At 38.5% G+C, this 72,089-nt stretch overlaps 1 protein-coding gene across 2 annotated transcripts; it reads left to right on the forward strand.

Annotated features, from left to right (window-relative positions):
- The first annotated feature begins 16,067 nt into the window (after positions 1-16,067).
- Positions 16,068-60,596, forward strand: LOC139725185 (mothers against decapentaplegic homolog 3-like). Of its 2 annotated transcripts, XM_071636280.1 has the most exons (9): positions 16,068-16,762; positions 25,932-25,991; positions 33,471-33,664; positions 38,829-38,981; positions 51,371-51,448; positions 53,645-53,680; positions 54,510-54,722; positions 57,579-57,716; positions 58,686-60,595. In XM_071636280.1, the coding sequence occupies exons 1-9, from the start codon at positions 16,563-16,565 to the stop codon at positions 58,952-58,954; spliced, it is 1,341 nt and encodes a 446-aa protein (XP_071492381.1). In that variant the 5' UTR covers positions 16,068-16,562; the 3' UTR covers positions 58,955-60,595. The 2 variants fall into 2 exon arrangements, with proteins under 2 accessions (XP_071492381.1, XP_071492387.1); XM_071636286.1 differs by lacking the exon at positions 25,932-25,991 and having other exon boundaries at positions 16,537-16,762; positions 58,686-60,596.
- Positions 60,597-72,089: the final 11,493 nt, after the last annotated feature.

The raw sequence follows: 72,089 nt of genomic DNA on the forward strand, positions 1-72,089 counted from the left end.
GGCTGCAGCCCCAGCCCCAGTTCTGTTCCTGTCCATGGTAACACACAACTTTTGACGTTCTGTGTTCTTTCCACAGTAATACTCATGCTTCTTATTGAGATTCAAGCTACTGCTTGAAGGTAGTCTTAGTTTTCATGCAATATCATATCACACAAATAGCATTTGATGAAATTAGAAAAGGAGTGCTAATTCCAAAATGTAATTGATGTTATTGTCACATGTATGCGGAGGCTGCAGAACACCTTGGTAACTTTCAGAGGATTTTTGTGTGTGTGTGTTTTTTTTTTTTTGTATGAAGGTGCATCCATCTGAATATTTGAAGATGGAATCAAATGATATTTGAATGCGACAATTTGCTGTTCTTCACTCAAGTATTGGTTCAACATGTCATGATTAGTGTTAAAGATACCAAGTGATGTTATATTACATATGCATTGGTGTATATTAATGAGTTTGCTTCAAGTTGTTCAGTAGAATGATTTTCTTGGTGATTCTTACCAACCCTTCCAGCTTTCATTATACAGTACATTGTATATTGTCAGTTATGTATGTAAGCTGTCTTGGACGTTGTGAGAGCAGTCAGGCGAATGTGCTGGCCTATTTCAATGTGCAGGAAAAAGTTATTTGGTAATTTACTTGTTGTATATTAGGTGTGTTTGTTAATTGATGAAGGACTTTCATGCACATACTCCTCAAAAGGCAGCAGAAAAAAGGGCATTTACATGTACTGGTGTGATCTGCAGTAATAGTGCACAAACTGTGACATCCAGTAAGGCCTGAGCCTGAAGGGCTATCAGTGAGAAATAAAGGCATCAATACCCGGATTACTGTAACATGCTTTGCAGTTACTGTACTTCCATAACTTTAGTTCAAAGAGTCTACGTATAGTATTCCAACATTTCGTGTCAGCCATGTTTGAAGATTATAAATATTTACAGTGTAAAGATGCTACACATACATGTATCAAGTCATTTTTGCATAAATTTGTTTGTTCTGTATACATGTAGATACTTTCGCGCAAAAAAAATGTTCACTGATATAGAGATGTTTTCCTTCTTTCTTTCTGTGATTCTCTCTCTCTCTCTCTCTCTCTCTCTCTCTCTTGGTTTTATGTTTAATGGTAATTATGTTTACTGTGACAGAATTTCAGGTGTCAACCACCAGTCTTCATGCAGATAAATTATGTTCATTGTTTGTGACCAGATTATTGAAGAAATGTTGCGAGTATGCTGCAATACAGATCTTGCATGTTGCTTGTTGCATTTCACACGTGTTCAGCTATGTTGAATTTGCCCTTACATTTGAGTTTTTGTTTTGTTTTGTTTTTTTAATCTCAAACTGAAGCATTTGGTGAAATAACCCAATGAGTATGGTACATATATTCACTTGCGTTTGCATGGTACTACTGTGTGTACAGATTGTATTTTGAAGAATGGAAGTAAAACTTAAAATGTGACATGAACAACATTTTTTTCCCCTTTCCGGACACTGAGAAAGGATTATCTTTACAGAGGAGTGAATAATATACTTCAAGTATATTATTCACTCCTCTGTAAAGATAATCCTTTCTCAGTGTCGTGGCCAAGATGTTTTGTGATCATAGACCTGTTCTAGGTGTTTGCATGTACAGTAAATTGTAAACTTTAATGCTGTACATTGTATTTTGTTCTATTTTGACTTTGTTTTATCCACTAAATAATCAAGCATAAGTGGTTACCCATCCTTCCCCATTGATGATTTTGTATCATTGTACATGAACAACGTTACGTATAAGCTGTCATTCACTCCATTGGATAACATTGCAGAATGTAAAGCAAGTTTTTTTTTTTTACTTTTTTTACTTTTTTACTTTACGCAGCATGTTACACCTTCAAGGGGAGCTTACTGTGGTGTTAAATCATTACGCGGATGATTTTAATTTTTTTTTAAAGACATTGGTACTTTTGGCAAGTCTTCTTTTGTTTACCATGTATTACAGCTGTACATATATTTTTATTGCTTTGATCATAAATATGACTCTGTTTCTGCATGTGCCAAGATCAGAACATGCTCATCAGAAAGTGACTAAGCTTAACAAATCTTTCTGTGCTTCAAGAATGGAGATGTTAAGGAGTTGTGTAAATATTTTTGTAGATAAGGCTAGATATAAGAGGTGGTCCAGGGCCACTAGAAATTTATCTGGGGCCACCAATTTTATCTTTGGATGGCCCAATCAGGCACTCTCGATTCAAAGTGGATTGCTATGTTTCCGTTTATTTCAGATCACTACATTACTTTTTTGGCCCTCTGAAATTTCAGATTTAAAGATTTTAGTGACCAGAACATGCCATCAGAGAAAAAAGAAAACTTAATGTCAAGCTCTGCTGGTCAGGTTTGCATTCATGCAACTGATTTTATGCTTCTGCACTGAAGTTTGGTAGAGGCATTATTTAATCACAGTTTAAGGGGAAAACAACACTTGATTGATTTTCTTGGTACATTGTACCATGTTCATGCATGCATGTGATGTGCAGATGTGTTTACTAGATTTTTGGCAAAATTCCCGAAGGTCAAAAGTTGAGGGTCAGTGAACTTAGTTGAATAGGGCATCCGTCCAATGTAACTTCATCTAGGAATGCCCAGTGGTATGCATTGTACAGTATTACAATTTGGTTGGAAGGGTAGAAGTGAAATATTAAAAGTTCAGCCCTTGCTCAATGTTCAAGTCAGTGAATTCATCAAAGTATAAGTGAAGGGCCATAATACATGAATAACCCATATAGACATGTGTACATGTAGTGATTATAAAGTGAGAAGCGGAAGTACAGTGTATCCCAATTGACTGTGCAGCAGTCAAGTTACTCTAGTTGGTAAATGCTTTTGCTGTGCAGCATTTGTTACTTCATTATGTGCTTTGTAACATTGACCCTTACTATGCTGTTGAAATTGGACAATTTCCTCTTTGCTAAAAAAAAAAAGAAAGAAAAAAAGAAAAAAAAAGTTTTTGTAAGTGGGACTCATTGGGGCCCTATTTTGTTGATGACTGATATTCATGGCTATCTAATTCATTGGTCAGTGTTTATGTAAAGACACTGACACACACACCCTCATCATGACAAAGGAATGTGCCTAATTTGGAGCACATTGTACTTTTTGAGGTTGCATTAAAAGTAAATGATTTGGAAACAGTGTGACTCTGCATTTTTGTTCGAATGTCAAAAAGTTTGTTCATAATATTCCTGCCCCGCCAGAAACACTCTTTGCCCCACAGTGTGTTCCCAGAGCCGGCTCTATGAACACATTATAACAAACCCAAGCAGCGTTACTGTTTGCACAATGGGCTTACAGAGTCAACAATGGGAACACACTGTGAACTCACACTACATGTATTAGAATGTTCAAATTTAACACTGCGTTTCACATTGTTGATAATATTTTTAATTTTTCTGGTATAGGAATGTGATTTGAGTGTTTTCAAGGGAGCTGATAATGTAAGTGGGTAAAGAAAAGTGCATCACACCAATAAATGCATTGTGTGTGTGTGTGTGTGTGTGTGTGTGTGTACATGTGTGCAAACTTGAAAAGGAATGTTGAGGAATTAAATTGATTTGCCGTAAACCTATGATACACTCACAACTTCACACACTCACACACACACAGACACACTCAAAACTTAATAATAGAACCTTGTCTCAAAACATTCTTTGCAGCTTAAACTAACTACCATTGTCTTGGTGTCTGCAAAGCACGAGTCAACCATATGCATTTTAGTACAATTAGTTGCTGTGTGATTGCACCTGTTAGTAGCAATTGAATACCAAAGACCCAAGTCCAAAAGAGAGAAATCTGAGGGGGTGGGGGGAAATATATATGTATATATATATATATATATATATATATATATATATATATATATATATATATAATTCTTTTATGGGAATGTGTATACGAAATTGAAAAGTAAAACTATAATTTGAATAATTGTCTTTGTACATGTAGATACATGTACATTATTTCACCAGGGGTCTTTAAAGATGATGGCTAAATTTGGATGGGGGGGGGGGGCAGTTCCTATACACATATTCAAGTAAAGTATAATTTTTAGCATAGGGCCTACTGCTGAATAAATGTTTTGTTTGTTTTTTTTAGTTTTAATGACTTACATCAGTTGCATGTACATGTATTACATAACTGGTGTTGAAATGTAGCAGGTGGGGAGTGTATACGCTATATATTTCGCGGGGGTTTTATTTTCGCGAATTTCGCGAGTCGGGAGCTATTCGCGAAATTAACAACACGCGAAAATATTACCTTCCAAAATGAATCCCTTGCCTTGATGATACGAACATTTCAGTACTAGAATACCATGTCACAGCTTACCGAACAGACCATACTGGCTAATCTTGTTTACGCACGTCCACGTCTACGAATACGAATACTGTAGAGAGCCAATCCATTATCGCAAGGGGACCACTCGTCAGAAATCTAGCGCGATGGACTTAACCACTTCAAAAATGTTGAATTCTAACTTACTAGTTCGCAGAGTTTGGCAAGTCTTTTTCATGCAGTGTATAACTAGTATCATTCTTATATGCTAGTAAGTTGAAAATTCACACTTTCTTTGCCACTTCATATTTTCTCTGGTCCCCCAATCGCGAATTAAACCACTCGCGAAAATGTGTGACATCGGCAATTCGCGAAAATTTATGTACGCGAAAATTATAGCGTATACAGTAGATTTTGAACAGCTACATCCAGCAGATTCAAAGAGTTTCTTGATGCAGAAACTACCTGGGAATTGCTCATACGATTGTACACTGAATTGTGTGTGTTTGAGAGAGAGAGTGTGTGTGTGTGTGTGTGTTACGAGTATATGGAAGTTTGATTGATGTGGTGAGAAGAATAGCAATGACTTTTCCTTTGTCTTCATAGGGTCGGTCACTAATCTGTACACATCAAACTGAATTTCTTTTATAATACCTGTACACGGAAGACTGAAAAAGCTACAGATGGAGTCACAAGTGAACTTACAATTTTAGGATCAATCTTTTTTTTAACCACTTTACATACCCTCAAAGCAAAATAGTCCTTGAAGCTTGGCAAAGGCTTGCCTGACTTGGCAACATTTAACACTTACATCCGACAGACTGGATTCTACGTACAGTGCACTCCCGTTACAACAAACATGAATATTATAACAAAATTCTGGGTACAAAAAAGTAAAAATTCAGATTGTAACATTATCCACTTTATGTATCTTTATCGTTTATTTGTTTGGTTTTTACAAAATTTCGATACAATGAAAGAAAAAATACCGGTCCCGAGGACTTCGTTATAACGGGAGTCCACTGTACCTGATATCTTGAAAAGAAAATGTGTGAACACCGGGACTAATTATTGTTCTAGGGTCCCAGTTTTGCTTGTGTATGTGTGTGTATATGTTTGTGTGTGTGTGTTTTAAATCATTAATTTAACGTGTTCCTATACAGTGACCATCATACTCGGTAGTTAAGATTTTTCTTGGCAAGTATGCTGCATTGCTTTAAATCATTTTTGCTTGCTTTAGTTAGGAGAAAGCTTCTGAGAGGCTTTTCCTGACATAGCAACAATAAATGAATATCAGCATGGAGAACAAGTGTAAGCCTATTCAAATTCATGATTTTCTTCCGTCGAGATATTTTTTCATTGCAACTGATTGACAAATTGCCCTACATCGACGTAAATAAGCACTGTATGTACGCCCATGATTTTTTATCATGGCTACTACTAAAACACTGATCAATTCAGTGCTTATTTACGTCGATGTAGGGCAATTTGTCAATCAGTTGCAAAGTGTAAGCCTCTCATTTATTCAGTTAGGGCAAATGAGCACATAACTGTACATAGTGTCATAGGCGCACAATACACTGTACTGTATCTTAATTTTGCTACATTCTACATCACTAAAGATGTGTGGGGGATGTATCACAAAGAATTTGAAGTTGAGATCTATTTAAAATTATGGTATGTCACTGGTTTTCCTGTTCAGTTTCATCAGTCTTGTAGAATCCAGTTTAAATCGCTGGCAAAACTTACAGAAAAATAATGTTGTCATTACATCACCTGAGAAACAGAAGAACACTATCATGCTCTACAGTTTTAGTGCACATAAAAATGGAACAAACAATTTTAATGAAATAAATAGATAGTTTACTTACTTGACAGTGGTAAGATTTATAAGCATTGTTCCAAATACATGGTAAAATTGTACCCTTCTGGTTTTACTTTTTGACATTTTGCTGAAAATAAAAATCTAAAACATTGATTACACCATAGCGTAGAGGAGATCGAGCTCTACAACATGATACCAAAAGCTCAATCCCCCCCCCCCATTGAAAAATGTGTTTTTGATCTCTGTAATTTTGTTTGATGTTGTTTAATAAAAAAAAATGAAAGATGAAAAAAAAATGTGAGGTCCTTTTGGCTCTCAACTAAGCATTTATTTTATCATGTAAAATGATTGAAAAGTTTTCCAAATAGAATACCAATGAAGACACACACAGCACACCATAATTCTAAGTTGAATAGCAGCATAAAGGGAACCAACACATTCATGTGAAATTATTTTTATTCAAATGTTTGATATGTGTTCGAATTGATATCTGCAAGTTTGAGCCAAATCAGCCAAAAAATAACGAAATTCCAGCTTTGGAAGTTTAACAGTCACTAGAGGGCAGCAGACAGCTTGTGATGTATTTGTTGATATGTCTCCAAGGTTTAAAGGCATAATTTACCAGATGAAACAAAAACCCAGCATTAGTGCTTTGAATTAGTTCTAAAATGTGAGTTAGGGATAGAAAAAACCACTGTGAAAATTTGAATGGGTGAAGTCAATGTTAAGTATTGTTAAATATACAAAATGTGAACAATAGTTGCAATAAAAATGTTTCCAGACGAAACTGTCTACAGTTATGGTTCATTGAAAAAAATACTGACATCTCCTTATATCTTAGGCTTTATTATATGGGAGGATGTTTTATGGTGCAGCAGACCTACACATCAATTTATGCATGAAAGGCGACATCTTGAACATTTTTCAAGTCACTGCTCCCAAAGGTAAACTGGACCTTTAATACTCAGAAAAATGTCCCATTTTTCAACTTTTCTTGACGATTGGCCTAATTCCTCTGAAATCTAAACATGGCACGAAGTGATGCACTTTGCATGAGTTTTATTTTGAAGTTGAACCGTGTTTATATGAAAATAATGTGAATCAAGAGAAAACTGTAAAATACTAAAAATTTTGGTAGAAAATAAAATTATTGGAGAGTGGTCCACAAGTTACATCCTAATAAGTCACCCTGTACGGTTCATTGAATTCAAAGAGCCGCAGCTTCCCTATTCCTGGTCCGATTCAACTCAAATTTGCAATGAATAAATGAAATATGTCAAGCATGTGTATAAAAGAAACTTTATCTGAAAGTGTTGGTTTCCTTTAAAATTCTTTGTGGAAACACTTCAGGGCTCACTCCCGTAAATACAATGGAATGCCCCAGACCCCTTCACAAATTCGTACCAAAGATACCAAAATAAATGAAGAAAAAATTAATTAAAAATCAATGATGTAGTTTGGCAAAAAACTGAATAACTGTAGATATTGAGTAATCATTCCTCTACAAATTGCATTTTGGTTGGAAGATGAAAGCTTTTCTGGTGGAATTTGAGGGGACTATATTTCATTGGGTACGTGTACGGAAAATGGGTGATTTTTTGAGTGACAAGAACTCGTAGTCTGGCTTTGCGGACCCCTGGACAGAATTTGAACTGATTTATCCACCCTGAGAATTTGATGGATGAAAGGGTATATCTAACTTATCCAGGTTAGTGAAGCTGAAACACCTCATTTCTCCCAGCTATTTTACAGAATTTTTTGAAATTTGATTTTTAACACACATCCCTATGGGGAAATATTTATGGGTGTGAGCCCTTCAGCACTCCCACAGATACTCTGCAAGTATTGGTGGAGCGCCATCTCTTGGTTGATAAGTTTTTCAAGTCATGTACTTAATAGCATTCGTGAACGAAAAATGAACATTACAGAGAGAAAATCAGTCACGTTTGCTGTCGCCTGTACGAACACAAAAACAAAGGCGGGTGTGACAGAACGTATTTGAAAGGGCACGGGTGTAAAAAAAACATTTCCTGACATAGCAAAAGAGCTATGAAATGATACTCAAAATAAATGCACGCACACAGACACACACAGACACACACATTCACACACACACACACACACACATACACACACACACACACACACACACACACACACACACACACACACACACACACACACACACACACACACACACACACACACACACACACACACACACACACACACACACACACACACACACACACGTACTGGCTGATTCCCATCACTGCTTATAGTAGCCCGGATGTGCCAGGTCGCACGTGGAGAAACGTCTCCTTGCTCTGCACATAATATGTCAGATCGACATCCTACCTGCTTTTCATCACATTTAAAGTGCGCTAATCACTGGACATTTCAATTGTTGAAACGAAAAAGTTTCTTACACTACTTAGGAGGACTTTCTTGTAGATTTATACCACTCCTGCACGAGTTTAGTCTTTCTTTTGTGAACATGAAAATGATACTTAAAAGCTAACACCCCAGTTGGGAAAGTAAAAGTTCAACCTCGTTTCACAGAGCCTGGAAAATCGTAAGCATGTTGCTAGCAAGAACAAGCAAAAGGTCCGTTTTATGCATACGTTTTTAAGCAAACGCTTGGTCTGAGCAATTGCTTGCGGGCAGCAAGCAATTTTGTGCTTGCTAGCAAAGGCTTTTGCTCGCAAGCAATTGCTCGTTTTTATGCATACGGATTCGAGCCAAAGGCTAGCACAAGCAATTGCTTGTTTTCATGCATCCGGCCCCTTTTTGTGGTAACAAAAAGGAGAAGTAACCATAACGATGGAAAAGAGTGTCCCGCTAAAAAGCAAAGCTTGTTGAACGTGGAACACTGAAAAAAAAACCCGAAAACAAAACAGCAACACCAACATACCAATTAAGTTTTGAGGTTATGTTAAATCAATATGTTTTCCTCTCTCTCTTCGCAGATAGCAAGTGTGCAATATGTTTGATATCACAATTATACAATGACTTAAAGAAATAATAGTTTAAAAAGAATTTTACAAAATTTCATGTTTCTGGGGATCAATACAGTCCATCGATTTGCATTTGGGATAAATGCCTCGTGCTGAGACGAAAACGATGTGAGTGTAGTACATGTATACAAACATACTCTATAGCCAGTGGCGTATCTAGGGAAAACGGCGCCCGGGGCAAGCACGAAAATTGCGCCCCTAATTTCTGAAAAAGTGTTCAACCCCAACCCCATCCCGGTAGGGACTTTAAACAAAGTCCACATGATATGCTTTTTCAAGCACTTTAAAGGGTTCTTTTGAGGGTGATTTAAATGTAATGAATTTTGATAAATTTTGGCGAGCGAGCGCAGCGAGCGGGCCGAAAATTTTGGTATTTCAGCTTACAAAACATGGAATTCTTGTCATTTTTTGCTAATCAAATCTTACAATTCCAATCAAGATGTAGTGACGGCCTTATAGATAACGATTTATACCAACAAACTGCATAAGGAATTTCAAAAGTAACCTAAATTAGTACGCGCGAGTTAGCCGAAATTTGTATATTTCCACGTCATCATCACGTTTTGTTCTTATCTCTTTTTTCTTTTTTTTTTATTGATAAATTTTGGCGAGCGAGCGCAGCGAGCGAGCAGGAAATTTTTGTATTTCAGCTTACAAAACATGGAATTCTTGTCATTTTTTGCTTATCAAATCTTACAATTCTAATCAAGATATAGTTACGACCTTATAGATAACGATTTATACCAACTGAGGACTTACAATACTAGTACATGTACTCTGAATTAGTACGAGCGAGTGAGCCGAAATTTGCATATTTCCGCGTCAACTTTACGTTTCGTTCTTATCTTTTTTGATTCGGTTTTTTTTTGCGCCCCCCCCCCATATTTTCGAAATCGTTGGCGTCCTCTCTTGATCCAATCGGCGATCGCTTCAGAACGAAAGAAATTGCAGCCGCTGCTCCGTGTAACATTTTTCTGCTTAATATAAAATGACATGTGTGAACACAATAGACATTGTCATTTTGTGCGCGTCATCGTCACGTTTTGTTCTTATCTTCTTCTTTTCTTCTTTTTTTTTGATAAATTTTGGCGAGCGAGCGCAGCGAGCGAGCCGAAAATTTTTGTATTTCAGCTTACAAAACATTGAATTCTTGTCATTTTTTGCTTATTTAATCTTACAATCCTAATCAAGATAATAGTGACGGCCTTATAGATAACGATTTATACCAACAAACTGTGGATTTGAAAAAAAATACTCTAAATTGTACGAGCGAGTGAGCCGAAATTTGCACATTTCCTCGTCATCATTACGTTTTGTTCTTATCTTGCTTGATTTTTTTGCGCCCCCTTCCCCCCCCCCCCCCGTATGTTCGACACCGTTGGCGCATTCTTTTGATCCAATTGGCGATCGCTTCAGAACGAAAGAAATTGTAGCCGCTGCTCCGTGAAACATTTTGCTTGCTAAGTATAAAATGACTGGTGTGTGAACACCATAGACATTGTCATTTTGTCCGCGTCATCATCACGTTTTGTTCTTACCTTCTTTATTTATATAAATTTTGGCGAGCGAACGCAGCGAGCGAGCCGAAAATTTTTGTATTTCAGCGGACAGAACATGGAATTCTTGTGTGAACACAATAAACATTGTCATTTTGTACGCGTCATCATCATGTTTTGTTTTTATCTTGTTTGATTTGGTTTTCTGCCCCCCCCCCCCCCCATTCTCCCTCCCCCCTCTCCGGGCGAGTTTTTTTTCTTCTTCTTCTTCTTCTTCTTTTCTTTTTTCTTTTTTCTTCTTCTTCGTTTTTTTTTTTCCTTCTTCTTTTTTTTTCGTTTTTTTTTTCGTTTTTTGCGCCCCCAAGGAGTGGCGCCCGGGGCACGTGCCCCCCTTGCCCCCCCCTAGATACGCCACTGTCTATAGCACCTTACTCCGTGTACCCAAAACCAGCAGCAAAGCGGGGGAACAATGCTTTTGTGACTCCACCGCGATAGATTGTGGAAGATCTACCCACGGTTCGTCCGCATTTCCCCATCCCTTGATGTCTTCAAGAAGAATCTTAAGACTTTTCTTTTTAATGCCAATCTGTGACTGATTTTGTTGTAAAGTGCTGTGAAACCAGTCATTGACTGTGTAAGAGCGCTATGTAAATGATCCGATTGTATTGTCTTGTACTCTGCTTGAAAGGGGGGGGGGGGGGATGAGGTGAGAAGTTTCCGCGGTGGGTGCGATGTTGTAAAGGGATGCGACATTGACCGTAAGAAGCAGCGCGCGATGTCAGAATTACTTTGTGATGTCACAATTGATTTGTGATGATGAAATTGCTTTGTGATGTCACAATTGCTTTGTGATGTCTCAATGGATAGGGAGGAGATTATGTTTTCAATAACGTTTGTTTTTTTTTTTCTTCTTCTTCTTCTATTAAGTCTGCCTCCTTCAATAGACTGAAGATTCTTGCAGACTGGTGCTATTTACATTTATTTACAGATATTTACAAGCACATAGAAAATATGACGAAAATAATTAGCCACTGTGATCAACCGTTAGACGGTTTCGAAATGATCCCACAGATGGCGCTGAAACAATTTCCGACGACAGGGAATTCCAGTTCCTTACAGGGTTTTTTTTTTTTTTTGTCCGTGTGCAAAATAGCTCAAAAAGTTGTACACGGATTTGGATGAAAGTTGCAGGAAAGGTTGAGAATGACGCAAGGAACAGATGATTAAATTTTGGTAGTATGTAATTCGGAAATTTTTATAGATTTTATAAAGGATTTTTTATATTTTGGCTGGTAAGGTCAATGAACTTGGGAGTTCAAGCTGCGCATTTTTTAGGTTTTCATACACGCACTAAAGTGCGTTCCCTAGTTTCTGCGCGAGGGTGAGGAGCGCCGCGCAGCTGAGGATTGATGACGTAATAAAAGGCTTCTATATTAGGAATTCGGGCGATTTTCAGCATGCACACATACCAGTACACGATGGGGATGGAAATCACTGATCTCTATGGAAGAACAAGATCATTGGTGAAAATTACCTGCTTGGCGGAGGTCTGCGCTCTCTAGTTTGAAAAATGTCATAAAATATGACGTCATTTTACATATACGAGTGGTATACCATTTCGTGTAAAACATGCCAACATTCTGAAATAGTTGAAAAAAACAACACCATAGCAATCATACTTGCCAACTCTACCGCTTTGGGCGGTGGGGGGACTACCGCTTTTTAGAGGTTTTGACCGGCTACCGATTTTCTTTTCTGATCTACCGATTTTGTAGCAAACCTACCATAAAATGAAATGGAAGTCATATTTTTCCTTCATTGTGCGTTGATTCCCTAAAATAAGCTAGTAATTAGAATACTAACAATAATTTCAAGGAACTCGTTACTCAAAAACGCCGTATTCAGCCCTCTAATCTATATGCACACAATAACATGTATGCACACTGCAGTGGCGTCATATCTACGTGCGTGCTAGCCCCGGAGAACGCGCCGCAAGTCGCGGTCCTGGCGGCTACCTCGCAGCTGGGCGGGAGCAAAAATCACGAATAACTCCATTGCCACATTCACGGCGACTTCACAAAATCTGCCACGTACAGCTAGGAATCTCACAGCCAGGTCATCTGCTAAGTAACTTAGATTTGGTGAGAGCAACATTATGTATTATTCATCAAACTAGCTCCACAATAGAAAGTACACTATTAAGGGGATAAATTATTTGCCAATTTGTTTGATTACTTTTTCACGTATGCCCAGCCTACAAAAATTATTTACCAAAATGTCTGATTTTATCTTTATATGCATAGTCTACAAAATAATTAATAGATTTACATGGATTATATGTTTTTTTTTTTTTAATCAATACCAAGAACCCTTTAAAAAGGTTAAAAAGCATGCACCAAATCTCATATTTTGATATTGAAAGCGCAAGCTTTTTTTTTTTTTTTTTTTGATATTGAAAGCGCGCTCGGGCTTGGTCGTTCGCTCCCTCGCAAAATCTACCTCTTCAGGATTTCAAAATGTTGGCAAGTATGCAACACCAGCGGGTAATTTTTCATCCAAAATCTTTGAAAGTTTGTCAGATTATTGTTATCATATTTCTCGATGTTATACTATACCAATAATTCCTTGTAGAGTTTTTGCCTCGAGAGGGCGGAACAGAGCCGTACTTATATATCAGAACCTGTTCAGTGATCAGAGCCCTTCCTTTATGGTACAACTGAGAAACCAAAACTTTGAATAGGCTGTCCGATTAACGATACAACTTTCGCTGACGTGCTTCGCAGGTAGGCCTACATGTCATTTAGGATATTTGGAGAAAGTTCCCCGTATGAAAGCGTTCGGAAAAAAAAACCTTGTGAGATCACACGCAATATATTGCCTTTCTTTCAAGAAATCTTTGTCACACATGGCTGAAATTATCCTTTGTGTTTACAACAAAATACAATCTACTCTGATCACCCTTTGCCATTTGGATTTCACTTGGCCTTATCTTCAACCCCCTCCCACCGACACAATGGGGCTTGAGGATGAAAAATATGACAAATTATGCAGTGTTGTGCACAGATGGAGGGATAATGTGATGGTATAGCTATAGGCCTACACAGAGACTCCAACCCCAAGCACCTTCTGATCTGGAGATTCTCCCGCCCGAAACCCCTAGCAAACGGGAGACTCCAAGTTGATGTGTGCGAAGCGCGAAATTCCTAGGGTTCTAGATGTTCTCTGGTGCTATCTAAGGCTCATTTTTTCAACATACGATAGCAATAAGTAAGAAATCCCTTCCACCGGGAGACACAGAGCCAGGGCGGGAGATGGGCTTTCGGCGGGAGATCTCCCGTCGAAAACGGGAGAGTTGGAGTCTCTGCCTACAGGGCCGGTGGAACCTCCCCCCCCCCCATTTTTCTCAATTCATTTATTTTCATTCTTTTTTTCCCAACAGAACACCGTTAACACAGAATAAATCAGGAATTACGTCACAAAGGTATGCATTCAACTTTGCAAAGGATAAATGATGCAAATAAAGATAGATATGCATGCATACTTGCAATAAATACAAAGTTATGTTTCAGTTGAAAAAAAAAAGAATTGAGAGGTCCACTGAAAAGCAAGCTTGTATATTGTGAACCACTCAAAGGAAAATCTTATGAAATACTTATTTGCATAGGCTTAGCACATTTGCACCTGTACATAGGAATACATAGGGGTTTTTTTTTGTGTGTCTTTTACCCGGAAATGGTTTAAGGTATAATGTAATTTTATGGAATTTAATGAATATTCATGTACTGATTGGCAGTGATTATCTTGGAAACTAAATAGGGTCAATGATCCATGTCAATTCAAATTTTCATTATTTCTTGTGTATGCAGTGTCTGAGAGTTTCTTTCTTGTTCGAATTGTTCTTGTTTTGTGTGAGCCTGCGTGTCATTTTGAATTTGTAATTTTACATTTGTATATTTATACTGTGTATATATGTATATTCTCACTTTTGTAAAATCATTTGTAATTCAGCCTCAGGCTGCCATGCGATCAATGATTTGTTGAATAAAGATACCATTAATAATAATAATAATGGTGTCACTACTCTGTATTTCATTTTTTTTTTATTCATTCATTATTATCATTAGTATTATTCTTTCTTTTTTTTGGGGGGGGGGGGGGGGGGCTATTCAGCTGAAGAAACCCGGAAGTGGCACCCGATATGTTGCGCTAGGAAAGACGGCGTGAAGGCCTTTTTTCCCCTCTTCTTTCTTTTGTGCTTGCTTGCTTGCTTGCTTGTTGTTCCTTCGCGAAATAGGGGAAAGAAAAAAAAAAAACTTGACAACAACAACGAACCTGAAAATAAAAAAGTAGGAGGACATGCTGTTTATACAGGACCACCAATAAGATACCATAGGCTATTCTCATTGAAGAAAACACACTCATGCAGGCCTAATAGACTCATGCATCCACATTTATTACAAAGTCATCTTTTGAGTATCAGTGAAGCCATGGCCTTTATAAATCGTCACAAGATCACAACTCAAAAATATTGATATTAGTCCCTATTTAGGACGTGGAAGGCAGTGAGCGATGATGTCAATGACGATTTTTTACAAGTTACAGTACCGGTAAATTCAATATGCGCCTATACAAAAAATGTCAATCAGCGTATGTAAAGGGCACACGAGAATGGTCGAGTGGAGATTCGTGTAACCAGGGAGGTGAAATCCTCCATCCTTACCTGGTGTGACTACCCCTCTGCTATTCTTACCCTCCCCTCTATTAATTCCCTTCAGAAGTGCACCGTTAAGCGTCAAAAAAAAAAAAAAAAAAAAAGAGAGAAGAGAAGATAAAAACACTTCGAAAAATCATTACAGCTATTAGTATTGAGATAAAGAGCTCATTTTGGCCCACATCTTTATATTTGAGTTTTGACAGGTGATGTATAGGATGTGGGCCACTGTATGCACAACTAGGCCCCTATTTATTTTGCAGAGAGTGATATTTTAAGTCAAATTCTCAGTTTCACGTTGAAAGTGGAGTTATGGGGCCTAACGTAAGATTTAGGAAAGGGAAAGTGGTCGGTAAGACCCGGGGAACGCAGTTCTTCTGTTTCAACTGCTGTTAACTAGCATGTCATGTCTACTTTGGTACCTTTAGGATGTTGCCCCATTACTCTCGCGGATGAATATGAGTAGATGCAGTTATACCAATATATCAGTTGTTTCTGTTCAGGTTCTAATGCATCAGAAAATACATAGTAAAAGTCTATGATTTCAAAAAAGAACACAGATAACTTATCTATAGGAGCAGCACATCACAGAAAATATAGAACTATGTTATTCACCCATTTTCTGCGCATTCTCATGAATTTCACGAAGAGGTGAACAGTCCATGTTATGATGATTCGGATAGGTAGGTATACATTACATATGGAGGGAGTGAGTGGTGACTCAAATCTCACACACGTTCTGCAGGGCTTTCCTTCGTGGTGGGCTAGAGACGGCGTACTCGCAGTGTAAATACTGCAAGGACGTGAGGAAAACCGGAAAACGTCTGATTTATTTAATCATCTAGTGTGCAGAAATCAATACTGTGACCCTATTCTATCTCACTTTCCTCTCTAGAGCATCTACGAATTCTCAGCTCTGCCTAAATTTGTGTTGAGTAATGCAGCTTACGTCTCGTAAGCGGAAAAGATCTGCACACTTCATTGGACGCACGCTGACCTCCTACGCCGCGCATCCTTTTTTGCAGGCTCTTGAGCTTGACCTGGCGTCGCGCATTTGGAAGGTCTGTAAAATTTTTGCGAAAATATTGCATCTTTTCCAGTTATTATCAACAATCCTACTGTCTGTCGCTAGCATCTAATTCAGCAGCAATTGCTGTTGGATACGCCGGTAAATTTCGGGCCACAGCCGTGCGAGACAGGTTGCGAAAATGAGCACACTGAGCTTGCCATTCACTCCTCCCATCGTCAAGAGACTACTTGGGTGGAAGAAGGATGACTCGGAAGACAAGTGGTCAGAAAAGGCAGTCAAAAGTCTAGTGAAAAAATTGAAGAAATCCGGATGCCTTGAAGAACTGGAAAAGGCTGTGACAACGCAGAACAGCCAAACTAAATGTATCACGATCCATAGGTAAGACAAGACGTAGTCTAGAAGTTGTAACAGTTAGACACTGACTGGGTATTAAAATTTTATATGTAAATCTAACGTTAGATGAGTGAGAAGGATCAAGTTCATGTTTTCTGGTTTTTAACAATATGTGTAACACAGTAAACTTTCTACACATTCATTTTACTGATGGATCCCAATATTTGTTGTCATAATGACCTCCCGTTGGACCACCCGTGCCAAAATTTGACAGTCCGCAAAAGCATACCTGGTACAGTGTTCACGTGCAGCTAGTGTACTGAAAAACTGTCTTATGTAACATAGGTTTCTGCTATGGGATGTTTCCTACCTGGGATAGGGTGCATGTTGTAGCCTAACTGGTGGTCGAATTTTTGTTGGCATTATGGTCGAATTACTGGTATGGGTGACTTGCTTTAATAAGTGGTACATTGTAATTTGTAGATATGTGGATCATTGGATTGCTTTCATTTGTGCAGACCTGTAAAATATGGGCGCTAAAGTACTTTCGTATCCACGTGGATATCTTGAATTCTACCAAACCAAATTGCACAAAAATTACATGATATTTCTAGATCTTTCCACTGATCTAGAACTATAGATCACTCACATGAATTTGATGCAAATCGGCTGTCAGAAAGCATCAATATCGACGTCAGCTTTCAAGTCACTGCTCAAAACAAACTCAACTCTTCACGAGAATGCAGCATGAGCCTATGATGGGTGCATAACCATAATCTAGAACTGAAGTTCAATAGACATCTAATGTGTGAACGGACGCAACGCAGGAGCTAAAATCAAGGTGCGATGATCATGACAAGTTGAAAGAAGTTGGTTATTGTAATGTGTATGTCTGTCAGTCAGTCAGTCTGTGATCTTGTGTGATCTAGGGATCTGTATTTCTCATTTGACTTTATTCAACTTGTCATGAATCATTTTGTCAATTGATTTTTAAATTTTATTTCAAGTTGCCTGAAAGATTTGTCACGTAATATTAGACAGTTAACTTCAGTTTCAGATTGTACAGGCAGTGTTTGCTATAGTGCCTTGCGAAAAGTGAGTTGTTTTGAGCGACAACTTACACTCGTATTATAAGTGCACGTACATTGTATACACAATGACGGGGACTCCCTGCATGATTATGCAATACATTGTAAAAATCAAAGTGAATTCATCATACCATTTACCTTCCTGGTGCATATAATGTATTCATGCATACGTGAAAAGTTATGTGTATTCTATCTGGACTTACAAATGTAAGTTGTAGAAATTTTTCTTTTTAATCTAGTTCCCTACTAACCTAGATCTAATTCTACTTCTATGCACTTCATATTGAGTCTAGCACTTGTAACAGATGGTCAGTGAAGCTGCGCATGATGTGTGTTATGTGTTGGAGGTCGCAGAAAGCCAAGAATACTGCAGTATTACTTTGTAAACCTGCCACACATACAGTTTACTGCTGTAGTTCCTCAATCGGCAACAGATTACAAGTAGACCATCCATCTATCATGAATCAGCCATGTGTCTAGCTGTACAAATCACTAACCAAGCTATAGACTAATTTGATTTAGTAACATGCCTGGCTCATTGCATAACCCATTGAAAGTGTTTTTTATCTTCTTTGGAAACCTACCAGTTATGGCCATCATAAGTTACATTGCTCTGAAGGTGGATTCATCTCTGTGGATCATATAGTTATGTGGGATTTACGGGACAGAATTTATTTGTTAAGTCAACAATGATCAGCAGTTTAGGAAATCATTGAAGAACATACACAGTACGCTGAACTAATCTTCCATAACAATACAGTAAACAGTATTCCGTGATAGATTATGTTTGGACACTCTCAAGGATTCGTGATTATCATGCAGCTTCATCAAATCACATTTTCTTGCTAGTTACAAATTAATCTTCAGCCATGATTTTTTATTGTATTTTTTTTTTGTAGCTCAACATAGAGAACTATATGTACAACTTGTACATATCAATGTATGATTTGTTGGCTGCTCTAAAAATACCATTCTATCATTATTCGAGTACTTTTCATTTATCATATGTCTAACAAGAAAAAAAAAAAGAATCTCCCGTGGGAGAGGAAAGAAAATATATGCTGTCCATGGATAAATGTATACCAAGAAAGTGTTCCACTATCTCATGTTCGTGTATGCTGACTATTAGTTTGATAACCTGTGTAATGTAAGGCTTTGCACCTTGAACCAGACACTCCCACTGATAAGATCAATTGGAACTTTTTGAATAGGCATAAAATCATTTGCATTCTGTTTGAAAGCATCCCAAAGATAACGAGAAGTTTAGACTGCAGTAGATGGTGATGGTGTAGTTGGCTCTCCTGTACTGTAGATGGTGAGTGGAATCTCATGGAGATAAGTGAGCTTGACTTTGTACAATGTAGTTTGTACCAGTTATTCTATTCTTATCTTTATTTTTTTTTTTTTTAACTCTACTTTCTAATTCTGGATATGAGACCATTTATATCATTTTTGTTTTGTTCCCTGGGGCGGGGGCTGATTGTACAGAATAGGGTCATGTATCGGCAAACTGCAGGTTGCATGTACAATGTACTTTAGTACGAAAACAAACAAACAAACTGACAATTTCTTTTTGATCACAGATTCTGCTGCATAGTATTTGTAAGACTATGCAAGTGGGTTTGTTATTTTGAGTAAAACCTTTAGATATTTGTAATAGAATATTTTTAGATTTCTTGTATTTTTTTTTTTTTTTGGGGGGGGGAGGGGGTGGCAATACAAATAGAAGTTTTCCAAAAGGCCAATTAGTGGCCAAATATACAATTGCACACAGCCTTCAAATAAAGAATAAACACCCATAACAAATTATGTAAACGATAGTAATGGTGAAACTAGTAATGATTAAGTTATGGTAATGAAGAAGGCTGTATATTTTTATTTATTTTGATAATGATTACAAAAAACCTTTGGCTACTGTCAAACAGATTTTAGTGTTCATTTTAGTCCTTCTCTGCCATGCTTACTAAATGATCCCACCCAGTATTACACACCAGGACGTACTGTGTGAAATTGAAACACTTGATGTGTTACTGCATAATAAACTTGCAATAGACGTGATAATTAGGTGTAATGATACAGTCATGATTCAACTGATGTTGTACGATAGTGCTGTTCATTGTGTATAACGATCAGGCTGATGCTGGCAGTGGCTGTAATGTTCCTGACATTGTCAATATATTATACCAAACTACACTTGTATGTTTACCTGTCATCAACATCCGGGACTGCACCCCCAGATTTTTTAGTGAATGTTTGTAATTGGATTTTCTGTACAACTATCCCGGAGCCTTCATTCAGGAGTTGTATGCAGTATAAACCCATATTGTACACATAGGGTACCTGCATTCTGCTACAGGGTTGTCACCTTGTAAAATTGTATGATCTGCACTACAGGTTGGCGATGCCCAGATTCCATTTCCCTCCAGTCAAAAGCTGGGGCTTCTCAACTGCATACTGTTAGTGAACTTTAAAACACTTTTAGTGGCACAATGTCAAAAAGACAGCAACCTTCTGTGCCAACAGGTTATTGATTTGCAATGATAGTAGGTAAAACTACAGTGAAATGTCAATGTATGAAACCAAATTCCTTTTGATGATTACTGCAAACTCTGATTTCTCCAACTTTCCATGAATGTGAACGATGCTATACGGTGGATGCATTGACACACATGCTTCACGACTTATTCCCAAACTCTTAATAGAGCTACACTTGTACATTGCGTATTTCATTGTTGAGTTGTAACATATGTTGAATACTTCCTGTATGATTGTAGGTGACCTACAAGTGGACCCTTGTATTGATATCACTAGCTATTAAATGCAAAACAACATACATGTATTTCCCATATTTTGCCACACCTTCAGGGGCATACATTTATTTACGGAGAAAGATATTTTAAATAGAATGGCCATTACAAACATTAGTCGGGATGCCCATGGAAGTTTTCACTTCAATTTAAAAGATTTTAACATAGGGCTACATCAGGCAAGTGAACGAAGAAAGTAGTTTCTCGTCTGGATTCTCTGACAGGCGATGAGGGAGGTATTGTATACTTTACTTTTTGATATCGTACTATTTTTTTGTCTGAAGCCGCTGCATACATGTACATCACAACATGTGTAATTGCAACCTGGCGTAAGGCGCTACACTGTAGCATAGTTTTTTACTGCCGCTTATAAGGATTATTAAACATTACATATGTAAATACAACCAAGAATACTTGCATCTGAGTCTCCAAAGTCGGATAAACTGAATATTTACCATTTTTGCACTTCCTACACATACTGAATGACTCTCTTGACAATAGAAGGTATGCTCTTGGTAACCTCGCGATGTTCACTCAAGCTTACCGCCAGCGCTCTACGCACGACCAGTCAGTACCCAAGATGCCACACACTGACCAATAGGATCACTCCCTTGTTACTCACGAGGTATGTCAGGGTGGGGGGGGGGGAGGGGGCTAAATCCAAGTCTTCGGACACGTTTCTGTTCTTTTGAAAGTCGGAAAATCATGGCGCAGAAAAATACAAATTTTTTGCCTTTCCTTTGATCATTTAGCTTCCAAATTTCAGCACAAAATAGATAAAACATCAAATTACAAAATGATGTCAAAAACAGAAATTTGATGCTTTTGATCCATTTTGATGATCTGACTTCAAACTCGATTTTCTCTGCTCGGCCGTCAGCGACTTACAGACCCTTTTGTTGTGGATGGTCACATACATTTGTACAATATACATTACAGCAGGCGCCCAATACTTAAACAAGCAAGTACGATTCATTTCACTTGCCCAATAATGAGTTGTAGGTATAATTGGCATAGGGCAAGCATAGTATGTTTGTTGGACCCTGCTTGGGAAGCACGAGAGAGGCTCTGGTTATGGGTGTGTAGGGTTTTGACCTGTTGTAGTTACATGTATGCTGACCCCTTGAATCAGTGAAAGTGCATACTTATGTGCTTTGTTGAGTTAAGCACATTACGTTAACATGGGATGTATTTATTTTGGGGGCAACTTGAAAAAACAAAAACAACCCACCCAGTTGTACATTAGTTGAAAGCACTTACGTACATTATGTAAATGTTCATGCATCTACAATAATTTTTTAAAGAAGAATCAATAATGTGAATCTCTTTGACTTTTGCATAATATAAACTGGATCTTGTTTCTTGTTTGAGAGTCTTGTGGTAGCCTTTTTTTTTTGGGGGGGGGGGGGGGTCTACCTTAACTTTTTTTTTGACATGACTCCACTGCACTTCTTGACAGGATGTGCCACATGTTTTGTTAATTTCCAGATGAATATTGTTGACATTTGCTGCATGTACGTAACCGCCCACTTCAATTCCTGTTATTTTTCCCCTGTTCAAAAGGGAAAATATAATTTATTAGAATGCTGATGCAGAGAGTTCTGATCCTAGGGTCACTCCTGCACATCTTCTCATGCAGTAGATGCCATCTCTCATTTTCTCATATGTTCTAGCTCCTCTTTCTTGTCTCTTTCTTGTTTTGTTTTGTCTAGTGTTGATTAAGTCAGTCTTAGTTGAGCTGCCTTGAAAGCAACTTGTGTACTTCATTATTTGTTTATAGTGTGCAAACTTTTTAGATTTTCATCAAACTTGGCAGATAGCATCCCTTGAGTGATTAAGATCTTACTTTGTTCAAATTGACACCATACTCTTCCAGGGAAGAGGGTAGGGGAAGGGAGTGTTAGTGGTAGTGGTAGTGGTAGTGGTAGTGGTAGTGGGAGTGGCAGGGAGCCCAAAAGCATCCAAATTTAGGAATCTTTAAAATGTCTGCCGTAGAACAAGAAGTGATAGAACAAGAAGTGATAGAGCTTACAAATTGTAGTTAGAGCCATGAGAAAGTACATTGGGGACTGAATTTTTATTTTAATTTTTAATGGCAAATGGACCCAATCTTCATATTTTAGCTTCTTGAATACCCGGGCTGGATTTTTACCAAACTTGCCAGGTAATGTCCCTAGGGTGATACAGCTGTAGGACCTTAATTTGTTTAAATGGGTACCATGTCCCCTCCCCATTTGGTCCCCAAGGTGCCCCCAAAGCCCCCCAAATAAAAAAAGAAGAAGAAATCTTCAAAAATCTTCTATTCGTGAACCAGAAGTGGTAGAGTTTATACTTCTGCTATGAGTGAGTACATTGGTGACTGTGGATTCATTCATTCATTCATTCATGACAAATCCCTCAGGACTGGGGGGGGGGGGGGGCAAGTTGGGGCTCAATTTTCACATTTTCATAGACTTCTTTTTGAAAACGCATGTTCAAATGTTCACCTTTCTTGGCAGGCATTGTTGCTAGGATGGTAGAATGCACCATGCCCCAATTCGAGAGGACCCCAAGGGATCCAGAAACCCTAAATTACTGAGGTTTAGCATCATATTGATACTTTAGTACTTCTTGCTATGTGAAGTGTCATTGATTCTGCTTCCCGTCAGAGATTTTTTGTTTGTTTGTTTGATGATGATCATGTACAGGTTGTAAAAACCTGAAAGCAGCATGCTTGTCAAAGACAAGGAATGCCAGTGCCTTAATGAGCAACTTAAAGAAATTGAATAATTCATAACAAAGTATAGGCCTATGGCTCAAGAGACACATTATCAATAAGTGACCAAAAGGTTTAATGAATTCGTGTCATTTCTTGTGGAATTTCCTCAGCCCCCATAGATTGACTCAATGGCCCGAATTCACGATGGTGGTACAATTGAAACCATGGTTTAAACCATGGACAATTTGTATGGGGCGCCAATTGTCGCATGGCCTATTTCGTTATGAAATCAGTTATTTCGTCAACAAAATGATAATTTCATAACGAAATGACAATATTTCGTCAAAGAAATGACTGACTTTGTAACAAAATACAGTTTGTAGGCCATGCGACACTTGGCGCTCCATACAAATTGTCCATGGTTTAAACCATGGTTTCAATTGTATATACCACCTTTGTGAATTCGGGCCATAGTGAAGATGTGTTGTTGATTGTTGGCTTTTCAAAACATATTTTTTATTTTGTATTATTATCATTGTTTTTGAATGGGACATTACTGGGTAATATCACAAACAAAACAGCAATGTTGTTCAGCAAGGTATTTTTGACCTCCCAAGTTGTCACCTGGAGTGGTGTTGTTTCCCATTCTACAATGTAAGTAAGGAAGTGGCATCAGTACAGGAAACATGAACTCACTGTTTTTCAAAGAGGGCCTTTACACAACCAAGTGCACATGTTTCTGGTCATAACAGGTATAGTACATGCCCACTGTGCGTGTTGAGTGTGTTGGCAGTGACAAATGCAGGTCTATGAGCAGTGTAGGACCTAATGACCTACAAAGTTATGTACCGTACAATACATTGTAGACCCGGTACAGTGTATACAATGTATGTCTTCTGAAATGAGTGGTGTGTTTACACTCTATGTACAATGTAGAAATGTAATTCATTTTCATGTACCTAATATGCACTGTCCAGTCGTAGAAAGAAAGAAAGAAGGAAAGGAAGAAAGAAAAGTCATAACATGAGAACATTAATGACAAAGCATTCCAGTCATGCCCATTAGTCTGACCAGAGATTAGTTGTGTGGGTTGGAGCGGTCAGTAAGAGGTGTGTATTTGTAGCAGTACTTTTAAGTACCGGTAATTTACAGTTTTGTACTTGGGAACTTAGGCCTTTTGGTGTAGGTGGGGTATATTTTCAAATGGAAAATCGCTCCTGTCATGTGAAAATTTGCCACACTGCAATATCTGTTTGCGTCTAGATACTGGGATATCTTTGAAGAAGTGAGCATATGAATCTTCCAGATCAGGATGCTGATCTCAATGTGTGTACTTTGGCCTGTTAGTATGTGACTACATGTATATAAACAGTTTGTAATGTCCAACTTTTGATCGATATGGTGTGCAAGTGTTTGTATGCTACAATATATATAACTTTTAAAAAAAATCTGAAACTTATGGGCAGAGACATACATGTGTAGTTGAAATATCCATTGAAAAGTACAAACATTTAATGGTAATGCATACTTTTAAAATCATTTTGCCTTTAAGATATTTTGCTCTTACATGTAAAAAAAATCTTCTTGAACAAAGAAGTAGATTTCATTGTGCACTATCAAGAAATCTGTTTCCTTTTTGGCTATTGCCGAAAAACAAGGCAAAATCAATTGCTGCCAGAGATTTTTGTGCAAAGGACATGTAATACCAGTGGTCATGTGATGCCAAGTTGAAGTTTATCTGATCTGTAAAACACATTTGTAGTTTGTGATATTTGTTTGCTTTGATTGATTTTATGTAATGTTTTTGTTTTATTTCACTTTTTTTTTGGATGGTTTTTCATCGCCCTTAACCCGCTGCTCATTGATTTTTCTTTGGTGTACTCATGCCCATGTCACACCACAACAGAAATTAACATTGGGTAACAGGTGGAGACCAGTATCTTTCTGAGGACTTGATGATGTTGAGATAGATAAACGTGTGTGTTACTTGCAGCATTTCATTTCAGACCCTTCTCTTCCTCCTTTTCAAGTGAAATCTAAAGATAACATTTCCTCAGGTAGAATTTGAAATTAAAGGTACACTAATATCCGTGGTCACCATCAAGGTTTGGCAGTGTCTTGGTGCCATGTACTGGAAGGAGTGAATTTGGAGCGGCCAAGATAAGAGGAACCTTAATCCAATAACAGCACTCTATCGTCTGTATGGTCCATTGTACATTGCATTTCACAGACAATATATGGAAATTGAGAGCCTGTTTTGATACATTGCATCTGTTGATCTTACAATGCTTGAGTTGGTTAACAAACATTTTACAGAAGTCTAGCATGAGAGTATTAAAGGCATTCATAATTATAGTTATAAATGCATATTAAGAATGCTCTTTCATATTTGCCATAAAAAGTTTTGAATGCCATTGAACTTTTCTGTTTTGTTGTATAATAGATATTGATTTAAACATTTTGCATGTCCTTGTACCTAAATGACCAGTAATTTTTATCCAAATGTCAATGTCCAGATGGAAGAATTTTTTTTCCCTTGAAATTGGGACTTGAGGATTTTTTTTTTTTTTGCTTTACCCACATGTTCTTTTTCTTTCTTGACTTGATTCTCATGCTTTCAGATCTTCAATTGTGACGAGTGGAGCACAATTTATACCACACCCTTCCCATCCCAAAGCTGCGTAAGTCAAATTTAGGGCATCTTGCGTGTTATGATCATTTTCATTTTTTTTTTTGTTATGGATAAGGCATTGTCCGTGTATGTTTATAGTGTTCCTATGTTTTCAATTTGAGTTTGAAAGCGGTTTATCTTTTCATTTGTTGCACTGTGACCTTTGTGAATTGTTCATTTTGAGTTCAATGCATGTTTCTGCACCAAATGTGCATGCAGCATTACCAACATCATGCAAATGTACACTTCCCACAGACAAAAAAAGAGAGTAAAAAAAACACACATTTATAGCATTTGGTCAGTTTCTTCCTCACATGCATTACTTATCAGGCTAGAAATGTTTGAGATAGAATTGATATGACATACTTTTTGAATGCATGGCAAAGAACAAACCTCATTGCTCCCATTTCTCATGTCTGCATCGTTCACCCTTTTCCCCCCGTAAGTCTTGGACATTCCAAGGGGAGAATTGTGCAGTCTCTTCTTGTCTCCCAGATCCCTAAATCTCCTGAGTTCCTGGCATCACACAACTGAAGAAGAATACGCGATACTGTTTTCCAGCAAACATGAAAGAAAGAAAGACAAAAAAAAGGATATTATTCTGGTCTTGTTTCATTGTTTTAGATGTACCCATTACAACCTCTTTATGTGCATCTCAGCTATTTTCCCTACCCCTTTCTATACTTCCCATAGCAAGGAGATGGTATGAATCTTTGTAACCTCTTTAACTTGCATCATAGTTGTGTCCACCCGGCATTCTATTATGAGAAAAATTACCTCCCATTTCATGATGTGGGATTTCTACAGTCCTTGATATATAATTGGCTTTTATAGATACCAATGTGTGTGTCATTATTTCATTTGTTTCTTTTATGTGTACATGATTAAAGATGAATAAAAACACAGCTACTAAGATTTAAAAAGCTTCACATTTTGCCAAGTTGTTGCTGCGATGTTTTTAGTAGGATGCAAATCCTTGAACCTGCTTGCCAGACATAACCAGCATTTTTGTGTCTGTCCAGTGAAATGTGTAGGTACACTGTACCTGTCCAATTTGACTACCTTAAATGAACCTTTAATGAATGATGCTGTTTGCAGGTAGTTTATGGGGGGGGGGGGGGTGGAGAATGAAAATGGATAGAGAAATAGCTTGATGTCGAGATGAAGAGAGTTCTGTTCATTTTATTAAATGTAATGCATTTTTATCAAAGGCTGCCGAAAATGCATTTGATATGGGAATATGGTACCTTTATATTCATCAACCCTCAGTTTTCTGTGATAAACTTAGTGCTACTCTTTACTGTTATTAGTGTGGTACAGTGATTGCATTAGAAGTTATAATAATAATGATTATATCATGATTAGTATTATCTTAATCATACACCTATTTATATGTATACATTGTATGGGGGGGTGCACAAGATCTCTACATGGCCAAATGTTACTATTATGTATATAATTAGTAATACAGCTTTATCTTTTTTCATTTTTTTAAAAAAAATCATGGTGATGTGGGAGTGATTGAGGCCAAAAGGTGATGGTAATAGGACTCACTGCACCTGTTTAGTGGTTGTGGAGGGATGGTAGAATGGCTGAATACATAGGCCCTCAGTTAATTGTGCTCATTCCACTCTGTCGCAGCTGAAGCTCTGTATGAGAACACCAACATAACTAAAAACAGTAGAACTGTCAATTACCAAATGATGATGTTTATTGACATTTTCAGTTACCCTTGACATACTCATTCATTTTTATGGTATAATTAGCTGAACTTGCTAAGCCTTTATTCATCAGCATTCAGTAATTATCCATTCAAACTTGACCTATAGTTAGCAAGCCCACTCAAGTATGGCAATGTTGTACCTCAATCCATTGGGAAGGCCATCGTTACATGGTACAGATTAGGGGGATTAGTTAATCTCCATTCATTGACGATTAGTTTCAAGACATGCGTGCACAATCAACAAAGGAAGCACCCCAGTGTGCATCATGATCTGTAAACAAAACGCAGTAAGGGTTAAAAGGAGGAGGGGGGGGGGGGGGGACTTTTTGGCTGTTTTCAAAGAATGAAATACAAAATTGTACATGACAAATTGTTGTTTTAATAGCTAGATGGATGGGGTGGGGGAGGATACATGTGTTTAGTTGCAGATAGGCAATGTTATTAATGCAAAAATAAGACATGATACATTAGTATGCAATTGACATATTTATATATGTATGCATACTATGTACACACCAGATATTTGTAGGTTGTTTGTTTTTTTTCCTTTTACTAGATGTTTGTTTATCTACAAGTGGCTGGGCATAACAGTAACTTCTGTGCACATCTTATGCTACATGTACTTTCTAAATCCAACACCCTTCCCATGTTGGTGATCACGCAAACCACACACTGTGTGCTAATGCATGATACAAGTATTTGTAGCATCTCATTTGGGTGTGGTCGTGTATAAAAAAAACCCACAAAAACACAGGATTATAAAAAAGAAATTTCATAATCATGCATTTTACATGTATCTACAACTGTATAGCAAATTCCTGATTAGGTTTTTCTGTAAATGTTTATAAAAATAAATGGATTGCAAAGAGAATACAAAAGTTGTATGATCAATGTGGCGTGGGTTGTGCTGCATTGGGCTTTTTCTTTGTGTTCATCACGCCAAGTCTTGATGATGACTTGTTTTACTTGAGACAAGTATCATTGTGGCATATTGCAATATAGGATGCACATTTGAAAATGCATTCATCATAGATCCTGCACATTCTTTTTCACTTGGAAGATGTGCCATTGAATTGCTCATTCCCTTCCAATTTTACCTTTGCAGTCTGAATATTTATCTTAAAAAGAAAAAAAAAACATCATAAAAAAATATACCCAATGAGCTTACTCTTCACTTCATTCCTGTTTCTACACTCTTGTACCGCTATACATACAATGTACTTGTACATGTGACCAGTTATAGTGTATTATTTAGAGGTGAGTTTGTGTTGTTCATTGTCTAACCCTTTAGGATCATTCTAGTGTTGCCCTTTGTTCATTTGTGTACAGTTTTACAGATATATGTTTTGTTCTTCAATCTTTACTATGAACAAGGGAATGTCTATTTACCTTTCCCTTGTGTGATATGCCCGCTGTAAAAGTATGGCCTTTCTAGTTGATCATGAGAAATTTACAGTTTATGTCCAATGGTTGAACATTTAAATGTTTCTTATTATGATGGGATTTGGAAATATGAGAGAGAGAGACAGAGAGATAGATAGAGAATGTTTGTTTTATGTGTGTGTACATGCCTATATTGTATACAAGTACACTGTATCTACACCTTGTACCATATGTGAGTATACTGGTATTAGTGTGTTTGAGAATGTGTAATGAGGCATGCTCTTGTGTCCATGTTTGTGCCTTGCTGATTTATCTGTGTAGGGGCATCTGTAGTCGTGGATACCGCGAAGGGCACTCTATAATTACAGTGTATATTACATTCATAATTCCAGTCAGTTGTCACTGATAATTTGTCATCCCATAAATATGAAATGAGGCAGTAGTTTTCAGTATGGAAATATATTTGACAGTGGGTATAATGTACATATAGGCCCTACATCATAGGCCCTACACCGCCACGTTAGTTTTTGTTCGAAGCAAAGGGTGCTAAAAAGTAACCATTACTCTTTCTGATACTGATGTCTAGCTATGAAAATCCCAACATGATATGACCTACTAACCATGTGTTTTATAAATTTCCTTTTCATCATACAAGTTTGCATTTTTTTCTACTGATTAGATTGAAAGATCATTCAATTTATTTGTCACTGTGCTCCTGTTTGTCATAAGAGTTTAAAGGTCATCTAATATGTTCCTGTAGCTGTACCAGGCTAGTGCATTTCTGTAGAAGCGATACTGAACTGTCTTTAAAAGAAAACAAAAATTGTAATGGGCCAGAAACACTTGTATTGTAATCAGTATGTCAACAATGTCAACTGAAGGCATCAGGAAATTAACTGAATAGTACATTTGTACATAAGTCAAAGGTATTCAGTGTAGTTGCTTTGTCATATTGGAGAACCTGTTGGGGCCAAGTGATGATGAACTCCCAGTAGTTGGATAACAATACCAAAAGTTCTACGTGCTTGGGTTACAAATGCCTGCTCTTGGTCCCCCAGGTTTGTCTTCCATCCACTACTTCTAGCTTCATGCCTGGCAGGAGCACCTTGATAAACTGATATACCATGTGAAGGTCACTTCACATGGGGTAAACTACCCACCCAATTCTTTCACTGTAAGTAATGGATACGTGCTTGATGATGAATACTGACTGCTCAGTAGTGTCTGGACTGGTTTCTTGGAAGAAATAGAAATATTGAGGTTTCAAGAGCCAACCTTTGAAGTGGGTAGGAGTATTAAAGAAAATACAAACAACCAACCAAACCATCAAAACAACAGCAGCCCAAAAACAAAAAACAAAACCCAGACAAAATAGATACACTTGACTCAGGCCAAAATTTTTCTCTGCTACAGTTATCAATGCTGGAAGAAACTAGATTTCATACTGGACTAAACTTTTTTTCATTTCTCTTTATTTACCTGGTATGAAGATGTGCAGCAGGTTTGTACAAGATGTGTAGGCCTACAAAAAGGACCGTAATGTCTATAGAGCTTGGCCTTTTCTTCCCTATGATTTCAAGGCTTCATACTCAAGTTGTGCTTTTTTTACTGTTGTTGTTGGGGTTTTTTTTTTCGCAGTAAGATTATATGATGCTGTGCATTTTGAGGAGCAACCATAGTCATTAAATTTATTCAGATAGGAATGATTCTGAGTAACTTTGGAATGTTTGCTCCGGTTTATTCCCTTCTGACTTCCAAAAGGAGGAAAGACAATGTAGTAATCTGTGGTATCCATATTTGCCACTTGGAGAGAAGTTGTTTTCACTGACTCTCTTGTTGACTTCCAAGAACTGGAGACAAGAACTCCACACATGTCATCACACTGTATTATTTTTTTGTGTAATGACTTCACTATTCTATTGAAGACGTGGAATCGCTGTTGACATTGTCGTTTACCTAGCTTGGAACAACAGCATCACTGTTGATCACTCCAGTCATTGAGAAAAATAGAAGATTAGACACCATGATCATATTTTATTGCTAGTTTGTTGGATCCTACTTGATCACAGCAGCAGTGAATTATTGATAGAAGCTGTACAGTGGTGAATATGACAGTAGCAGACGTTAGTCTGAAACCACGTCTGTGATTTTCACTCAGAGAAGATACCATCCCATAGTCTGTTTGTAAATTCTGCTCTGTTTATGTAATTCACGTTAGACATAATATGTTTTTAACTACGACAGATATTAAAAACCTGACAACCATATTCATAGGATGTATAATGCTGCATAATATAAGTACCACATTGCAAAAAAAAAAAAAAAAAGGGGGAAAAAATAGTCATTGATGGGGGAAAATGAAGAATAGCAGTCAAAATCTCATACCCAGTATGTCAGTGGATACTTGTACAAAGTACGTATAGTATGTGGGTTGACAAACAAGCAGATCATGTATTATTTGATGCATTTAGTTGTTAGGAGGCCAAGTAGGATAGGGCTATACAATACTACAGCTGTAGCTGCTGGTTCATTGTACAGTAACCCTGTTTTGAAACAGAAAGTGAATTTTAACCCCCATCAGAGGAGGATGAGAACCCTGCGTACAGATTCATATCGCTGCCACAGATTTATCCCCCACTCCCTAGCCCCAGTCACATTGTGTCACACAAGACATACTGTACACACACACACACACATGGTTCTGCATGGCTGAGGTGGGTATTTCAGGGCTGTTGCAGATACATCGATGACTGCTGAATGCCAAACAGATGTGGAACTTGCATGCAAAGTGCATGAAGGCATGTGGCCCTACCTGACTTGGTGTGGATGTTCCCTGTCATGGCATTCCATGTTTGCCATCTTTCACAGCTGTTTCTCACATGTTGCCCATTTGCGGTAGTACTCACCACTGAGGCTGTAAGTAAGTGCACCACCAGAAAGCATTGTACACCTGTCGTCCAGCTTGAGCCATATTTGGGAGCGGACAAGCTTGTGCCCACATTTGTCTACAGATTAGACCGTTTCTGTGATGCATTACAATTCATATCTATGTCTCTTTTCCTGCAGCCTAGTAACGAACCATTTTATCCACCTGCTCCTGTCCAGTTAAGTTCCATATCATATGCAGGAACTCACCTAGCATTCATTAGTGGTTGCTAGGTAGGACAAGCCTCCGGCCAGCTTTGGGTTTAGTTGTTAAGGCAATCTTTTGTGATGACAGCATGCATAGAATTTGAATAAAGACAAGTTACAGAAACGGTCTATTGGATGTGTATCTATAGAAAATGAAATTTGAAGAGAAATGACACACAAGTCCGTAAGTCAATATACGGTTTAGATACTGTGTGGTGTGCATGTTCATTCAAGTTTTGATATGATACAGTGTATTTCACCATGTAGGGCCTACAATGTATATCCACATATATGTGGGTACGGCAGTAGTACATCATTTAGCTTTCTTGTGCAGACCCCAAAATAATGTGTTATATTAAAGAGCATGATAAGACAACTTAGAATGATTGCCATTTCTCCTCCATTGTTCACAATGAACAGAAGAAGTGTATCCATGATGTTTGATACACAATTGCACATACCCACACACATCACCCACACCGTAGTGTGTGCACATACATTGTAATCAAAGAAGCCAGTATTGACTTATGGTGTCGGTGTACATATACACATGTAAAAGTGTAATGCATCTTGGCTAATGTGTAATAAGAAGCCGATAAAAGGTATTTTCTCAAGAGAGCATCTTCTCTCAAACACCTGTCTTCCAGTTCGATAGTTGATCCTCCAGAAAACAGTTGTAGCAACGAGTATTGTATAAAGGAATGCACGCTCATGATTGCTTGCTTTTGGTATTGCACATTGTAAATTATTTATTCATGAGTTTTGATATAAATAATTTAGTATGCAGTATGAGCACTTACAATCTTCAAGCTTTGATACCAGAGTAGCATGCACACGTGTATCACATTTACATCAGTGCATTTTAGGTCTGGTCGATGAATTGTACTGATATACGAGTATCATATGAAGAAATATTTAAGATTTATGACCAGTTTTTGCACTTGTGGATAAAGGCATTTGTGATGTCTGTGATGTACAGTGAGTATTACTGTGTATATAACTGTTGGTATGGATTCTGTTGCACAAGATATATTCTTCTCTGTATTAAATTGTCAAGGGCATCTTGGCTGCCAGCTCAGCACTATCATGCATTTATTTATTGTTGCCATTTTTAAAAATCAATATCAGCTTTTAAAAGTACTTTGTATTGATGTCCGGTAGTGTTGAGGTCGCGTAACAAATTTGTCAGCGGTATTAAGATTCTACTGTCCCTTTGTACCACTTTCCGTCTCATTTTCCGTTCCCAACCAGGTCACTTGATGGCAGGCTTCAGGTGTCGCACCGAAAGGGGCTTCCCCACGTCATCTACTGCAGACTGTGGCGGTGGCCCGACCTTCAGAGCCACCACGAGCTGAAGGCCTTGGAGAACTGCGAGTATGCATTCCACCTGAAGAGGGAGGAGGTCTGCGTCAACCCGTACCACTACGCTCGGGTGGAGACCCCAGGTACGACAGCTGCCATGCTCAGTGATCTGATATTGTCCAAGATTGGCTTTTTTGTTTTGTTTTGTTTTATTTTGTTTTTATGCCATAGCTAACCTGTAGTGTCATTGAATTTGAACCACCAAGTTCAGGGTAAAATCTCAGCATTCAGAAAAAAAAAAGATACAAATCATATCAACCATGAACACTCATTAGGAGGTAACAAAGAGTAAAAGAAATTTAGTGTTTTCAAAACATGGTCTCTCTTTTGACATGAATAGTGCTCGCAAGGTCTATACGAATGCTCTTGAATACATTTGTCCTGTCTTTAGTGAGGAAATGAGAGATGGAATCTACAAGAAAATGGCATTGCGGATGGGAGTGGTCTAATACTTTGAGGCGGAGAATGATGGCATGGTTTGCCGAGACTGAACTGATCTCTGCCGTCCCTGTTCCCAGTTATGGTTGGGTCTACCTGCCTTCTTAAATGGAGGCAGCCTCTTTGATCCACAGGGAGCACCTTGAAGCATCTGATGCTGCTCAGATGATGTTCACTTGCCACTGGTCAGTAGTGGTTTGAGTTGTTCTTTTCTCAAGCTGTGGTACAATTGTACTCATTGTCATGAAGAGCCATCTAGTGTTTGGCAAAAAGGTAATGAGCTGCTCAGTACTGTACTGTCAGTAATATCCTCATCCATCGTTCTCTGAGCAGCGATATCAATCACGATGTCCAAAGCTGGTGAGATTTTGACGATACTCTCTGTCGAAGAACTGGGCAAGCTTTTCAAGCAAAGTCCATAGATGGACATACGGTATGTATCAGAGAGCTGCCAAGCGGGTTTGGTGCAAAGAAAGTTGCATCACACATTTCAGTCTCTATACCTCCCTCCATCATGAAGTCAAAAAGTGGAACACATTGCAGGAATTGTTAATAGGACTGTCTGTTCTTCAGCCTTAACAATGTCCTTCAGCCCTAGTATGGCACTTCATATCTGTAAAGTGTCTTGTTTTGGTCACTCTGGTTACTTTGGGCTGACCAACTTCACGGTGTACCTTTGGTATTTTATGCTGCACCAGGTTGGTTGCCATGATGTGGTATTTTCTGACCATGATGTAAATTAAAAAGATTCTGAACAACGTACAGTACTTCTTCCCTCAGCAGAAAGAAATTGCTTCTTGAGAGACCTTTACCCATGGTCAGTTGGCTTCTTTACTGTAGTACTCTGATTGGTCATTACCGGTCAACCAATTTCATAGAATAAAATGTGACGGAAAAAGAAACCAGTTTGTGGAGTAGTTCATATATCATCAGACATCTCATGTGTTGGAATCTTAAGGCCAAACAAGAAGTTAACTGGTCATAAAAATACAGTGTGCAGACAGTTTTATTGCCTCATAGCCATGTTGATGATGTGTCATGTTAGGAATTCATTTCATGGCTGTAGACAAATTATCACATGGCTTATCCAGCAGGCTTTGTACTTGCCCTGTATTCAATGAACCATTAACCTATCCTCCCCGTGTTTTGAAGGACTCGTTCTGTCACTTGACATTTGTGGGCAAGGTGGCGTTGTAAATTACATGAACAGAGCATCTTTGGATATATTTCTTGTTCTGATAGTTTTCTAAATTTAGAGCTATCTACATCACTTGCTTAAAAGAGGAAAGACTTCTGTTTTGTATTTCCTGGTTGGCTTGCTGCTCAGGCCTGTACGCATCTCAAAATTCCTGTTTTGGTTGCCGTTTGATCGTTGCCGAGCGAAAGATCCTTGGCAACAGGTCACAGTTAATGCCCAACAAAAGATAAGATGATCCAGCTATTGTGTGGTTGTCAAATCAATTAAGGAAAGCTGTCACAACAAGTTTGGCAGGGGCATAGCTGAGCAAATATTTGTCAGGTGCAAATGGCCAGATCATTCGCAGGGTGAATGTTCCCTTATTTTATACTGGTGGCATTTACCACTGACAACTACGCAATTAGCAGTGACTCATTGCAGTTGACTGTAGAAAGCGAAAAAAAAAAAAAAATCGGTGGCATGCACTCGATATTTTGGGCCAAATGACGGCAAAAGAAGGAGATGTGATAACTGTTTGACATGACAATGATGACGGAGAGGCGAGTTTGAGAAGTATGCAATGCCACGGAAGCTGATGCTAATGCTGCTACTCCTTTAGTATTACACCTGCTTACCAATTGCTGGATAACAGGAAATTTCATTTCCCTCCCCCCATCACTACCCCATCCCAACTACTCGGAGGAGTTGAAGAGTTTTCACAGTGTCCATATTTACTCTCTTCTTTCATCACTTCACTGGATATTTGTGACTAATGATTACAAGGTATACTTAGAGCTGTGGTAAGTATGCTGTGTGTGTCTGTTTTTTTTTTTTTTTTCAAACGGTATATTCAAATGATGAAGCAGATGTATACCAAGTTTGTTTGGATTGTTTGTTAATTGCTTATCAAGTATCAATTTATCCTTTTGGATGATTTCATTTTAAGATGAGAAATAAGCTGCTGTATTCTCAATGTGTGCAAATACACCAAGAATCACATGGCAAATAAACATGGATAACAGAGCAAGGTACATGTTATCCCTCATCTTACAAAATAAAAGTCATACTCAAAGGCTAGCAGAGGGAGAGGGATTTTTTTTTTCCAGCAAGTATCTCCAGAATACACTTCAACTGTATATGTCTGCATGTTGCACACATTTTATTACATGAGTCCTCATGAGAGTGTAATATAAAGTACAAAAATAAATGCACAATTTAAGTTTTTCTTAAGTGATATATTTGATACTAGTGTAAAAAACACTTCATTGTGTACAAAGTGCAAATTTATGCAAGTGTTGTCGAAATTTGACGGAATTTCTCAATGCAAACTGTAATAACTGAATTCCCCTATCTAACATCACCTTGCCTTATGGGCAATTCCGCAGTTAGGTGGACATGACATGGATAAAAGAAATGTGCCTCTTTATCTTACTCTTTAATCTAGGTATCAACTAATGCCATGAATGTTCACCAATCATTAAGGTCTTTCAAATTCAGTAGATTTTATCTTTCGTATTGATTGATTTCGCGAGATCTAAAACCATCATTTAAAATGTACATGTGGGACTGGGGATGCTGAAATTCACTTAAATGCAAATTACAGTGGGTTCCTTTGAAATTTTTTCCTCAAAGTTTTGCTTAAGGGTAAAAGATAAATACATTTAAATACTCAAGAAGTCATGTGACATTTTGTCAATTACAAAAGGGTGAAATGACCTGCGGAATTACTCCGGACAAATGTAACGTTACTAACCGTAACGTTACTAACCATGCTTTTGGGGGTCTAGCTAAGAAATTATTGGTCGAACTGCTAAAAAACATTGTGTGAACATTTGTCATGATGCAATAATTGAAATTAATGCAACACTTTGTTTGAAGTAACTTGAATATTTGCACACTTTTTGTTACAAGACATTGATTTTTTTGTCATGTCCTTTTTTCGTAACGTTACTAACCAGCCCTTTAAGTTGCCATAGCAACGCTATTATTTCTTGGATTGTATTCATTCTTTTCTGTATCATAAACCTAGGAATGATGAACATGTTTTTGATATAATTTTGGCTTGAAATGAATAAATGGTAATTTAGTAGTAAAAACAAATATCTAAATTTGTTCAAATGTAACGTTACTAACCGCGGAATTGCCCTTATAGTGAAACACGCATAGCAAGAGATTGGACTCTCGTATATTATGTAAGAGGATTCTTTGGTAGGAAGCTCTCGCTCCTAATGCATCAAAGTTTAATTTATGAAACAAAATTGAAATGAAGTTTTTTGTGTTTACAATGGCATATAACAGTCTCACTGAAATCTAGTCTAAGTAAATGAAAAGATTTTTTTTTTTCAATTAATTCCAAACCTGTATATTAAACTTTCTTAACTCACTGTCAGCTACTAGTGCATAATGTAGGCTCTGTTATTGCTATTTCATACTGAAACAGAAAAAAAAAACACTGGTACCAAAACCTGCCCTGTATATGTTTCTATCATCCAGGATGGGGCTATTGACTATAAATGTCATTTCTGTAACTGTAGACTTCCCTCTGCACACAATCACAGCTCTTTCTCCTGCCTCCTGTAGTGGTCAGAGTGTAGGTTTCTCAACAACAGGAAGTAGCGAATTATGCTCTAATCACAGAATGTGCAGGAATTATCAAATTTTGGATAGCGGAATGCTTCCGAACATCATAATTTCTTTAAAATCAGGAAGTGACCAGATTGTGTCAACAAGAAGGTTGTCTCTCTTTCTTTTTTCTGTTTTTTTTTTCTATTTTTTTTTGGTACATCATTTAGCTGTGTGCCTCTGAAATTGAGATGTTTGGTTGATAATTTACCTTTCAAGAGGATGTGATGGAGCTTGGGAAAGGTTACCAGGTTATCAGACTTTGATAAAAGTCCCCGCAGAGAATAAATTTTAGCACATGACTTTCAGCATGCTGGCATGAAGTTTGCATTGTGCATCCAGATTGGTCATTCCATGACGCAATTGAGTGAGGAGAGAGAGAGAGAGAGAGAGAGAAAAAGAAGTTCAGTGAAGTGTGGCTACATCTATGTTCTTAAGAGCTGGCGGAAGACTGCCAACAACTTGAAAGGAACCTGATATATTTTAGTATTTTATGATTGGTAGCAGTTCCTATGATTGACCTTATATTAGTGCAACTGCATTGTGTCAACATTTATTGTTGCTGCAGCATCGGTCAGGTGTGATGATTGAGACCATCTTATGCAGCATAATGAATCGCTTCTTCACCATTGTAGGTACACTACATACATTTATATGTATTGATCACTATTTATTGTCACAACTGATCAATCAAATCCTCATACTTATCTCAAAACACACATTGTATTGTAGCAGAGTAAGCTATGATCTATGTACGTACTGAGTTGAATGCCAGGTATACTGTACCTATGTTGTGAAGGATGTGATTGTAGGGAGACCTTCAATGTGTTGGCCTGCGTGCTGTTAATCATATGTTTGTATAAACTAATGATGATGAGCTGAAGACATTTTCTTGCATAGTGTTATGCCAGATGCTCTGCTGCAGAGCAGAACTTGGTAAGATTTGTTGGGATGTGATGATTTAACACCTTGTCTTGTCTTTTTCTTAACCCTCTGGTATTTTGTCACAGTGCTTCCTCCAGTGCTTGTTCCTAGGCAGACGGATGTGCCCACAGACCTTCCACGCCCGCTGCCAACTCTAGACGAACTCACCAACACAGTACCAGATAATGCCATCTACCAGGCCGGCATGGAGACGCAAAGTCCACACGTCCTCCCGCCAGGTGAGCAGGTGTCAAGAACCCCTTGCCATTAAGATTCCAATCAATCAATGAATCACATTCGAGGTGCTGGGAAGGGATCACAGCGAGATGGGAGTCGGGCTCGTTGATACTCAGCGCATTAATCACTGGGGTCACCACAGTGTGCCTCGATAGATATTTGTGTTGGAAACATACTCTGCGGTGCACTCATAAGATCGCCTGTTGTAATCCAATGGGTAGCAGTTTATCGCGGAACATGGCTTAAAAATTCTTCAGGGAGAGCCAAAGTGAGGATGACTTCATTGATTGAATGTGCTCAGGAAATGGGAAGAAGTGCTTGGTTTAAACCGTGAGTAAAGTCTGCGAGTACATGAGTGTTAAGCCTTGTGTGATAATTACGGTAACATGCCTTGTATATAATGCTCTTTGCCAAAGTGTCGAAGGACTTTCAACAGTTTCCCAGTGGTTAACCCCTCACATGCTCTACTTGTGTTATTTGCATAATGGTGGAGCTCCATGGGCATACTTTCTTGCAATCAGCATTAAAGTCGTTGTGTTTACCTGTTGATTTTTGCCAACTTTGGGAGCCCAAGTTGGTGCCCAAGTTCAACTTTTTCAGCTTCTTCTTAAAAACCCTGCAATGGATTTTTACCAATCTTGGCAGGTAGCATCCCTAGGATGATAGAATATGACTGTACAAATGGGCACCATGTCCCACTTTGGTACCCCAAAACCCCAAGGAACCCCAGAACCCCAAATTAGAGAATCTTTTAAAAACCATCCATAAAACCAGAAATACTCTGCGTAAAAGCAATGTACATTATTGATGGTACTTAAACTTGCTTTTGGCAGATCAAGGGTAGACCCCCTGAAGGGCCTGAACCAAATTAGAGCCCAGTTTTCACATTCTGATCTTGTTTTTGAAATACACGGTGAGATTTTCTACGTATTTGGCAGGTATTATTGCCAGTGTGATAGAATACACAAACAGACACCATGCCTTTCTGGAGGTCCCCCAAACTCCTCAAGTTTGCCCTGTTCTCCTTGGGTAATAGTCTGCAAGAATGTAGGGAAGGTAAACTTGTAATACGCTTGCAGGTGAGCATGACTCCCCAGGGTCTTGTTTTTTTAAAACCATGTAAACATTTGTATCATATCACCTGGCTATTGATAATGTTATTGGGGAAAATGACGATCACTTTCATGCATTTATAAGAGAAATAGATGCGGAAGTGTATGAAAAGTTGTGAGACTGAGTATGGAAAGCTTTATGTGCAGTATGGAAAGCTGTGTTTGCTGTACGGAGATTTTATATAAAGTGCCATAATGAGTGGTGAATCTAAAGCTCTCCACAGATATTCTTTGAATTGCCTCATACATGTATGGTTACATGTTATTATTTATTCGACCAGGTTAAAGGCATAGGATACATATCATAAACGTGATAAACATGGAACAAAAGCCAGAGTGAACATTACAAAGGGATACACTGTCATACTGTACATGTAACACAAAATGAAAAAGGAATAGATGGTGACAAGATGTGGGTCAGGGCACACAAACTTAAAGACATTCAGTATTGCCCGTAGCAATGTGAACCCGCACATGTTGCCCCTAAGGAACATTAGTAACCATTTACAGACTTTATGTATACAAATTAAATTTCAAATATTATACCGTAAACAGGTACACATTGCTAACCTACATGAACTGCAAATCATATGGATTTAAAAAGCAGGCAAAAAAGCAGGCAAAAGCATGATGTTTTGATTTTTGCTAGTGATTATCATCTCTGGTTATCAGAGGGAGACAAGGGTAAACCCGTCCTACATTTCTGTTCTTCTGTTGATGCACGTCCTACTTTTATCCAGTCTTGGCTCGTTATTCCCTCCCCCCCCCCCCCCTTCTCTTGAAAGTCTACAAAATGCTCTATTCAAACTCTAGTAACCATCCAGGGCAACATGACTAATGTGGAGCTAGCTTATTGTACCCATGTGAGGGCCAGATCCTTAACGCGTCTCTGTTTATGCAGAAAAAGATGTTATATCACTGCCTATTAGCAGTGGGCAGCTATTGTGTTATTTACAAACATCTAAATACACTTTACGAAGGATAGGCATCAACACTCCCACTCACTTAATCCAGCTCATTATATAAAGTCTAAGGTTGTCTTGCCTAATGCTAGCATACTGTGGATGTTTTTCTTGTCTCTTGAGTGATATAAATCCATAAAGTTTATAGTGAAAGTGTACAAACTTTTTGGGAGAGACACTGCCCTAGATCTGCATTGAAATTGATGCCTTCATAGATTCTTTCCATTATGGATGTAATGGTCTGAATTATGTAGAGCAGTAAGAAATACTCCTGAAAAAATGAAGTTGCAAGCCATGTTTAGCTTTTTTTTTAAAAACCACAGATGTTGTTGTGAACATCTATTGAACACCTTTTAAATTCTAGATTACTGCTACTGATGGCAAACATGGCATATTTAGGGGGGGGGGGGAGGGGTTAAAAGAGCTGAAAATGCAGAAATCTGGTTTGGACATAAATTTGATTGCTGTTAACTTTGATATGGTTCAGTTTGACTAAAGTTTATCCTCAAATCCTCTGAAATAATGGCAAGACTGGCATTTGATTGCAACAAGTCTGTTTTCAATCAGAGGAGAAGGAAATTTGTATTTTGCAGCTGAATGATTTCCAAAGCGCAAAATATTGTTTCATGCAGGTAGATTACATTCGAGACATGAACTTGAACTAGGCATTTTAGGGAAAAATGCCTCTACAGTACATGTACTATATGATGCAGATCGTGTAATTGTTATTCAATCCCCCCAAATTTGGAAGACAGAATTCAAATCTCAGTGCTACAGATCATTCTGGCAGTAAGTCGTGAAGGATAAGGAGGATGCATTTCATGGCAAGTGTCTGCATATGAGAGTGTATTCTATGTGAATATTGAAAGGATGTTTAAGTAGTGTAGTATGGAAGGAAAAAAAGCTCAACTCTTGTCTTTTTCTGTTCTCAGAAATGTACCATAAGATAAGAAAAACAACTGAATTGTTTACAAATAAAGTTGTACAGGTGCAGTAATTACAGAAGTCGTTGCCCTAAATCTTGACAACTTGAAAAGCATGCACAACAGCGTGCTCTCTAGCAGTGCCTTGGAGGGTCATGCTTGGTGCAAGGTGGGGGGGGGGGGGGGGGGGGGAGGGAATACAATTACAAACTAAAGCTTCAAATTTTGTAGGTTTATCAGATGATGTACTGCAATATTTCACATCTTGAACCAATGCAAACTGACACAACTTATTCAAATCCCAAATTGTATGATGGCAAGTGTCAATCACAGCAGAGAAGGTTGCCAGGGTGTGAATGTCGTTAATGTAGATTACTGTATACGCTATAATTTTCGCGTACATAAATTTTCGCGAATTGCCGCTATCACACATTTTCGCGAGTGGTTAAATTCGCGATTGGGGGACCAGAGAAAATATGAAGTGGCAAAGAAAGTGTGAATTTTCAACTTACTAGCAAATAAGAATGATACTAGTTATACACTGCATGAAAAAAACTACCAAACTCTGCAAACTAGTAAGTTAGAATTCAACATTTTTGAAGTGGTTAAGTCCATCGCGCTAGATTTCAGACGAGTGGTCCCCTTGCGATAATGGAATGGCTCTCTACAGTATTCGTAAGTAGACGTGGACGTGCGTAAACAAGCTTAGCCAGTATGGTCTGTTCGATAAGCCGTGACATGGTATACTAGTACTGAAATGTTCGTATCATCAAGGCAAGGGATTCATTTTGGAAGGTAATATTTTCGCGTGTTGTTAATTTCGCGAATAGCTCCCGACTCGCGAAATTCGCGAAAATAAAACCCCCGCGAAATATATAGCGTATACAGTAGCTCCAGGTATCCAGTCATCACATTGGTAGCATCATTTGAAGTGTGAAGCGCGGATGTTTCTATTCCGTTTAATATTTTACAAATGAAAGATTTAGTTTGTGAGGAAGATGCTATCGATCTGATTACTCTCATCGGGGCATAGCTTGTATCCTTGTCACGTCACCATCTGAGAGTATCGGTTTTAGGGGTTTCATCAAGAAGAAAAACAAAATTACAAAAAAAAAAATTAAGCCAGGTTCAAGTGTTATGTGGTTACTTTGATTCTAGCTTGGCCCAGATTTGGTTGGCTTGTCCTGTGTTCTATATTTGCTTCAATATTTAGGGCTTCCTTACCAGATCAAGGACAAGGAGAGAAAAACGGAATGCAGATTGCCCTGGAATGCCTTGATGTAAAGTGCTGCAATTTTTATCGCCACCCTTGTCATTATCTCGTCATTGATCTTGTTATCACTGTCAGAATTAGTATGGTTTAGTCAGCATTGTGTTGTAATATCAATGAAATCAAAATGATGGAAGCCAAATTTGAGGTTTTGCAAAAAACATGATACACCTGAAGTTGATGCTTCAAGCTTCTGCTAACTGTGTATGACCTTAACTATATTTGAGTAACGCTGATGGAGGTTAGTACTTGTGACTTGTCAAGCTTCTGGGCTTTGTGGATTTTGCTTCGAACAGATAGAGATTTAGCTGAGTGCTCTTTTGCTAACTAGTTGTGACAGTGGAACGTGCCTAGTTGATTGCCCGCCCTCTAAGTCAGCGCTGGAGACGTCGAGCTGTAGAACACTGTCGCCTGCCATCTGTCAAAAATCACAACAAAATACTCATTTGTTGGAGAATATCCAGGGTAGTGGAATGAGAGCATGTGTGTGTGTGTGTGTGTGTGTGTGTGTGTAGACGTTGAGTAGTGGAAACTAGAGTGTATGAAACAAAGAGGGGATATATATCATCAGGATGTATGGGAAATGAAGGACAGCAACATTGGGATCAAGACTTGTTTTTGTGCAAACTGCATGCAAACAGGAATAGCCTTATCAGTACGAAAAAAAGGAAAAAAAATGTGTGGTTAACTAAACAAGAGTTGTTCTATTTATGCATCCCATGCAATGAATCCATTTACATATCCTCCCCCCTCCCCCCCCCCCCACAATTACAACTTGTATTCGTATAGAGAGAAAAAAAATATTTCAGTTGAAAACAAAAAGCACATTTCCATTTTGCAGTTTGGCAAAAAGCCATGTATCATATTTTATTTTTTTACCAGGAGAATTTACAATGTAGCTACCATATATGTTATGCATCACCTTTATAGGCATACATACAATGTCAATGAGACAATTCCTGCCATGGGTCTACTAGTATATCAGCAGCTGTCACATCACATATTGGAGTAGATGAATTCATGTACCATTCCATTTGTCACTTGGCCGTTTGGTGTTCATACTCTCGTGTGCCACATGACCAGTGTCATTACCCTCCAGGAACAGACAGTGGCAGAACTAGGTCTAAAGAAAGATTAATTTTAATAAAGTAGGATTGTTTGGGAGATGACTGGATGTTGCCATTATATTTGTTGTCTCATAGTGTGAAATTGACCCCCCCCCCCAAAAAAAAAAAAAAAAAAAAAGATGAAATTTTTGAGTAAATAATTTCCCAACAGTTTTCATTCATTCATTCATTCGTTCGTTCATTCATTCATTCATTTCATTATTATTCATTCATTCATTCATTCATTCATTCATTCATTCATTCATTCATTCATTCATTCATTCATCGTTCATTCATTCATTCATTCATTCATTCATTCATTCATTCATTCATTCATCGTTCATTCATTCATTCATTCATTCATTCATTCATTCATTCTTCATTCATTCATTCCCGTGGATCCAATTTGCGTAGTTAAATGCCTATAGTGTAATGATCTGAAAAAATAACTAAAACCATTTGTAAACACTATGGGTGAAAAAAAAACAACAACCACAAAACATATTGATCTATCTGTGTATTCGACACACTCCAGTGCACTCCTGTTACAACGAACACGGTTATAACGAAATTTTGTTATAACAAAGTAAAACTTCTGGTCCCAAAATTATCGCCATTAAAGTCTATGGTACAAAATTTGCTTATAACGAACACGGTTATAGCGAAATTTTCGTTATAACGAAGTCTTCTCTGAGCACCACTGACAAAGAAAAACAAAAGAAATGTGCTCCGTTATAACGAAATGCGGATCGCTTCTGAAAATACGTAGCGGAACAAGCATTTATAGCGTCCCTGCATGGGCGAACGCTTCACATCATTGTGTGTTTGCTCTGAGTGTCACAGTTTCCGAGGGGAACTTGCGTTATTGTAATACAATAATCTGATATCAAATAAGGTTCGTTTCATTGTTCCAAAGGTTCTTTATTACAAAACACACAGATTCTGATACACCTAAATGTCCGTTAGTTCGGAAATGAAATAGGGTTTGTTATTACGAACATTTTGGCAGTTTTCCGAAGGTTCATTATTAGTAAGGTTCATTAATCTGACAGAGAAATATGGTTCTTATTACGTTAGTCCGAAAATGAGAGGAATTTCAAACATTCATTAATCGGAACATTAAAAAACGTTTTGTTAATCCAAAAGTGAAAAAGGAGAGTCCATTAACAAAACTTAGGAATTGCAAACCTTATAATCATCTTAAGATAACTGAACCTTCGAAATAACTAACCTTTCTCATTTTTAGCTCACCTGAGCCGAAGGCTCAAGTGAGCTATTGCGATCGCTCTTCGTCCGGCGTCCGTCGTGCGTCGTGCGTCGTGCGTCGTGCGTCGTGCGTAAACTTTTTACATTTTCATCTTCTTCTTGAGAACCCCATGACCGATTTTCACCAAACTTGGCAGGTAGCATCCCTAGGGGGATAGGATCTCAATTTGTTCAAATGGGCACCATGGTCCACCTGGGGGGCCCCAGGGGGGCCCAAACACACTAAAATTAAGGAATCTTTAAAAATCTTCTTCTCTAGAACCAGAAGTGATAGGGCTTAATTGATACTATGAGTAAGTACATTGATGACTGTAGTTTCAAGTTTGTTCATGGGGGAATCAGGGGTGCCCCCTTGGGACCCAGGGGAGGGGGGGGGGGTGGGGAGGGGTCCTAATGGGGCCTAAATTGTACATTTTCATCTTCACTTTGAGATCGCCATGTCTGATTTTCACCAAACTTGGTAGGTAGCATCCCTAGGGGGATAGTATCTCAATTTGTTCAAATGGGCACCATGACCCACCTGGGGGGTCCCCAGGGGGCCCAAACCCCTAAAATTAAGGAACCTTTAAAAATCTTCTCTAGAACCAGAAGTGATATGGCTTAGATGATACTATGAGTTATTACATTGATGACTGTAGTTTCAAGTTTGTTCATGGGGTTGGCGGAATCAGGGGTCCCCCCCCCCCCCCCCCCCCCCCCCCCCCGGACCCAGGAGAGGGATGGGGAGAAGTCCTACAGTTGTAATGGAGCCTGAATTGTACATGTTCATCTTCTTCTTGAAAACCTCATGATGAATTTGACCAAACTTAGCAGGTAGCATGATGCATCCCTATGGTTATAGAATCTCAATTCCTTCAAATGGGCACCATGTCCCTCTTGAGGGGCCCCTAGGGGTCCCACCCCCCCCCCCCCACATTAAGGAATATTTAAAATCTTCTGCTCTAGAACCAGACATGATAAAGCAAAGTTAATACCGTGAGTTTGTACATTGATGACTTTAGTTCCAAGTTTGTTCATTGCAAATCCAGGGCTGCCTGCCCCTCCTCCCCCCCCCCCCCCCCGGAGTTGAGGGGGGATCCATATGCAGACCTAAGTTTCCACTGTTCTCAGGTAAGAGTGTGCAAGAATGCATGGAAGGTGAAATTGCGATACTCAGGTGAGCGCGTGACCCGCGGGTCTCTTGTTTATTTAATTATCAAACCTTCGGAGGAACAACGAACCTTAAGAATAGTGATCCTTTCTCATTTCTTGATTTACTAACCTTCGGAATGACGAACCTAATTTTTTTTTCCGAAGGTTTCGGAAAACGAATAATACACTGTACATTTATATCTAAATTATGAACTTTCGGAATAACGAATCTTCCAAAGAGTGAAGCTTCAAATGAACAAACCTTCGGAATCCCGGGAATGGTGAAACTTTGGAATAAGGAGCCTTCAGAGTACTGTAACGAACCTAAGTAAGAAACAAACCTTTGGAATTATAGCGAACTGTAACAGAATCCTAAACAGTCATTTTCTATACATGCGTGACAATACAAACAACTTTATACTCTCTTGTAAATGTAATATTCAAATGAAATTAAAAAGGTGCCATCCCATTTCACATAGCTTTCCAGTGTATGATGAGTATTCAACAAACAGAATAATTATGATATATGCGTGGTTTCCTTGTTTTCATTATATATATCCTATTTGTTCGGTTCGAAAGAAAACTGCCGGTCCAGAACATTTCGTTATAACAGGAGTGCACTGTATTACATTAATGAATGTTGTGAATCAGAGAGAAAACTTATCAATTGAACATTCCTGTTGGCCCATCAAGGCCTGCCTATGGACATTCTGTTGCAGAAATTAGACTGGCACCTCTGAATTTCTCTGTTTACCTTATTTATTGGAGAAAATTAAATGGGATTGCTTGAATTCATTAAGTCTGCACCACTAGAAAAAAAAAAAGAGAATAAAAGTAAAAATGCCACTTTGAGAATTGATTATAAATGAAGCAATTTAGGAGCTTTATTAAGATTCTATTACAAATGAACAACAAAGGGTTAATTATAAAACATCACATAGCAACCATGATCTGGTGTACTCTGAGATTGCAATAATTCTGACTTATTTATTTTTTATTTTTATTATTATTATTATTTTTTTTTTTTTGGGGGGGGGGGGGGTAATATTTCACATTTTCGGCGTTACCCAAGTGAAATTGTGTCATTACAGCGTTATTTTACTCATTTCTTGTACATGCATTTGTCTCCATTTTAGAGCAAAAATTCAAAGTTTCTGCAGGCATATGAGAACTTCATTTTGACTTTAAACAACCAATAGGATGACTTCATAAGGGCTTCTTGCGAGAATAGAACCCAAGTGAATTGTGAGGCTGTCTGGGTTAAGTTTGGTCGATGTCAGGAAATGAGTGTCAGCAGACAACGTGTCTACAGTAATGAACTTGACTCCACTTCAGCTTAATCTAATCGCCATGTGGTCACCGAGCTATTACTGCGGTGTCAAAAAATGCCACATTGAGAAAGAGTTTGGGGGTTATAATGGCTTTATTTGTCATGTTTTTGTATTGTTTTCCGCACTGTACTCCGTGTTGCCTTCACTAAATTTGATGGCGCTTGTCTATTTAAAGTGTGTGTCAATAGAAAGGATGGTGTAGTCATTGGCGTGGGGACAAGAGTTGGCAAGTGCATCATCATGCTTGCATATTATTAGCATACACTATACTACCCCCCCCCCCCCCCCCCCCCGCCACACACACACATGTGAGAACAGAATACTTCCATGGGCCGAGTATTTCCAGGTCCGTTTGCTGATAAATAAGGTGAAAGTGATAGACAGCATGTTTTATTATGTGAGAGTGGACAAATGGAATGTAACTTAACTATGAAAAGACTTGCCATGTCCCTTGTTCTTCTGAGATATGAAAGATTAGTTTTGTTTATTTTTTCCCATTTGTAGGAGTGCCTTTTTCTTTTTTTCTTTTTTTTTAGGGGTTGGGGCATTCTGTCATGTATATTATTTAGGATCATTCCTGCTTTGTACCACATGAAATGTTGCATTATTAGGATTTTTTTCATTTTATATTGTAAGGATCTTGTAAATTGCATCAAAAATTAAAATGAATTGAATGTACATATTGTATATACACACGGAGTGTAGGCCTATAGGCCCCATATAAGTATATTTGCGCAGAAAGCATGGACATGATTCTTTAAGCTTTGATTGATGCAGTTCCTTTTTTCTTGCAGAGACACAAACATAATTGTATCATATCTTTTCCAGATGAAGTTGAACCAATGGGCATGTCATGCCCTTGTTTTGTTACGACCATTGTATTCAAGTGTTTCCACGTAAGAGATACCGCCATCTCAGGTTCTCTGTGGTTAATATGCATCCTGTCTGCCCATGAATACCACCCATCTGTGTAAACCTGTGTAAAGGATCCAGTTTACAGGAGATATCGCGATGATAATGTAGTTTTGCTGCCGAAACCAGTCTACAGGCAGAGCGGCCATGTAACAGGCCATGTGCCAGAAACCTAATATGGCATCAAGGAAGAAAGAGTCATAGATCTAGGTGTGTTCATGGCTTTCAACTGGGGTTTGATTGCAACCCTTGTTTGCCCAACAAGAAGTGGGCTGTTTGTCCATTGTGGTTTGGAAGGACAAGTCATGTGGCAAACATTAAGAGAACATAAAATTTGCGGCCATGAATCAACATCTTCCTACCTCATAGAAATACTGAACGTGTGTGTGTGATCCTCTGTAACATTTTTGAAACTACCCGGTACATTCATCACCTCTATACTGTCATACATGTATAATATCTTTCCCAGTTCCTGTGAGTGACATCCGCGAGTATACCACATAATTCACGTTAAGGTAGGGACCCAAAATACATTGTAGATCATCACAAGACAAAGAGTGATCATAGCTATTATTTTGAGCAATCATACCTGTATTAGTTTGTGTGTATTATGCTTAGGTTTTACCAAAAGTGGATAGGAGTGTCTTATCAAAACCTGCAGTACATTACATACATTTTGGCAACATGAAATTTTTTGCGAATCGGAGCTGACAGCCTTTTTCGCAGCATGTACATTTTGTGAATTGTCACTGGCATTCAATGCATATAGTGTAGACACAAACTTCCACATGCATTTTAAGTTCACGAATATTGGCTCTCGCGAAATTCACATTTACGTGAACATTCCTAGTTTTACAGTATGTGAGCATTTCATTCATTTTTTTCCCCAACCCTCTTCTGTAATCAGAGGAAGCCACTGAGGGTACTAAGCAGAAATACTAGAAAGTTCTAGACCTTCCAGTGTGATTTTTCATTGTATAGTGGTAGCTACAGTTTGAACTTGGCATGCAGAATACTGTTGCCGGTGTGAAACTAGATACTGTACTTTGGTCAGATGAAAGTGAAAGTTCGCGTACAATTTTTGGTAATGTGGCATGATTGGGAGGGAAACTGGCCAAATTTCCTTCTTCATTCTCGATTGTGTAGTTCCATTTCGTCCAAAGTCCAGAGGAAATGTGTTGGAAATATGGTAGAAAATATTGACTCATAGAAAGTCTAGATGGGAAGTGTATGACTTCAAGATATTTTAGGGAAAAAGAAATCTTATCTGCCATGTACTGTTCCCAGAGCCAATTTTTATGTATAGATTTTTTTTTTAATACACTGGAACTCATGTTACACTATATGAATCCCTGAATTATGCAATCATGAGAAAACTTTCTAATGTTTCATTTCCACTGTATTTTGTTCATGGTTTTGCGGACGACACATGAGCTCATGCTACATACTTTGTATATAATTGTATACTCCTTTCATCATGCAGGAGTGGAATAAAGAAGAAAGAAAAAAGTGAAACATTTCTGGGTCTCAATAGTTTGTGCCGAAACTTGTGTGCTGAATGTAATGGCATCCTTGTCAGGCATACAAATCAATCTGCGTCACACATTATGTCATCTGTGAAAGATGGGCATGGAGAGCCGTGAGATGACAAAACAGCATTTGTCGTATATTTGGGAAAATCGGCTTAGTCGCATATTTCAGTTTGTTTTAGTGTAATCTAACTCTGTAACCAAATCTTGAAATCAGAATGCACCCTTGTTACCTAAAACAGTGTACGTTGCCCCCTCCTAGCGGGAAATGTTCGAATTTTGTTGGCAAAAAAATGTAAGCGGCGATACGCTTGCCCCTTCACAACACTCATCCGTCATGAACTGTGCAAAACACCGTATATACAGCACATGCAATACGTTGTTTTGCCATATTGTATTACAGTGTATGTTTATGCGATAATAGGCTCCGCAGCTGTGTGTGGTCCATGGAACAGTGGGAAGAATGACGCAGATGATCAAGACCTACGTTGTTTTGCCATAGCAATAGTTTGGTTTGGTTCAGATGATGTTCATAGTAAAGAGTACAGGTGGTAATGATGAAATTGAATTGCAAAATGGCAGCTCGGCAAAAAGTATACAACCTCGTTTCATCACAGTTAAACCATTGGGGTTTTTTTAGGCATCTGAGTAATTATGATACGATGTTGAGGTCAATGCATAGCTGCAAACACCTTTGACGGGCACAGTGCGATATGAAGATTTAATGTTGTGATGCAAGGTGTTACAAAGCCCTTTGGTAATATACAGGTAGACTGTCAACTGAAATATGCCTCAGATAGAGCCCTGTGAAGAAACTGAAATGTTCTACTTTCTTCTCTCCTCCTGCAGAAACTCCTCCCCCTGGTTACATGAGCGATGACGGAGAGACCAGCGAGCAGAGCATGGACACGTCTCCAACAAACGGCAGTAAGTATGCAGAGAACGCATTGAGTGTGTGGTCACTTTGGTCACGGGATGGCATCCAGAGTAATTGAGCAACAAACCACTGCAGCCATATCTCGGCTGGGGGGGGGGGGGGGGGGGGGGGGGGGGGGCGGGGAATATGCTCTGGATGCAGTTGCATGTGCAATGCCAAGCTTGATTTCCATGACAGACTCGATAAAGCAATAATGCTCCCATGTCCAACCCCTTAGAAGCACTCCATTTAAGATCCTTTTCATCATAGTATCTTTACACAAAAAAAAAAAGAAAAGGAAAAAAAGTCATCAGGACTGCGCGAGAATGGCAGTATGAGATATACAGTATGTCAACAGTCAGTCATGTTTTTATGTTTCAAATGTTGCGCTACAATGTATTATTAAGATGATTTGTGAAAATGTGGAGCTCTATGACGAGACATTGAAAGATCTGTGTAAATCATGAGCCTTGTGACATGACTGGTCACCACATGATTTATGAATGCCATGATTTTAGTGCTTCATTTGTTCAGCTTTCAATAAGGTAAGATGACCCACATTATGCAGCACCCTGCACAAGAAATTTCAAACTTGCCATTCATTTTGATACGGCATTGTCTTATAAAACATATTTGATTAACACACGGAATAATGAGTTTAGGCCAGCATCCACAACCTGTCATTACCTCCGCCAAGGGAGGAGGTTATGTTTTCGTTACCGTTGGTTTGTGTGTTCGTGTGTTTGTGTGTTTGTCCTTGTGCAAAATAACTCAAAAAGTGAGGGAACGGATTTGGATGAAACTTGCAGTAAAGGTTGAGAATGACACAAGTAACAAACGATTAACTTTTGGTAGTGATCCGAGAATTTTTGAGGAATCTATGAAGGATTTTTGATATTTTGGCAGGTAGGGTCAATGAACTTGGGAGTTCGGGCTGCGCGTATTTGAGGTTTGCACACGCGCACTAAAGTGCGTGCTCTAGTTTCTGCTAGGGCGAGGAGGTGCGCCGTGCAGCTGAGGGTTTATGACGTAGCAAAGGCTTCTATATTGGGAAATCGGGCGACTTTCAGCACACAATGCTATAAGTACGTATGGGTGGAAATCACTGATATCTCTATATGGAAGAACAAGATCAGTGGTGGAAATGAGCCGCATGCTTGGCGGAGGTCTGCGCTCTCGAGAGTGCTTCTCTAGTTTCCTATTGATTCTGAAAATCTCTTGTAGTAGATGTTACGAAGCAGTTATTTTTTTTCATACTCTATGTGTTTTTGTCTTTTTGCAAGGAATTGAGTTATATTGTGTTTCTCTCCCCTTTGTCTATACCCAAGTCATGAAATATGTTTTGATCCTTAATTTTTTTTTTTAACTCCAATTTTACAAGGCGAATTGCTTTTAAAGGACAAGTTCACCTTCATAAACATAAGGATTGAGAGAATGCAACAATATTAGTAGAACGCATCAGTGAAAGTTTGAGAAAAATTGGACAATCGATACAAAAGTTATGAATTTTTAATATTTCTGTTTTGGAACCGCTGGATGAGGAGACTACTACAGCTTGTGAGTCATATGCGTAAAACAGTATAAAGAAAATATAAAGAAAATTCAACATATTTTCACTTTTTTCGCATAATAAGAGAGCACTTGACTTGCCTCTTTCTAAAGGCAGGGGGAATAATATTACCCATAACATTTGTCGGTAACGAGTCGGGGGAATGTGTACTTTTTTCATAAGATGAAATTTTGTGAAATTCTCTTTATATTTTCCTTATATTGTTGTACGCATGTGACATCTAAGTTTTTCACACACTGCAGTAGTCTTCTCATCCAGCGATTACTGCACAAAAACTTTAAAAATTCATAACTTTTTAACGGATTGTGCGATTTTCCTCAAACTTTCAATGATGTGTTCTACTAATATTGCTACATTCTCTCAATCCTTATGTTTATGAAGGTGAACTTGTCCTTTAATAAATGGTCGATAATTTCGGTGGATCAGAGCAACATTGTTTAATAGCATAGAATGATGATGTAAGATCAGAATGTTATTCTGTCTTATCCTATCTGGTCATAATTGCCAGTGTGCATGTATTTTAGCCTTTAGAATGTATCTTTTACTACCTGTGTGCCGAAGGGATTAATGCAAAAAAAAAAATGCTATGTAGTACATATTTAATTACCCAATTTTTACGACTGTGTTTGTCTTGCAGCGCAAAGTGCTGTGCCACAATCCACAGAATCTTTAGGTAAGTATACTGTACATTGCACAATCTGATGTAGATGTGTCTATTGCTGTGTATTGCCATTTTCTTTTTCAAAACGTTAAGGATTTTTTTTATTTATTTATTTGTTATTGATATTATTATTATTAGGCTTTTTTAAAATCTATATCTTACATGTGCCATTACATTCATGTTTCGAAACAATAATCATGATGGTTATTTATATTGAGCAAGAACCCAACAGTGCATTCCAAAATTGTAAGCGGCATCACTTTCAGACCTACATGTGTACATGCAGAAAAATTATGACAAAAAGGTATCTGAAAGTGATGTTGAATATGCCTGTACTCGAGGTTTGTCCAGTATGTAGTGGGATGTTATTGCAGAGTTTCAGAGAAGCCCTTTGCCAATGTCTGTTTGCCGAGAGTACTTGTAGCTGTTTGGGAATGCCAAGTGGGTGTTTGGATACCGTCTGTCTGTGGAAGCTGCAGCGATATGATGACGGGGATTTAGTAATTGTACGAGGAGACAGACCTACATGGATATCTCTTCAACCCATTGACGATTAGTCACGAGTAAACTTGGACAGGTGTCTATGGGAAACATGTCAAAGCAACATCTGCTTGTTGTCAACAGGATAAAGGTGGTCAAGAGGGTTTTGAATGCTGTTTATATTCTGCCAAAGAGCATGGGAATATTACTTTGAATTACTTTGAAATAATCCTGAAATTTAGCTAAGCCGAGGGACATTTGAATACCCAGGCTATTGATTGAGCTCAAAGTGAAGTCCTCCCACCCCCTGAATCACATAACTCCATCTTGTTGATACCTACTTGCTTCTTTTCCCTCCCAGACCTGCAGCCGGTGTCATACTGCGAACCTCCCTTCTGGTGCTCCATTGCCTACTATGAGATGAACCAGCGGGTGGGCGAGACGTTTCACGCCTCCCAGCCTTCTCTCACCATCGACGGCTTCACAGACCCCTCCAGCTCGGAGCGCTTCTGCCTGGGGCTCCTTTCCAACGTCAACCGGGATCCACAGGTGGAGCAGACCAGGAGACATATTGGTCAGTGACCCCTCCCTTCCCCTCCCCCCACCTCCACCCCCTGAGACAACTAGCTCTTATCAAATGTGCAGTACATAACCCAGGATGCTACATAACTTTTTTTTTTTTATTTTTCCCTCTTGTTGGGTCAGGAAAGCAAATTTTCTAAATATTGCAAAACACTTGCCCAAACATGAATTGTACTTACCCAAAAAGAAGTTCGAAAATGATAAAAGATTTTAATCACTTGTTAGTCAAGAGGTTTATAAAACACAATCATGTGAATGAATAGCACACAAACTTATAACACATTGGAGTAACAAACTTGGTTTGACCGAGTGTTGGTGCTGCATTGCATTGGGCTTCTTCGCGTAAGTGTTGGAAAGTTGCTGAAATGAAATTAAAGCTCTTTGCATCATTCAACTGTCATTCATTCATTCAAGCATATGGCATAATGTGCCTGGTTGATACCGTTTGCTGACTATTGCTAGTCACCTGGGTTGAACCACGAGGGGTCAGCATCATTCGCCCGTTTTCTTGTGTGGGTGGGCAGGGAGACCACTTCACAGGGTTGGCACCGTGCTCTTTGCGATGAATGAATGAAGTGGGATCTTTTATGTGCGTGTGTCGTGGCTAACACACACATGGGACTTCCATTTAATGTCCTATTCGAGGCACAGAGTAAACGGTGGCTTCAAAACTTTTTGTTTGCCCAATTCAGGCAAGCTTTTTTCTCATTGTTCCAAAACACCTGCCCGACTGATTTTCACTTGCACTGGGTTATTGGGCAAATGCTTATGTAGCAACTTGCATAACCATTCCTCTGTCCCTTTCATCTTCTTCTTAAGAACCCCATGACTCATTTTCACCAAACTTGGCAGGTAGCATCCCTAGGGGGTTAGGAACTCAATTTGTTAAAATGGGCACCATGCCCCACCCAGGGGGCCCCCAGGGGGCCCAAACCCCCCAAAATTAAGGAATCTGTAAAAATCTTCTTCTCTAGAACCAGAAGTGATAGAGCTAAGTTAATACTATGAGTTAGTACATTAAAGGACAAGTTCACCTTCATAAACATAAGGATTGAGAGAATGTAGCAATATTAGTAGAACACATCATTGAAAGTTTGAGGAAAATCAGACAATCCGTTCAAAAGTTATGAATTTTTGAAGTTTTTGTGCAGTACCCGCTGGATGAGAAGACTACTGCAGTGTATGAATAACTTAGATGTCACATGCGTACAACAATGTAAGGAAAATATAAAGAGAATTTCACAAAATTCCATCTTTTGAAAAAAGTACACATTCCCCTGACTCGTTACCGACAAATGTTATGGGTAATATTATTCCCCCTGCCTTTAGAAAGAGGCAAGTCAAGTGCTCTTTTATTACGCGAAAAAAGTGAAAATATGTTGAATTTTCTTTTACATTTTCTTTATACTGTTGTACGCATATGACTCACAAGCTGTAGTAGTCTCCTCATCCAGCGGTTCCAACACAAAAATTTAAAAAATTCATAACTTTTGCATCGATTGTCCAATTTTCCTCAAACTTTCACTGATGTGTTCTACTAATATTGTTGCATTTTCTCAATCCTTATGTTTATGAAGGTGAACTTGTCCTTTAATGACTGTAGTTTCAAGTTTGTTCATGGCAGAATCAGGGGTGCCCCCCTTGGGACCCAGGGGAGGGGAGTGAGGAGGGTCCTAATGGGGCCTAAATTGTACATTTTTATCTTCTTCTTGAGAACCCCATGACCCATTTTCACCAAACTTGGCAGGTAGCATCCCTGAGGGGTTAGGATCTCAATTTGTTAAAATGGGCACCATGCCCCACCCAGGGGGCCCCCAGGGGGTCCCACACCCCCAAAATGAAGGAATCTTTAAAGATCTTCTCTAGAGTCAGAAGTTATAGAGCTAAGATAATACTATTAGTGAGTACATTAATGACTGTAGTTTCAAGTTTGTTCATAGGAGATCCAGGGGTGCCCCTCTTGGGAGCAGGGGTGGGGGGGGGGGGGGTGGTTGGGAAGGTCCAAATGGGGGCCTGAATTGTACATTTTCATCTTCTTCCTTAAAACCTCATGATGGATTTTCATCAATCTTGGCAAGTAGCATCCCTAGGGGGTCAGGATCTCAATTTATCAAAATGGGCACCATGCCCCACCCAGAGGGCCCCAGGGGGTCCCAATCCCCCCAAATTAAGGAGTCTTTAAAAATTTGCCCTTATTGTACATTTTCATCTTCTACTTTAGAATGCCTGGTCAAATTTTGGTAGAGCTGTGAATAATTTAGATTAGTGACTGCGTGAAAGGTGAACTTGCGATACTCAGGTGAGGTCTCTTGTTTACAAGGGATTCTGCATCCAAGGATTAAAAGCAGATCTTTGCTGGAGCAAAGATGCCAACTGTTACTTTTTTTTGCAGTATTTTGTGCTGTTTTTTTATGCCACAAAATACTGCAGGTTTCATGGAAAATATTATTTTTCCAAAATCTTATTACTATGCATGTTTGTTACAGGAAAGGTAAAAATACTATTTACCCACCAAAAAAAAACAACAACAACAAATAGAAAAAAAAAAACGGAAGGCATTAAAACAAGACTGATCATTAAAAGTGAAGTGATGAGATGGGATGGATATGTAGGAAGTTAGAATGATGTAGCAGTATACAATCTTCAATCATATTGACATCTCAGAATAGCAATCTTGGTCATGCATCAACACATTTTTTTTTTTTTTTTCAACACTTTGGTGGTAGAGTACTCTACATTATTTGTGGGAGAAGCATTTCATCTGTAATATGAAAGTTTCTGTTCTCATTGAGTATTGTGTGAATCTCCAAACTACAACTTTAGTATGCTGCCCTCTCCCATCGTACAGGTAAGGGAGTGCGCCTGTACTACATAGGTGGGGAGGTGTTCGCCGAGTGTCTTAGTGATAGCAGTATCTTCGTGCAGAGCCCCAACTGCAACCAGAGATATGGCTGGCATCCTGCCACAGTCTGCAAGATTCCACCAGGTGAGAACAAGCCCATGCCTCCTGGTGGTGTCAGTTACAGTGAATGGATGCTTTGTTCAGACTTCATGACAGGTTCAGTGTCCACATACCTGAGAATAACAAAATATTTGTGTTTGTGTGCATTTCCAGAAGTTCCTTTTGTTTTTGTGTTTATATTTTGTTTTTATTGTGTATTGGCTTTTTTTTTCCTCCATATTGTTTTCATCTGGAGAATTTAGCAGTCCTGTCTATGACATTGATATTAGGATAATGTACATTTATCTTATGCTTCGAAGTCTTGTGTATCTCTAAGCCCTTGGCGGTGGTTTGGTCCAAGAAATCCATTATCATTGGTAGGACGAATACATCATAATGATAAGTTGTAAAGCAAAGGACACAGCAGGAAAGACAGTCAAAGATTGGACACCGACCTCAGTATCTCTGTACAGATTGATACAAGAAACCAGTTTGACATCAACAAAGATACAAGGCATTGAAGTGAGGGAACACTTTGAATACTTGGGCTGAAAGCTCAAAATTTTATTCATTCATTTCTCATGTAATACTGTCAATCCCTTCTAAGAAACATTGCCAAATTGCCAGTTTTGTGTCTTCCAAGGACTGTGTTGACTTTTCATACTGTAAAACACTGGAGTTATGACTATTCTGTTGCATGATTCCACTGATACTGAGATCATTTATCTATTTGTAGAGAGTATCACTTGATACTTGACTTCATATGGCAAGTGATTGCCTCTACGTAGACATTCAAACTTGCTTTATAGTTGTGAGGGCATTGATAGGTGGATTAGTTTTGGAGAGCAGAAGTCTCCAGCGCATGAATTGATAAGGGAAGTTAAGTATGATAAATCACTAACACAAATTTGTAATTGATGTGGAAAATTGTAGCAAAGTGCATTCAACTCAGAATTAATAGGTCGCATGCCATTGAGACTTGTTCATCATCTCTTCTTTTTCTTAACCTTAAAGGCTGCAACTTGAAGATCTTCAACAACCAGGAGTTTGCTGCTCAGCTGTCCCAGAGCGTCAACCGCGGCTTCGAGGCGGTGTACCAGCTCACCCGCATGTGCACCATCCGCATGAGCTTCGTGAAGGGCTGGGGCGCCGAGTACCGCCGCCAGACCGTCACCAGCACGCCGTCGTGGATCGAGCTGCACCTGAACGGACCCCTGCAGTGGCTGGACCGGGTCCTGACCCAGATGGTTCCCCCCGACAAGGCCTGCTCCAGCATGTCTTAAGACTGCCACCGACCGTACACTGCTGCGGGATGACCGATTGTGGGTGCTATATATATACATATATATATGTATGTATGCATGTATATATACAAACTCCATCCCAGTGGTAGGCTACCTTGAAGTGACACCAAGAGGGTTCCCTTTAACGATGGTAGAGACATACGAAAAGAAACAATGGCAACCGGTCTGATGTTAAGTGGAGGATGGAGTGCAGAGGAGGTTGGATGTCCACAAAATGACGGATGATGTGAACGGCAGCAAGCCATTCCATGTGACCTGGGAGCACACACTTCAGTGAACTCTCGTTTTTATGAACATTTTTTTTTAATGAGTTAAATTGTGGCATGTGATGTTGGAGGGAAGTGGACTGTGAATGTAAAGTAACCCGAAGGGATGCTGGATGGCCGTCTCTTTCAAATGACACGCGATCCTGTACACCCATATCAAAGATATCAAGGTGATTATACATGTTACAGTGCCCTTACCGCTGTGATATAGCCTTGTGAGGCTATGGGGGGATAATCTGTGTGCATGTGTAAGCCAAATTTTTACTGCCCCGTCTCTTCAAATATTGACGAGTGGATAAACATACATGGTGGCGCTCTTTCATCTTCCCCACCTAAAAAAAAAAAGGTCATACAAAAACTCAAAGCTTTTTCTCAAGACAGATATCTTTGATTATGTTATTCATTTCATATTCCAGTGTGAGAGTTTGAATACTACCTAAATCATTCATGATTATTTCTTTGAGGCTTACCCCTCCCCATAAATTTTGTCAAAGTCATGCATGCGGAAAAACATTCATCCTGTGGATACCTATAGAAAAACACTTCTGATGATGAATTCTTTCATGACCAATGCAGGAACAGCGCGTGCTGTTCGGTACACCAAGTCCGTTGACAGCAGAAAAGGTATTTTATGCAACCTACCTTGCCGTTGACAAAGCTTTTGGCTTCCTACCCTCTCATCAAGGGATTGAGACGTACCAGGATGGTTCAGTATCTATCGTATATCTGCGTGGAAACAGTTTTGTTTGTTTCATGTTATTCCTCGTCAGAAATGGGTTTAAACTTGTTGAGTGGGGATGGAGGCATTTTGAGCCCCAAGCGTATTGCGTTCGGCACATGTCCAAGGTCTGTGTTTCTCGCACAGCCACCTTCCCGAGACATGCCATCCCTCCAAACTTGCGTCGTAAGCCTCCTTGTGATTTTACGTCCAGACCAGAGTATGGGTCAAATGATGTTGACCTCTGTGAGTGCCGTGTATCATGATGGTGAACTCAAATGTTTATGTTTTAATTTTACATTAAAAGTTTATTTTGAGTCCTGAAAAAAGAAATTCGCATATTTTCTTGATAGAGCTGTTATTCTCTCCCAAGCCCTAACAAATAATCCTCCCCCCCCCCCCAAAAAAAATAAGAGTAAACAAATAGATCTACAAACACAGACGTAAACAAACGATGCAGATTTGCAAGTTTTTGCTTATCTTGTCATGTATGTTTTTTTTTTTTACTGAATGATAAATTTTGTGAAGAACTGGCCAGTATTATCAATGGCCGAGTCTGAATCATGGCCGAGAGAATAATGTAACTTATTTCACTCTTGATACCACATGTGGTGAGTGTGCTTAAACTGTAAATTCTGTACAGAATTTTTTGGTTGTTTTTCTATTATATATATATACACACACTTACACACATATATATATATTATACATTGTATACATATATGAATATGAATTCACATGGATTGGTATCATGACTTATTCATGTAGGCTAGTGTATGTCTGACTTTATTGCATTTTTTTTTCCATTACATGCTTGCAAGCAAAAGGAAAGGAAAAGTTTCTCTTTTTTCTTTTTTTTTCTAAGAAGTTCTTGCCGGAAGAGTGGAGTGTATTATTTTAAAAACGAGAACAGACAAGCAACTCTGTCACCACATAGCTTTTGTTGGATTGGTTGATAACTTGTGTGTGTATGCAAAAGGTGACAGGATCTAAGCTGGAGAAAGGTTTGGGATTGCAAAGAGGAACACTTTATAGAGAATCATGTTAATGCAGGAGTGATCGCGTCTCAGATACATTAATTGATGATTGTCTTTTTTAAGGCATGAAGAAGTCCAGGTAGAAGATGCCAGTGTTTTTTGTCAGCCAAGATTCCACCGTATTGAACGCAAAAAAAAAATCTTATTCAGAGTGGGCCGAGGATTTCGAGTTTTGGGAGCTATTTGCAGTGTGACCTAGAGTTGACTGGCATAGAGAGTCGAGGAGGGTCAATAGTTTGAGCTATTGAACATGCAGATTATAGCAACATAGTGTGACATGCACTTCACTGCCTGTTTTTATATGGCCACCGAGCTGGTCAATAAATGCCACAGTGGAGTTAAAAATCTGGCGTTGGTTCAACTTGCAAATGATAATCACGTTTAAGGATTGAAAAAAGGTAATGATAATAATCAGTAAAAGCAAAATGCATGTATATGATTACAGTTCTGATATCACCAAACATCTGTTAATGACAATAGTGTGGATAATTATGCCAATAGTCCTTGTGTTCTGTATGTTGTGTAGTGTAGTACGCTGCACATGTTGTGTTGTACACGTAGCAGTGTTATTATGGAGTATTTGTGATGGAACTCCCTCATACCCTTGCCGTTGTCCAATTTTAGATCATGTAATGCAGTTCCTGGTACAGTTAGCACTGTAAGAAGCAGAAATGGATATCGAGGTGTCGGAGAGTATTGTATGTCAGTATTAATTAGTCAAGGGGGGGAAGGGTAATGTCTGACACGCTTGTGAGTTTCATATCACAGCTACCCACCGTATTGTGTTCGCCTTGTCTCTGCATTGTTGTTTAAGCTCTGTGATTGCTTGTTGTAGAATGTCCTCATGAACATTTTTGGTTGTATCCAGGTGTTGCATGTTCCCTTTGCTAGGATCACCTGGAAACTTAAATGAAGCTGTGGGAGGGAGGCTTAGATGCGCACTGAGCATCCTGCAAGTTGGATGTTATGTGCCGTCCCAAGTCATGCCACTGTGGTGTTCCTCATAGAGCCATCTACTGATAGGGCGAAGAGTTACAAACCAGCCGTTTTGGTGTGGTGAAATGAAAGAGGATATACGTAGAAGATGCCTGGTCATTACATGTACAGTATCTAATCCGGGAAATACTTTTGATGGGCTCAATGTGGAGTGTCGTTGAATGAGAATGGACGAAGCAGCATTGGTTGTGCTAGGGCATATCTGTTTATTTTGTAATAATACCGGTATAGGAAAACCTTGTTGAACGGGGTGCTTCAAAGAGGTAATGTACCACTAATAGTGGTCCCAGCATCCTCGTTATAGCAGGATTTCTCCGCAGTAAGGAACTGGAAATGTGGTAGAGGCTACTGAGCTGAGTGTGGAGTCAAAAGTAGGATGTTGGTGTTGTTTTGAAGACTATGTGTTGAATCTGTTGCTTTTGGAAATTCTTCAGCCTCACAACTTCATATATAATGATGCTTGTGTCTGTAACAGGAGTGAGCAGAATAACCAATTTTTAATGCCAGAAGAACATAAAAACACAGCTGTGCATACATACATGCACATACCTGTTACAGACCTCCGATGGATGCAAAACGTGCTTGAATTCACTCTTCAAAGGACTGATCTACCTACCCACCATCTGTCTAGGGAAAAGCTCTCAACGTTTGAACGGTGTTACCACCTGCATGTGCAAGTGGTTCCACATGTTCAGGTCACGTAAGCAAATTCTTTGCATGCAGCAGAGCTAATGCAACAGATTGCTAATGCTGTTCTGTCTGTCTATGTGTATGTGTGTGTGTGTGTGTGTGTGTGTGTGTGTGTAATTAACCACTTGGCCATGAAAAGGTTATTGCACTATGAAAAGTGCAGATCCCGCAACAAGCATGGGTTCCAGGGGGGTGTTTCATCAACGTTTGTCAGCGCTGACAATTTCAGCAAAATCCTTTGTTTTGATTGGCTGAGATGTCCTGGTCACTGACTGTTACTATGGTGATTCAAGTTGTCAGCGCTGAAAAACGTTTATGAAACACCCCCCAGATCTGCCCAGACAGACTCGAATGCAAGAGTCTTGTGCTGGAATTCTCGACACCATTTTCCTCTGCAATTGAGAGTCTTTTGAATGAATTAAGTTCAGAACTGATCTAGCACGTGGAGGATTTCTCGCCAGAGTCTAAAATACACAATTGCTGCTGTGTAAATTTGAGACATTGTGTTTTCCATACATGAAAGCCTGCCAAAGTCATGTTGAGAAATTTACTGCGCTGAATGTACGTGGACATGGCGTTAAAAGAGATAGATGGCATAGTACAGAGATATATCCTTACAAGAACTCTGCAGATTTAAGCAGATATATTTTGTCATAAGTAGATTATAAGGTGTGTAACTTTTTTTTCTTTTTCTTTTTTTACAGCAGCTGACAAATGTTAAAATAGTGTCCTTGATATTTTTTTTTTTTTTGGGGGGGGGGAGGGTGATAGAAAAAGGGGAGAAGAGAGAAGTGGAGGGAGAGTTGAGTGTGGGGAAGAAGTAAATAAAATGAGAAGGTTGTGGTGTGTGTTATTAAATGAAAAGTAAAGCTCGACACTCGAGGTGCTGGCAACAAATTTTGATGGCACATTATATGCCAACAAGTCGGGAGTTTGCTGGAAAGCGAGTGGCTTATGGCCACGTAATGTCGGGGATTTCACACTTGCGCCAAGGTTTACATGTCTGGGCATGAGTAATGTCAGCAAAAAATGTGGAAATGAGGGGGTCGGTATATTTTCATTCTAATCTTTTGAAGAAACTACTCAAAAGTATCTTTCCATCTCATGTGTTTGTGCAGGAGAGGCTAAGTTCCCAAGTGCCGAGATGGGACAGTTTGATGAGAGTAAACAGTGGATGCAGGTTTTGATATAGGGATGATACTTTGAGGCATCATAATAGATATTTTTAGAGATTTTTGATGGGATTATTCTAACAATGTAAGGAAAATGACGAGAGGAGAGAGAGAGAGAGAGATTATAACTCCTGAGATTTCCCGTAATCGTCACCATGGCAGGAATCGTACCTTGTCATACTTAATCCGTGAAAGAAAAGATGCAGAAAGACAACCGTACAGAGTCGCTAAGCGAGATATATTATTGTTGTGTTGTATATTGTGGAAGGGACTGTCAAATCGCACCTAGTGCCAGAAAGAATAGAGTATAACATGTATTTTTTTGTCCTTTTTTTGTCACAAGTGAAATGTTGTGGATTTACGAAGCTGCGTAAGAAATGCAAAGGAAAGGATTTGGCACAGATATTTGTGCCCGAGCACAGGGGGAAATTTGTGTACACCCTCGGGTAAATACACCATTTTTCTGAATATATTTTGAAGGATTAAATGCAGTATCAAATTTTATCAGTATTTCGCCAGAATAGGATGACATTCATACTTGTTAATATCTGAATGTATGTCTGTACAGCCATTGCAGAAGAATGACAAGAAATCTTCAAGATAGTTACAGCTGACAATGAAATAATGCTGCCTGTCTGTTTTCCATTTTGAATTTAGTTGACAAGCTAGGATGGATGGAATCTGTTTACATTTTCTTTCCGTGTTTTTCGATGATGATATGTTTTGTGAATGACATTGTATCATAGCTTAACCAGGAGAAGAGTAGAGCTGAGTTAATCAAGACGCTTTGTGTAGGACTTTAAAGAATACTAGCTACTTGGCAGCATATAAAAAAAGAAAAAAAAAGTATGGCGTATAAAAACGATTGGTATCATTATACAGTGTGTCATAATTGTTGTTTTGATTTGATCATGTAAAAGCCAAATAAAGTTTACTTGTATGGGCATGCAGAGGATGTGTAGCTGCTTCTGTTACGTGTTTTGAGTGAGTGGAATTTCTGGAGTTCTGCGTACAAGAGAAGACGATGGTTGAGTTTTCTCTGATTAGAAGATTGAAAATGCCAGTGTCTTCTGCAAAGCAACTGCTGTATATGGCGTATTATTTAATGAGTCTTCCAATTTTTCGCGAATCGTGACTACTCAACAATTTTGCGAGTGGTTTAACTCACAATTGTGGAGTACAATAATGAACTGAGAAATGTACCCTGGCGGCATTCATGTCTGGATCAGAGTTGGAATTTTTGCATTTTGTAAAATTCACAAATACTGTAGCACCCGACTTCTGAAATTCACGCAATATATGGCATATACAGTAGTCGGTTGTGCACTCATCATGTGTATGGCACATGTCTTAATTCCATGGCTTCCTGAACGGACCAAGTTCACCTAGATTTACAGTGCACACACAGTGCACTCCCGTTATAACGAACACGGTTATAACGAAATTCCGGTTACAACGAAGTAAAAATTCAGGTAGCAACTTTATCCACACTATGTGTTTTGTTTATTTGTTCGGTTATAACAAAATTTTAATACAGGGGAAACTCGGTATAACGAACACTGCTATAACGAGATATCGGTTATAACGAGGAAATTTTCCCGGTCCCAAATTTCCTTCCACACAAGTCTATGTAAAATGCTACTCTTATAGCGAGATCGGCTATAACGAAATAACTGCTATAACGAGATAAATTTTGTGACTTCCAAACAAAGAAAAACATAGTCAATCAAACCTGCTATAGCGAGGTAAAGCAAAATGCCTTCGGTAAAGCTTTATTTTGCCTGTGCTATCATCTTCCGATATTGTAAAGCTTGATGCGCCAAAAACTGTCTTGTACACACATAATCATTTTCTTCAGTGCACTCCAGCTAGCACTGCATGTTTTACGTGTAAGTGTGTGTGCGCGCACACTGATACATGCAGAAAATGTGGTGGGACGGCCCTATGTATACATGACATCATCATGACGTTTAGCAGGTGTGGGGCAATCTGATGCTGTGATTGGCCTTCTACGTAGGGAATTCCCCATCTTCACACACACGCAGTCATAATGTACATACAGAATGTGTCACATACACACACAGCATTGTACAGACCATATTCAAGCTTTCCACACAACACACACCCATACGATAACCACATACTGGTGCTCCACAGACGATCTTGATACAATCGCAAGCTATATAAATTTATAAATTCAAACATCTACAATTAATAAGAAACACATTCTTGATATTGGATTTCCTTCGCGAAAAACATCTTCTTACCCATAAAGGTGAGTAATTCCCTCACACACAATATCAAGTTATCAGTAGTGATTGAAATATGATGGGTAGTCCCACATGTGCAAATTAATGTCTTTACGTTATGCCTTCTTTTATGCCTACTGATATAACGAGATATCGGCTATAACGAGGAAAATGACTCGGTCCCGACCATCTCGTTATATCGAGTTTCCACTGTATAACGAAAGAAAACTGCCTGTCCCGAGGACTTTGTTTTAACAGGAGTCCACTGTACATGTAGATTGAGAAAATGCAGCAATATTAGCAGAACATATCAGTGAGAGTTTGAGGAAAATGAGACAGTCCATTCAAAACTTACACATTTTTGAAGTTTCAGTGTTGCCATCACCAGATGAGAAGACTACTACAGCTTGTGATCTCACATGCATAGAATGATATTAAGAAAAGATAAAGAAAATGTAATGTATTTTCCTTTTTTGTCCCCGCCAAACGAGTTCGAGCGGGGGACTATGAAACGGGCTCTGTACGTGTGTGTGTCCGCGTGTGCGTGCGTCCATGTGTGATCAAAATGCTACAAAATGCTACTCCTTCGCCATTTCTAACCCGATTTCGATTCCGATTCTGTTTGCTTTATGTGATGGCACTAGGTGAGGGCTTCAAAACTTCTACACAGAATTTTGACCTTTGATCTAGATTTTTGACCTATATTGTACATTTTGCTACAAAATGCTACTCTTTCGCCATTTCTAACCCGATTTCGATTCCGTTTGCTTTATGTGATGGCACTAGGTGAGGGCTTCAAAACTTCTACACAGAATTTTGACCTTTGACTTCTTTGACCTTGATTTTTGACCTACAGTGTATATTGTACATTTTGCTACAAAATGCTACTCCTTCGCCATTTCTAACCCGATTTCTATTCCGTTTGCTTTATGTGATGGCACTAGGTGAGGGCTTCAAAATTTCTACACAGAATTTTGACCTTTGACTTCTTTGACCTTTGACCTTGATTTTTGACCTGTATTGTACATTGGCTACAAAATGCTACTCCTTCGCCATTTCCAACCCGATTTCGATTCTGTTTGCTTTATGTGATGGCACTAGGTGAGGGCTTCAAAACTTCTACACAGAATTTTGACCTTTGACTTCTTTGACCTTTGTCCTTGATTTTTTACCTATATTGTACATTTTGCTACAAAATGCTACTTCCGGCGGGGACATATATTACGCACCACGTAATTTCTCCTTTTCCTTGTTTTCACATATTAAAAGAGCGTTTGACTTGCCACTTTCAGAAGGCAGGGGGAATAATATTGCCCATTATGTCGGTAACAAGTCGAAGGAATGTGTACACTTGTATTTTTGTTTTCAAAATATTAGCATTTGTGGAATTCTCTTAATATTTTTCTGGTATTGTTCTATGCATGTGACATCATAACCTGAAGTTTATAGTCTTCTCATCCAGCAGTGACTGCAGAAACTTTAAAAATTCATAACTTTGAATGGATTGTCTGATTTTCCTCAAACTTTCACTGATGTGTTCAATTAATATTGCTGCATTCACTCAATCCACTTGTATTAAGGTGAACTTGTCCTTTTATCATTTCCCATGTTTCATATCTGCTAGCATGTGTTGGAGTACGCCGTACACAAGCCATTTCTCATTAATAGTTCACTCATGTATGTTTACTTGTCAAGCAAGTGAAGTTGTGCTGTCTCTTTTCAAGCATAAAGGGGAATTGCAGACCAGTTAAAAGTTAGTCTGAAAAGAAAGTAAAAAATGTTATACCCAACAGTGAAATTTTGATCAAAATCAGATAAAAATTTGGGAGGTTATGAAATTCTTAAGTTTTGCTAATTTTGCAGAACATTTCTCGAACAGTTGACATGGAATATATGGGAATAAATGAGCTGATGATATCACCTTACAGTTGATCGTGTACAAAAAACTGATACAAGTATTAATTCAAATTTCTGCCAATAAAGTGTGACACATAATGTTACTCTTGGCAAAATAAGTTCAAAATAATGACCAGGCAGATATATTAGCATTTGAAATCGAGACATAGTTGCATATTACCAAAAAAAAAAAACCAAAGAAACAAAAGGAGAAAAAAATAAACACAAATTAATTGGGAAGTTTCAAGATTTATATGCACAAGCTACCAGTATGTATATGGCAAGTTGTGAGATAGTAACATCAATTCACTCATTTTCATATTCATATTGACTGTTTAAGAAGTGTTTTGCCAGAATTAGTTAAACCTCACAATTTCATAACCATCTGTAAATATGGACCTGTGAAACACACACACACACACACACACAAACACACAGAGTATTGCTCCTCTATTTTAAGATAGTGGGGTGTTTTTTCATTTTTTTGTGGGTATGTTTTTGCTGTTTTTGGTCATAAAGAGATAAACACTGTCTCCCAGGGTTCGATGTTCCTGATAGGATATCTTCTAAACACCTAACAAAAACCTCTGAATCCCTGCACCACACACACACATATACTACACACAAGGAAACACTGTATTACACCACACAAACACAGAACTACACTGTCACAATCTGAAATACAAGTCATGTGTTTATTCACATGATTAAAACAAAAGTTCAGATATGATACAAAGTAACAAAATACAATAGGTTAAAATATATATATCGCCTTATCAAACATTTTCAAAGACACAAAAAAATATTCACAAATTCTATTAGATTCTCCTGGAAGTCCACTATGAGCTACAAATATTTGCTAAAAAACTACCCAAGGAAGGACTATACTTGATGTAAAAAATTTCCCTTTTCCATTACTTGTGAAAAATACAAACTTCTCTACTTCGTTGAAATCGCAAATTCTAAAGGTCTCTTTGGTACAAAACATAACCCCTAGAAACCGAAAACCCTAAAATCCTTGCATCATGATTTCATCCAAGCTTTCAATAAAATCTGATGCACTTTCCTTAAAAACTTATACAAGGAGTTTCATAACAATGACAAAAACTATAACCATCATAGAAGGAGTTAGGGTCGAACACTTTCCTTGGAAACCCAATCTTGGCAAGATGCGTTAATCTATCCTTCCTCTCTCTTCTTTAAAAAACAAAAATCGGGAAAAATCTAGCACAACAAAAGCTGAAACAAGGCGGGGTATCCAACCGCACCAACACCTCGTGTTGGTACAGCACAGAGGTGTTTTTTGGATGGTACCTGGGTAGCACACACACATTGTGGACGGACGATGTGATACGAAGCATACAGGACAGGGTATGTCATAAATATTAATTAATGTGTCATTTATATGTCATACGACAGCTTAAAAAAAGGACCAACTAGATTAAAATGATCTGAAATACATCTTAACAATTTCCCAATTGATACCACATTTTGACAATTAATTGTGAGCTAATGCTTTCCTCCTAGCAATCCTTGGGCCGATTCCCACATGATGTCACCATAGACTGTACTGTGGAATTGCTTGTGGCAACTGTAATTAAGACTGTCAATGACCTGAACTTCATTCCAAGTCAAAGGGGGGAAAATCATTCAATGAGGCTACAATCTGTTGCAGGAAATGAACAAGCAAAACATGTTGAATCTGTGTTCACTTCATTTGAAAGTAGTACCACAGCTACATCTGATTGTGCCAGTCCAGGGCATTTATTTTTCGCCCTTTCGCCTTTACGTTCCGCCATTTCTTCATACATTTCTTTGATTTCCCATATTCATTTATGTGTCATTTATTATTTTTGTATAAAATGTATGCAATATGCACAACAAACTTTTCTTTAAAATCACTCGCCCATGTTTAATGTTCTCTGAGCCACATCAACCAGTCATTAGACCATGGACCTACTACACATGGACATTCATCGCTCGTTAATTAATTCATGCACCTGTTTCTGTCAAAAGCGTCACAAAAAACATTTTAAACATGCTTTCTTGCTTTGATCTCATCTTCATCCCCGACAACCAGCCTGGATAAAAACAAGACAGTGCTTTGAGAAATTTAAAAACTATATGCGCAGAAAATGATATCTCATAGATCAAGAAAAATGCATGTGCAGTTGTAATACTGGAAAATGATCACTCAAGCAATTTCATTTGCAAAAAGCACGTACTTCACAAGAGAAAGCAAAAATTTTGGCAGGTTTATTGTGATTTGAAATAAAATTATTCATATTTTTTGCACATTGTTTCAGAATAAACATTTACAGTAACAGTAGGAGCCATGTCTTACAATTAACCTGTTGAAGACTAGTCCAGAGTATACTTGGGCAGGTATCTATGGAAAATATGTGTTGCAGCAAAATCAACTCATCCTCAAAAGGTTTTACAATGTTACATGCATGTCAATGAGTGTCCACTTCAGTAATCACCAATTTTGTGACACAAAATTTGTCAGGTTTTGAGGTTTGCTGCTTACCATCATTGGTGTTCATTTAAAGGCAATTGAAGCCGCAAAAACACCTCGGCCAAATATGACCGAAATGAGGGAAACACTTCTTTTGTCAGTGACGATGCACGATTACATAATCGTAATTGTCCAAACATCTGAATGTACTCATTATGTACTAAAAATGCAGATAATCAGGTGGCAGTGGTGTTGACGGACTCAAAGAAAGACCTCCGTTCATAGTCCGTAAGTGTAGCAGGTCCATAATCACACATGTGCTCTACCCACGGAGCCCAAAGATGAAAAGGTGATGTGAGGTAATAAATTTCATGTCATGCAGGGGCTTTAGGAGTTGATTTTGAGATGGATACATTGTACAATACATACTGAACAGCAAAATAGAACACCTGTACCTACTGGACAGCAGACGTGAACATCTTTCATTCAGCCTTTGAAGAAAAAACAACAAAAACAAAACAAAACACAACAAAGCATCCTTTAAAAAACAAAAGAAAGAAAGTATACATAACAATCTCATCTATTTACAGAGGTGTAAAAACATGAACAATCAGGTCATTTACATTACAGTGATAGTGAATTTTTCTACCCTCTAGTATATACAACGTCACAACACGCATTCGGACAATTGTTTGAGCGCTAGTCACAACAACTACCCATGTCTCGGGCACGCAAACAGTGCTGAGATCCTTCATCCACCATTAGTTGTAAGTATTAAAAAAAAAAATCTCCAGCTGAATTTCCTCTCATTTCTTTTTTGGATCATTCCTTTCACTTTCATGGATCTTCATTCCAAACAGACGATGAATGTGTTCTGTCCCGGAGAGCTACATGAATCGTACACTTTCAGCAGTGTCACAATAGCAAATGTGAATACGACTATACATGTATTGTGAATTATGAAGGCCCCTTTTTCGTATTTTTTTTTTATAGTATCAACAGCATCATCAAGTTCATGCAATCTCTCACTTGAATGTATGGCAGACACTTTTATTTGCTGAAGTACGTTGTAGTCAACAGGCAAGATGATGTCACTCAGCCACTTATCTGCACACAGCCCTTGTGGTAAGGTGTGAATGCACAAAAAAAGGTGGAACCCTTATTGAAAATGTATGTACAAAATTGGCAACATGAATTCAAGTCTGCAGAAATCAATATCTGCTTCACTCGCTCAATCGAGCACAAGTTGAAGATAAATGCTCAGGCACCAAATAATTACATATCGAGTATCAATAGGAAACAAGAGAGAGAGAGGGAAAAAAAGCCCAAACATACAAAAACAAAACAAACATAAGTTTACACATCTGGAAGACAAAAGAAGAAGTTTGAGGTTATTTAAAAAAAAAAAAGAGAAAAAAAAGTGGTCTTTGAGTGACATTTCATCTTGGCCACTCAAGATACTTTCTTGGAATAGGGGCAAATTATAAAGAGCACACACTTTACAAGTTTATATTTAGCATCATTTTAACACTGCCCACACAGCATGTGATGGATTTTGGTATTCATATCTTGAAAAAAAAACTTTTATTTGGCAAATGTATGATAACAATTGAAGGCACTTCTATAATCATT

The sequence above is a fragment of the Diadema antillarum genome, unplaced genomic scaffold, assembly GCF_040938485.1.
Source record: "Diadema antillarum isolate AM-2024a unplaced genomic scaffold, OU_Dant_1.0 scf00000016, whole genome shotgun sequence".
NCBI classification, from domain to species: Eukaryota; Metazoa; Echinodermata; class Echinoidea; order Diadematoida; family Diadematidae; genus Diadema; species Diadema antillarum.

Excerpts from the sequence above, each read along its gene's own strand:
- LOC139725185 (XM_071636280.1), top strand. The coding sequence starts at position 16,563 with ATGAGCACACTGAGCTTGCCATTCACTCCTCCCATCGTCAAGAGACTA. Across the intron at positions 33,665-38,828 it reads CGCTCGGGTGGAGACCCCAG|TGCTTCCTCCAGTGCTTGTT; the intron begins GTACGACAGCTG and ends ATTTTGTCACAG. Across the intron at positions 57,717-58,685 it reads AGTCTGCAAGATTCCACCAG|GCTGCAACTTGAAGATCTTC; the intron begins GTGAGAACAAGC and ends TTAACCTTAAAG.